Below are 63,826 nucleotides of genomic sequence, written 5' to 3' on the forward strand. Positions count from 1 at the left end.
GGTAAGTTGGTGCTGGGAGGGGGGTGGGTGCTGTAGGTGGGGGGAGGAAAGGTGAAGGGGGTGGATAATGGCAGTTTTAGTTGGCAGTTGTGTAAGCACAGCACAGCGAAGGGCCTCACGCTGCTGTCCACTCATCCTTTCTATAAACAGCTTTGTTACTGAGGGCATGGCCTGACACTTCAAGACTTTCAAATACAAAATGGTTGAGACTCTTCACAAAACTTGGTATAATAATGACATAGTATTTGCCTCCTAGGATCGATGACCTCACCAGGATGGATCATATGGCATTTTGGCCTGCTGAAGCAATTTCTGTGAAACTTCAGCATCTATAGACCAGGATCTTATTAATATGTTCCAAAAACTAAGACCATATTAAATGTCATGGTCGCTGTGAGCCAATGAATTTGAGTGAATGCGTGGCCTGACACCTCAAGTCTTTCAAATACAAAATGGTTGAGAATTTTCACAAAACATGGTAAAACAATTATATAGGAACCCAAATGCCTATGATGGTAATATAGGAGGCATATATTCTGCTGTTCATACATACATGTGTCGTCATCCATGGTTTTCAAACACTATATGTTCTATGAGGCATGCGTTGTTCATAAGGTTAGTGTCCTTTTCTGGTAATACATACTGAGTTCAAATCTGTTTTTTTCTTCAGATTATCACAAAACTTTTAATAACAATTACATAGAGGTCACAACTGAGCCCAAATGCTAAATATTAATTTTATTTTATTTTATTTATTTCACCTTTATTTAACCAGGTAGGCAAATTGAGAACACGTTCTCATTTACAATTGCGACCTGGCCAAGATAAAGCAAAGCAGTTCGATACATACAACAACACATAGTTACACATGGAGTAGAACAAACATACAGTCAATAATACAGTGAAAAATAAGTCTATATACAATGTGAGCAAGTGAGGTGAGATAAGGGAGGTGAAGGCAAACAAAATATATATAAAAATAAATAAAAATATAAAAAGGCCATGGTGGCGAAGTAAATACAATATAGCAAGTAAAAAAAACACTGGAATGGTTGGTTTGCAGTGGAAGAAAGTGCAAAGTAGAGAGAGAAATAATGGGGTGCAAAGGAGCAAAAATGAATAAATGAATACAGTAGGTAAAGAGGTAGTTGTTTGGGCTAAATTATAGATGGGCTATGTACAGGTGCAGTAATCTATGAGCTGCTCTGACAGCTGGTGCTTAAAGCTAGTGAGGGAGATAAGTGTTTCCAGTTTCAGAGATTTTTGTAGTTCGTTCCAGTCATTGGCAGCAGAGAACTGGAAGGAGAGGCGGCCAAAGGAAGAATTGGTTTTGGGGGTGACCAGAGAGATATACCTGCTGGAGCAAGTGCTACAGGTAGGTGCTGCTATGGTGACCAGCGAGCTGAGATAAGCGGGGACTTTACCTATTAGGGTCTTGTAGATGACCTGGAGCCAGTGGGTTTGGCGACGAGTATGAAGCGAGGGCCAGCCAACGAGTGTACAGGTCGCAGTGGTGGGTAGTGTAAGGGGCTTTGGTGACAAAACGGATGGCACTGTGATAGACTGCATCCAATTTATTGAGTAGGGTATTGGAGGCTATTTTGTAAATGACATCACCGAAGTCGAGGATTGGTAGGATGGTCAGTTTTACAAGGGTATGTTTGGCAGCATGAGTGAAGGATGCTTTGTTGCGGAATAGGAAGCCAATTCTAGATTTAACTTTGGATTGGAGATGTTTGATGTGAGTCTGGAAGGAGAGTTTACAGTCTAACCAGACACCTAGGTATTTGTAGTTGTCCACATATTCTAAGTCAAAGCCGTCTAGAGTAGTGATGTTGGACAGGCGGGCAGGTGCAGGCAGCGATCGGTTGAAGAGCATGCATTTAGTTTTACTTGTATTTAAGAGCAATTGGAGGCCACGGAAGGAGAGTTGTATGGCATTGAAGCTCGCCTGGAGGGTTGTTAACACAGTGTCAAAAGAAGGGCCAGAAGTATACAGAATAGTGTCGTCTGCGTAGAGGTGGATCAGAGACTCACCAGCAGCAAGAGCGACATCATTGATGTATACAGAGAAGAGAGTCGGTCCAAGAATTGAACCCTGTGGCACCCCCATAGAGACTGCCAGAGGCCCGGACAACAGACCCTCCGATTTGACACACTGAACTCGATCAGAGAAGTAGTTGGTGAACCAGGCGAGGCAATCATTAGAGAAACCAAGGCTGTCGAGTGCCGATGAGGATGTGGTGATTGACAGAGTCAAAAGCCTTGGCCAGGTCAATGAATACGGCTGCACAGTATTGTTTCCTATCGATGGCGGTTAAGATATCGTTTATGACCTTGAGCGTGGCTGAGGTGCACCCATGACCAGCTCTGAAACCAGATTGCATAGCGGATAAGGTATGGTGGGATTCGAAATGGTCGGTAATCTGTTTGTTAACTTGGCTTTCGAAGACCTTAGAAAGGCAGGGTAGGATAGATATGGGTCTGTAGCTGTTTGGGTCAAGAGTGTCCCCCCCTTTGAAGAGGGGGATAACCGCAGCTGCTTTCCAATCTTTGGGAATCTCAGACGACACGAAAGAGAGGTTGAAAAGGCTAGTAATAGGGGTGGCAACAATTTCAGCAGATAGTTTTAGAAAGAAAGGGTCCAGATTAATAAGATGTCAATATAGGAAGTATATTCTGCAATTCATACATGCATGCTCTTCCATGGTTTTTGAGCCTCAGACTTGCCTGAGGCACTCATCTAGCAATACATACAGATCCATGGTGGGCCAGGTTTGAATCCTGCCACTGCTGCTTTCAGAAAGGGATCCCTTGACAGTGAGGGATTGTTGATGTTGTGCCTAAACCAAGTTTGATTTCAAATAATACATGGCTTAAAATAAGGGTGTTATAAGAAAGCAAAAAGGGTAAAAGGAACCTGGGTCTCATCACTGCTTGTAGCTTTATTTATAGTTTTTTTGTTGTTGGTTAATTTATTTGTTCACAAACACTTAATTGCCTACACATAAAAACGGTCACTCACTTCACGGTGGTGGGTTTGGGACAGGGAGTTGAACTACGCAGTGACCCAGACCCTCCACTGTCGGAGACAACACACTCCTATTCATATGTTTTGTATATGTAATTAATTTTGAGTATTTGGAAAATATATACTGTATATAATAATGTTGTTCTATAAATTGTAATGTTGTTAAAATGAATAAACTGAAATTGCTTTTCATCTCCCGAGTGGCGCAGAGGTTGAAGGCACTACATCCCAGTGCTAGAGGTGTCACTACAGACCCTGGTTCAATCCCAGGCTGTATCACAACCGGTTGTGATCGGGAGTCCCATAGGGTGGCGCACAGCGCTGTCTGGGTTAGGGGAGGGTTTGGCCGGGGTCGGCCGTCATTGTAAAATAATCATGTGTTCTTAACTTACTTGCCTAGTTAAATAAAGGATTAATTTTTTTCTTTTTTTCTGTCATCAACCCAAGGTGTACAGTCCCTCAAAAATGTCCAGTTTGTGTGTGTGGACACAATACATGAGTCAAACATGCTTTTGAAAATAAAAAAGGATACACTGTACACCTGGCAACCGTGTCAGCATGCATTGACATTATACAGGATTATCAAAAATACTGCATGAATTTGCCATGCCCTGCATGAATTCATGTAGTCCTTTAGAAATAATCCTTGTCCTGCAGGATTGTACAGAAATAAATCCTACAGGATCTGCCTCTGCCTATTAACTTAATTTGACCTTTTCCTGCACAAATGTGCTTTGTCCTGCAGGAATAAATGAATCCTGCAGGATCTGCCTCTGCAGTGTTTACTGCAGGAATTTGTCTTGACCTGCAGGAATATAAAAAAGAAAACTGCAGGACAATATAAAGTCTGGCAAAAGCATAGGAAAACTTGACAGTTATCAACTTTGACCTGCATCTCACCTGTACAATTCCTTCACAGAGGCTCAAATTCCTGCAGAATTCCTGTGGGACATTTTTGTAGGGGTCAAATTGCAAGGTCTCCCGAGTGGTGCAGTGGTCTAAGTAGCTGTGCCACTAGAGATCCTGGTTAGAGTCCAGGCTCTGTCGCAGCCGGCTGCGACCGGGAGACCCATGGGGCGGCGCCCAATTGGTCCAGCATCGTCTGGGTTAGGGGAGGGTTTTGCCGGCAGGGATGTTCTTGTCCCATCGTGCTCTAACAACTCCTGTGGCGGGCTGGGTGCAATGCATGCTGACCCGGTCACCAGGTGTACAGTGTTTCCTCCAACACATTGGTGCGGCTGGCTTCCGGGTTAAGCGGACATTGTGCCAAGAAGCAGTGTGGCTCGGCTGGGTTGTGTTTTGGAGGATGCACGACTCTCGACCATTGCCTCTCCTCAGTCCGTACGGGAGTTGCAGCGATGGAACAAGACTGTAACTACCAATTGTAGTTTTTATACAAATATTTATACAAAATTACATTTGTACATTGGTTTCCTTACCCTGCAAGCAGTCGATGGACAAGGTTAAGACAGCAATCCATGCTTTAGTTTTGTGTAGCATTTACATTTTAGTAATTTAGCAGATGCTCTTATCCAGGAGCAATTAGGGTTAAGTAACACAAAACCAATGCAAGTGGATTTCCCTGATATATTATCACCTTCCATGTCCAAATCATCCGAAAGTGTTAAAAATGTATTGTATAGCTCAATAAAGTTTCACTTACATAGTTTTTTTTGCTATACTGTAAATGCTAAAAAGCTGGAGACAGCGACCAGGTAAACAAAACCCAAGCATGGATTGCTGTCTTATCTTGTTCATAGACTGCTTACAGGGTCAGGAAACCAATATGTAATTTATGTGAACTATCCCTTTAAGTCCACATCCCAGGCTGTTCATTGTGGAAATACACTGATATGCAAAACCCCCAAATTAATGAAAAAGATAACCACCAAATAAGATCTGGAAATTATATGGTGTTCATCTTTTCTTGTTGGTGTTGAGGCATAGAGCTGGCTCTACACAATCAATAGCATAGGATGTGTATTCATCTTCTGAAAAGCATGAGCTGGCGCACACCCCAAAAAGTTAGTAGAGGTGCTTACTAATGGGGAGAAAACTGTAGGCTATAAAAAATAAAGAGAGTCGCAAACTCTATATATAATCTCCCAGTATTTTTTTGGGAAACCACCAATGTTTTGGCATCATCTTGTATTCATCTTAGATTTTTCTTCTGTAACGTCCTTTAACACAGTTTATATCAACCTTTGTCAGATGCTTTCAGACATCAAAAGTAGTGTAATGTCAAGAAGAGGCCACTTCACATGCCAACAATTAGAACATCATGCTATATTAGAACATTAGAACATCATGCTATATGCCTCAATCTGGAAATGATTTGGTGCTCACTTTTGAATTCTGAAAACATCAGACAAGCTTTAGATTTTTAAGTGTAATTTTTTAAAGTATTTTTAGTATTTTTTTTGTTGTTGCAGTGGTGGGACGCAAAAGGGTCGTGGAGGTTTTTTGTTGTTGTGTGTGTGGACACAATACATGAGTCAAACATGCTTTTTTTTGTCTAAAATATTACTAGTTTATGTGAATACCCAGAAATGTTAACTCTTTGAATATGTACCACTTTATACAATATTTCATTGGTTTTAATTAAATGTGTTAGTTATTTCTATAAATTAAATGCATCTAAAGTACATTTTATAAATAAGATTTAAGGCCAAAACAAGTTAAAGAACCAGAAACCAAATGTGATAGTAAATTATTAAAACATTTTAGAGGCTATATAGCTGAATTCACCACAGACATGGTTTCAGTTGGTTTCACGAGAATCACCCTGCTGTGCCCCAACATCTCAGTAACCACCACCTACTGCTGCTCGTTGTTGCCATGGATACAGTACCCTCTCTCTGTGGGTATGGAGGGATGGGGTGGAGAAGAGGAGAGGAAAGAAGTGACTCTGGCTGCTGCCTCTGCGTCATATTTATATCAGCAGAGAGCTAGCCGGCTCCCTTCCTCATCATCTGCGCGCTCCACTACATCTCCTCTCTCTTTTTGTCTCTTTTTCTGACAGTATATTTTTCTCTGCAGTTGACCTGGTGGATGTTTTAGTGAACAGGCTCTGGTGTTTCCACAGCCACGGACAGAGGACGGGAGGAGATAAAAGGGGGGAAAAGGTAAGCATGGATGGCGTGTGTGTGTGTGTGTCGTGAGGTGCCGAGTAGACAGACAGACAAAGAGGAGAGGTAAGCATTATTTTGTGACCTCACCTAAGATGGACTTGGACTGGGGGATTAGGCTAGCTATGCCATTGTCATTATTGTGTGTTTGTGTGTGTGTAAAATGTTATGTTCATAATGAATGTTTGTTTACCTCCAGAGAACAACATGTTCACAAGAGGTGAAGTGTGACCGTTCTCATTCAGGTGTGTGTGTGTTTGTGCAAGTACCTGACTCCTCCTGTGACATTGCTGTTGCTGCGTGCCTTCTGACAGGGAAAGATAGAGCTACACCATCTTTGTTTTCGGAAAAACTGCTTTAGAGAGTGAGCGCCAGTGCGAGAGACACTGCCTGTTTGTGCAGTCAGCGACGTGTATATCTCTAGCCTCAACGCCTTTCTGGCGTAGAAACAAAAGCCATTTCCCCAAAGCTGGAGTGGAGACAGACACACAGACATACTCAAACAGAAACAAACACACACACCCCTCTCTCTCTCTGTGAAATGACTCATATCTGCCTTTGTTCTCAGTTCACCCTTTTAAAAGCAGAGTTCTACTTACTGTCAGCTGAGATAATTCTGTTTTGTCCTGACTGGAGAGAGAGAGAGCGAGAGAGACTACAAATAGTAAAGGCCTTAGGGAGGGTGTTAATAGTTCCTCAGAAATGTGTCTAACAGTATGTATGACATTCAGCTCTGATGGCTCTGACACAGCACGTAATAGCATTTAGGGAATGTCGTGTCCCACTTGTTATTTTTGTAAATTGGTTGTTATGTTTCCTCAACGTATTGATCCTGACAGACGGATAACAAAGAGCTGGAGCTTGTTAAGAGAAGTCCCGCTCCTACTGTGTGTGTGTGTGTGTGTGTGGTCTGTCTGTCTGTCTGTCTGTCTGTCTGTCTGTCTGTCTGTCTGTCTGTCTGTCTGTCTGTCTGTCTGTCTGTCTGTCTGTCTGTCTGTCTGTCTGTCTGTCTGTCTGTCTGTCTGTCTGTCTGTCTGTCTGTCTTGGTTTTGATTTATTAGGATCCCATTAGCCGACGCCAATGGTGACAACTAGTCTTACTGGGGTCTGACATAACGAAAAATTAATTACAGACAAAAGATTTTACAGTTTACATACATGCAAAAACATTAAGATGTAATGTGTGTGCATCTATCAGTTACACATACATGTCAGTACATACACACAACAAGTAGGTCACATAAGGGAGACGCATTGTACCATGAGGTGTTGCTTTATTTGTTTTTTGAAACCAGGTTTGCTATTCACTTGCGCTATATAAGATGGGAGTTCCATGCACTCATGGCTCTGTATAATACTGTACGTTTCCTTGAATTTGTTCTGGTGGCATGTCTGGTGGGGTAAGTGTGTGTCAGTGCTGAGTGTAAGTTCATTATGCAAATATAGTATACAAACATAGTGATGTGGTGGACTGTAATATTATTGAGTTAGAGAGAAGACGCTTGATGGAGAGAGGTGGAGAGGGAAAAAGAGGGGAGGGGAAAGAGAGAAGAGAGCTAGGGTGAGGGACAGCTAAGAAGGCTCATACTGGAGGGTGACGTGTGTGTGTGTGTGTTTCATGGGTCTCCAGTGTCCCAGCGCCCCAGGTGGGCTTTGCATTTTTAATCGATGCTGTCTGTAGTGATTAACACTGCTGTTCTACACACAGATACAAAACAGAGGGAGGACAAGGGTGAGAGAGAGGCGGAGAGTTTTGAGGTTATTCCTATTTTCACCATTTACAAAGTTGAACAAATGAGCTTTAAAAAGGATGCTCAAATCAATGAGCTGCACATTTAGCAGTGGAGGCTGCCCAGAGGAGGAAGGGGAGAACCATCCTCCTCAGTGAAATTCATAAAGATAAAAATAGTGAAACATTGAAAAGTTTTCCTTTTTAGATAAAACTATACTAAATATATTCACATCAACAAATAATTTATTAAAACACACTGTTTTGCAATGAAGGTCTACAGTAGACTCAGCAGCACTATGTAGGGTAGCACCATGGTGTAGCCGGAGGACAGCTAGGTAAGCTTTTGGTTTTATGATTTTATTGCCACCAGGGCCCGCCGGTGTAACTGCTATCAAATCAAATCCAATTTTATTGGTCCCATTCACATGGTTAGCAGATGTTATTGCGAGTGTAGCGAAATGCTTGTGCTTCTAGTTCCGACAGTGTAGCAATATCTAATAAGTAATCTAACAATTCCACAACAACTACCTAATACAGACAAATCTAAATAAAGGAATGGAATAATATATACATATTTGGATGAGCAATGACAGAGCGGCATAGGCAAGATGCAATAGATGGTAAAAAATACAGTATACAGTTGAAGTCGGAAGTTTACATACACCTTAGCCAAATACATTTAAACTCAGTTTTTCACAATTCCTGACATTTAATCCTAGAAATATTCCCTGTCTTAGGTCAGTTAGGATCACCACTTTATTTTAAGAATGTGAAATGTCAGAATAATAGTAAAGAGTGATTTATTTCAGCTTTTATTTATTTCATCACATTCCCAGTGGGTCAGAAGTTTACATACACTCAATTAGTATTTGGTAGCATTGCCATTAAATTGTTTAACCTGGGTCAAACGTTTCGGGTAGCCTTCCACAAGCTTCCCACAATAAGTTGGGTGAATTTGGGCCCATTCCTCCTGACAGAGCTAGTGTAACTGAGTCAGGATTGTAGGCCTCCTTGCTCGCACACGCTTTTTCAGTTCTGCCCACACATTTTCTATAGGATTGAGGTCAGGGCTCCAATACCTTGACTTTGTTGTCCTTAAGCCATTTTACCACAACTTTGGAAGTATGCTTGGGGTCATTGTCCATTTGGAAGACCCATTTGCAACCAAGCTTTAACTTCCTGACTGATGTCTTGAGATGTTGCTTCAATATATCCACAATTTTCCTGCCTCATGAAGCCATCTATTTTGTGAAGTGCACCAGTCCCTCCTGCAGCAAAGCACCCCCACAAGATGATGCTGCCACCCCCTGCTTCACGGTTGGGATGGTGTTCTTTGGCTTGCAAGCCTCCCCCTTCTTCCTCCAAACATAACGATGGTCGTTATGGGCAAACAGTTTTATTTTTGTTTCATCAGACCAGAGAAACATTTCTTCAAAAAGTATGATCTTTGTCCCCATGTGCAGTTGCAAACCGTAGTCTGGCTTTTTTTAGGGTGGTTTTGGAGCAGTGGCTTCTTCCTTGCTGAGCGGCCTTTCAGGCTATGTTGATATAGGACTCGTTTTACTGTGGATATAGATACTTTTGTACCTGTTTCCTCCAGCATCTTCATAAGGTCCTTTTGCTGTTGTTCTGGGATTGCAACTTTTTGCAAAGTATGTTAATCTCTAGGAGACAGAACGCGTCTCCTTCCTGAGCGGTATGATGTCTGCGTGGTCCCATGGTGTTTATACTTGCGTACTATTGTTTGTACAGATGAACGTGGTACCTTCAGGCATTTGGAAATTGCTCCCAAGGATGAACCAGACTTGTGGAGGTCTACAATTTTACAGTGAATTAGTGAAATAATCTGTCTGTAAACTATTGTTGGAAAAATGACTTGTGTCATGCACAAAGTAGATGTCCTAACCGACTTGCCAAAACTATAGTTTGTTAACAAGACATTTGTGGAGTGGTTGAAAAACGAGTTCTAATGACTCCAACCTAAGTGTATGTAAACTTCCGACTTCAACTGTATATATATGACATGAGTAATGCAAGATATGTAAACATTAGTAAAGTTGCATTATTAAAGTGACTAGTGATCCATTTATTAAAGTGGCCAATGATTTCAAGTTTGTAGGTAGGCAGCAGCCTCTCTGTGTTAGTGATGGCTGTTTAACAGTCTAAACTGCTAAAATGCTTTCTGACTGTACACTGTACTGCATGATTGTAGCGGGTTTACTAATGCGTTAGTTCTAGTAGCTATGTTGACTATGACATTGGCTAATATGGTGACAATGATGTAGGCTGTGTGTTGCGGTTAGCGGTCACATTGGCGGTTCTAGACCATTTCAACTGGGGGGGCCAAGCTGGGGCCAGTTGTACTGTTAGAGGGGCCAGTTACATTAGACGTTATTGTTGTCATATCGTAAAAAGTATTTCATACTCCACATTTAGGGGGGCCACAAGGTGGTCCAAAATTGTTGTCACAGGGGTCCAAAATTGTTGCCCCCCCCCCCCCAGAACCGCTAGTGAGCGGTCATAATTTGAAGGTTTGTCTTGGAAATGTTTTTTACCTGGTCACAGACAGGTAATGTGTTGTGCACTGAAGTCCACATGCGAAGGGAAAAGGTGAGAGGAGGAGAGTGAGTAGATAGTTGCGAGAAGGAATTATATATACAACAAGTGAAGTGATCATGATGTTTTATGTGGCTACTATAAAAGTGAACTGTGTTTGCATGTGATCTGGGGTGTATTCATTCTGCCAAACGGAACGAAACGGGGATAAACATACCTGCATTTGTCCAATAGAACCTCTCATTTGCAGCTGTTGGACTAATGATTACAGCTAGATGAGCTAGATGCAGGCAAGCGTGTGCAAGGCTGTATTGAATGTGTCACTGTCTGTCACCTTGATTGCAAAAAAGTCTCTCGACCTGTGCACCTATGTTGTAAACTTAAATTCATAGGCTAGGTTGTAGCAACCTCATGATGGGTACAGGGAAATTAGAGTATCATGTAGTAGCCTAAACCTATCGATGTTACGTTGAGCTGAGTGAATGGAATATGAATGACAGTCATCCAATATACTTTATGAGAAATAATGCCATGCTCAAAAAATTATCATCCACCCTCCTCTTAAACGGCACCAACCGGCACTGACATTTAGATCACCAATTACATAATAGAGCAGGCAATGGCCGTTCAATGTTTGCAAAGTATAGCCTCTGCACATCATATGTTTTGAAAAACAGAAGATTGCCCTCTCTGTTGCCCCGTGCAAGCATATCTGTTGCCCTGTATACACATAATTACTGATATCTTTGCCACAATAAGCGATTTCAAGAGAGCTATGGTTCGTGTGTCCCCCCCCTCTCATATTTATCTTTGCCCACGAGGATTGCAATTTGCATATTAACAAACCAACCAGAGCCCTATATTTCCTACTTCCTGATTGTTAAATAGAGCTAGAAAGAGAGCTCCGATCCTGTTGTACTTCTCATTATATGTCCTGTTCTTCTAACCCTTTTTTCTCACTTTCCTCTGTTTCTTGCTCTCTCTCTGCATGTGTATCCTTGCATACGGAGGGAGGACTGGAGGCGGCTGTTTCCAGCAGAGCAGAGACCTACAACATGTGAGAAGATGTCTGTTGGAGGCTGCGCTTGCCCTGGTAAGTCTCATCATTTCTCGCTCTCTGTCTCTGCTCTCTCACTCTCTATTGCTCTCTCTGTCTTCTGTCTCTCTCTCGTGTGTCTTTTCTGCCGTAAAGGTAAAGTCCAGCAACTGGTTTACAGTGTGTTCCTCACTCAATATTCAGTGTACTTTATTTCTCAGCAAGACTGCACAACGGCTACTAGCGCTCACTAGCTATTACTAGCGCAACTCCTACATACACGGATACGTCTTTCCCCCATGTTGAATGACACAACGTTTTCTTGCTCGGACAAGTTTGGGTCAGTGGAATGCTCCTGTGCCCTCAGAACAACATTGTTCCTTATGGAGGTGTGTCTGGTTTGTGTGAGTGTGTGTTTGTGCGCATGCGTGCACATTTGATTGTCACTCTCTCTCTGGCAGCTTCGTCTATTTGTTGCTTACTAAGCGGTTACTAACTGTAACGTAGTCTGAGCTTGATCGATATCTTCATCAATACCCTTTGTCTCTTCTTTACCTTTCTCTGATCGTCACAAGAAGACACACTGTGTGTGTGTGTGTGTGTGTGTGTGTGTGTGTGTGTGTGTGTGTGTGTGTGTGTGTGTGTGTGTGTGTGTGTGTGTGTGTGTGTGTGTGTGTGTGTGTGTGTGTGTGTGTGTGTGTGTGTGTGTGTGTGTGAGAGAGAAAAGTGTGTACATATGGGCTTTATTTGTTGAGTGAAATGGTCAGTCTGACATTTTGTACAGTTCACCTCAATCTCTTATCTGTATCAGTATCTTATCATGGTCAGTTTCCTGTGCAAATTCAAGTCTGTCCAAGTCTGAATCACTCTATTCAGAACAAGCACGATGCCTACCAGGGTTGGAGAGTCAACGTCAGTCCCTTCAGGAAGTTAATTCAAGTTTTAAAAATCTTCTTCATTCAATGTTCATTAATTGCCTAATGGAATTTGCCCTAACACTCCTGCCTGTCAAGTCAACACAGCCATTGGCGGGGACAATTTGCTATCTTACAGCAGGGTCATGATCAATAGTGACCAAATGGAAGAAAGTCGACTGAAACAGAGACTATCTGAACTTAACATTAACAAATGCTCATCCCAAAAACAAATGCTAATTTCCGATTGCCATTACAAAACATTTTCCATTGTGTGCCCTATTAATGAGCATGACCCAGATCTGTGTAGATGAAAGCCTGTTGGCCAGTGAAGCACACAGCAGAGTCCATCATCAGCTCTGCCTAACCTTTTACAGGAAACACTGAGAGTGCAGGGTTTGAGTGGCATGGCTTGTTAATGAGACTATAGTGAGCCCTCTTTTGAACGAGGTCTGTCTGTGTTTGAACCTGGACCGTCTGAGTTTCAATATGAATTCCCCATGGGGCATTTCATTTTACATTACAGTCATTCAGATGCTCTTATCCAGAGCGACTTCCAACGTCAATTAGGGTTAAGTGCCTTGCTCAAGGGCACATTGACAGATTTTCCCCTTTTCGTCTCGGGGATTTGAACCAGCGACCTTTCAGTTACTGGTTACAACACTCTTAACCGCTAGGCTACCTGCCACATTCAAGGATGTAAATTCCATCAGTATTGCAGCCGAATAAAACTAAATTATGTAAAGCATTCTGATTTGACACAGATGGTTTGATGGAGCAGAATGAAGTTAGGAGGTATTCAGGAGGATCACAAGAGGGCACCAAATCATGTTTCCTACTTGTCATGATTTCTAAAATGTTTGTGTATAGTGCCCCCTATAGATAATGTGTCTATTGTACAGGAAACACAATGGCACAGTGGAGGGCATAGGGATTACTGGCTTTAACAGGCTGTTCTGGCATACAAGCACATTGTACCGCTGTTTCCAAGAACTCTCACGGACACACAGCACACACGCAGGCACACACACACACACCCACACCCACACACACATTGTTGTCTCTATTGAGCCTGATAGCAGTAGCCCTACCGTAGCGCAGCTGTGTATGCGTGTGCGTGCATATGACTACAGTATTCTGCTTTCCAGCATAGTGCTGCTGAGACTAGATCTGTCCTCCTGTGGGCTTTTATCCACCAGTAACATATCGCACTGTCAGTTATTTTGGGCTCCCGAGTGGTGCAGCACTGCATCTCAGTGCAAGAGGCATCACTACAGTCCCTGGTTCGAATCCAGGCAGTGTCAAATCTGGCCGTGATTGGGTGCACAATTGGCCCAGCGTCGCCCGGGTTTGGCCAGGGTAGGCCGTCATTGTAAATATGAATTTGTTCTTAACTGACTTGCCTAGTTAAATAAAGGTTCAAATAAAAAATGTAATCTTATTCGGCTCCACGGTCAAAAGAAAGGACAAGCTGTTTTTCAGCTGGTTTAGTAGAGGGGGATGCTGTTTCACAAATCTCCTCTATTGCCCTCTTGCTCCCTCACACTCTCCTTCTCCATCTCTCCCTTTCTTTCTTTCATTCTTTCTTTCTTTCTCTCAATCTCTCTATCTCTCTCAATCTCTCCCTCTACAGAAGGCAACAGTTAGTTAGGTGTGACTGATCACATGCCTCTCACAGGGGACAAAAATTCAGCCTGGAATTAGGCTAGTAGTTGAATTCTCATTCCTGTTTCCATTATACAAAATGCTACTCTCCTCTGCCCTTTACATCCCCCTTCCTTTATTCCCACCATCCATCCCTCCTAACTTTATTTTTTCCTAGGGAATGTTTGCCATATAGTGTCTCCCATGGCTTTGTTCTGTGTGTGAGGCCACTGCCAGTAGATCCGTGTATATCACCTCTGCCTCTGACAACATAATGGTGATGGGGTGCACTCCAGGTCAGGAGCTCGTAGTGTAGTGATGAAGTGAGCCACGCTCATTCATAAGCAGTGGTATAAAGTACTTAAGTAGTACTTTAAAATATTATTACTTAAGTTGTTTTTTGGGGTATCTGTACTTTACTTCAGTATTTATATTTTTGACAACTTTTACTTTTACTTCACTACATTCCTAAAGAAAATTATGTACTTTTTACTCCATACATTTTGCCTGACACCCAAAAGTACTTATTACAATTGGAATGCTTTGCAGTAGAGGAAACATTTCCAATTCACGCACTTATCAAGAGAACGTCCCTGGTCATCCCTACTGCCTCACATCTGGTGGACTCACAATACATAAATTCTTCCTTTGTAAATTATGTCTGAGTGTTGGAGTGTGCCCCTCGCTGTCAAAAAAAGTTATAAAAAAGGAAATTGTGCCATCTGATTTGCTAAATATAAGGAATTTGATGTATAGCATATACTTTTACTTTGTACTTTTACTCAAGTATAAAAATGTAGTACTTTTTCCACCACTGTACTTAAAGTACATTTAAAATCAGATATTTTCAGACTTTTACTCAAGTAGTATTTTACTGGGTTACTTTCACTTTTACTTGAGTCATTTTATATTAAGGTATCTTTACTTTTACTCAAGTATGACATTTGAGTACTTTTTCCAACTCAAAGATGGCGCCAGAGGGGATGGCTGCCGTCTTATCGGCTCTTAATCAACCATGCTATTTTGTTAGTTTTTTCCCGTTGTTTGTAACTTGTTTTGTACATAATGTTGCTGCTACCGTCTCTTATGACTGAAAAGAGCTTCTGGACATCAGAACTGGGATTACTCACCTCAGATTAGACAAAGAGGTTTTTTCAATGAGTCGAACGGGAGGGATATACTACAGACACCCGACCAGTCCCAGATCTCCATCATTCGCTGGAGCAGGAAACTGAGATTTTGCAGGGATCAGGGTGCCTTGTAAAGAACAGGTGACAAGTGGCTAATCTGCCTTTACCTTCCGTCCTGCTAGCTAACGTTCAATCGCTGGAAAATAAAAGTGACGAACTGAAAGCACATATATCCTACCAATGGGACATTAAAAACTGTAATATCTTATGTTTCACCGAGTCGTGGCTGAATGTTGACATTAAGAACATACAGCTGTCGGGATATACACTCTATCGGCAGGATAGAACAGCAGCCTCTGGTAAGACACGGGGCGGGGGCCTAAGTATACAGTGGGGAGAACAAGTATTTGATACACTGCCGATTTTGCAGGTTTTCCTACTTACAAAGCATGTAGAGGTCTGTAATTTTTATCATAGGTACACTTCAACTGTGAGAGACGGAATCTAAAACAAAAATCCCGAAAATCACATTGTATGATTTTTAAGTAATTCATTTGCATTTTATTGCATGACATAAGTATTTGATACATCAGAAAAGCAGAACTTAATATTTGGTACAGAAACCTTTGTTTGCAATTACAGAGGTCATACGTTTCCTGTAGTTCTTGACCAGGTTTGCACACACTGCAGCAGGGATTTTGGCCCACTCCTCCATACAGACCTATGTAAACAACAGCTGGTGCACGATATCTAAGGAAGTCTCAAGGTTTTGCTCGCCTGAGGTAGAGTATGTCATGATAAACTGTAGACCACACTATCTACCTAGAGTTTTTATCTGTATTTTTCGTAGCTGTCTATATACCACAACAGACCGATGATGGCACTAAAACCGCACTCAATGAGCTACATGCCGCCATAAGCAAACAGGAAAACGCTCATCCAGAGGCGGCGCTGATAGTGGCCGGGGACTTCAATGCAGTTTAACTTAAGTCAGTTTTACCTCATTTCTATCAGCATGTTAAATTCTAGAACACCTTTACTCCACACACAGAGAACCGTACAAAGCTCTCCCCCGCCCTTCATTTTGTCACGCCCTGGCCTTAGTTATTTTTGTTTTCTTTATTATTTTTAGTTAGGTCAGGGTGTGACATGGGGGATGTTTGTGTGTTTTTGTCTAGTCTAGGGTGTTTGTATTGTCTAGGGGGTTTTGTAGAGTTCATGGGGTTGTGTTCAGTGTAGGTGTTTATGTAAGTCTATGGTTGCCTGGATTGGTTCTCAATTAGAGACAGCTGTCTATCGTTGTCTCTGATTGGGAGCCATATTTTAGGCAGCCATAGGCATTAGGTAGGTTGTGGGTAATTGTCTATGTTTTGACGTTAGTTGCTTGTGTTTGCACTTTCGTTTGAGAGCTTCACGGTCGTTTGTTGTTTTGTCTAGTTTGTATTAGTGTTCGTGTTCGTTTCTTCTTCTATTAAAAAGAAGATGTATTTATATCACGCTGCACCTTGGTCCTCTCTTTCACCTAATGACGATCGTGACACATTTGGCAAATTTGACCATAATTCTATCCTCCTGATTCCTGCTTACAAGAAAAATTAAAGGAAGCACCAGTGATTCAGTCAAAAGAAAGTGGTCAGATGAAGCAGATGCTAAACTACAGGACTGTTTTGCTAGCACCCACTGGAATATGTTCCAGGATTCTTCCGATGGCATTGAGGAGTTAACTACATCAGTCACTGTCTTTATCAATAAGTGCATCGAGGACGTCGTCCCCACAGTGACTGTACGTACATACCCCAACCAGAAACCATGGATTATAGGCAACATTCGCACTGAGCTAAAGGGTAGAGCTGCCGCTTTCAAGGAGTGGGACTCTAATCCGGAAGCTCATAAGAAATCCAGCTATGCCCTCTGACGAACCATCAAACAGGCAACGCGTCAATACAGGACTAAGATCGAATCGTACTACACCGGTTCCGACACTCGTCGGATGTGGCAGGGCTTGCTAACTATTAAGGACTACAAAGGGAAGCACAGCCGAGAGCTGCCCAGTGACACGAGCCTACCAGATGAGCTAAATTACCTCTATGCTCGCTTCGAGGCAAGTAACACTGAAACATGCATGAGAGCACCAGCTGTTCTAGACGACTGTGTGATCACGCTTTACGCAGCCGATGTGAGTAAGACCTTTTAACAGGTCAACTTTCACAAGGGCACAGAGCCAGATGGATTGCCAGGACGTGTACACTGATCATGCGCTGACCAACTGGCAAGTGTCTTGACTGACATTTTCAACCTTTCCATGTCTGAGTCTGTAATACCAACATGTTTCAAGCAGACCACCATAGTCCCTGTGCCCAAGAACACTTAGGTAACCTGCCTAAATGACTACCGACCCATAGCACTCACATCTGTAGCCATGACGTGCTTTGAAAGGCTGGTCATGGCTCACATCAACTCCATTATCCCAGAAACCCTAGACCCACCCCAATTTGCATACCGCCCCAACAGATCCACAGGTGATGTAATCTCTATTGCACTCCACACTGTCCTTTCACACCTGGACAAAAGGAACACCCTCAAAGCTCATCACTAAGCTAAGGACCCTGGGACTTCCTGACGGACCGCCCCCAGGTGGTAAGGGTAGGTAACAACACATCCGCCACACTGATCCTCAACACGGGGTTCCCTCAGGGGTGCGTTCTCAGTCCCTTCCTGAACTCCCTGTTCACTCATGACTGCACGGCCAGGCATGACTCCAACACAATCATTAAGTTTGCTGATGACACAACGGTGGTGGGCCTGATCACCGACGACGATGAGACAGCCTATAGGGAGGAGGTCAGAGACCTGACCTTGTGGTGCAAGGACATCAACCTCTCCCTCAACGTGATCAAGACTAAGGAGATGATTGTGGACTATAGGAAAAGGAGGTCCGAGCACGCCGCAATTCTCATCGACGGGGCTGTAGTGGAGCAGGTTGAGAGCTTCAAGTTCCTTGGTGTCCACATCACCAAGAAACTAACCTGGTCCAAGCACACCAAGACAGTCGTGAAGAGGGCACAACAAAACCTATTCCCCCTCAGGAGACTGAAAAGATTTGGCATGGGTCCTCAGATCCTCAAATGATTTTACAGCTGCACCATCGAGAGCATCCTGATGGGTTGCACCACTGCCTGGTATGGCAACTGTTCGGCCTCCGACCACAAGGCACTTACAGAGGGTAGTGCATATGGCCCAGTACATCACCGGGGCCAAGCTTCCTGCCATCCTGGACCTCTATACCAGGTGGTGTCAGAGGAAGGCCCTAAAAATTGTCAAAGCCTCCAGCCACCCTAGTCATAGGCTGTTCTCTCTGCTACCGCACGGCAAGCAGTACCGGAGCACCAAGTCTAGGTCCAAGAGGCTTCTAAATAGCTTCTACCCCCAAGCCATAAGACTCCTGAACAGCAAATCAAATGGCTACCCAGACTATTTATATCCCCCCCCCACGCACACACACAGTGACTCTGTTTCGGTACCCCCCGCTTTTGTTATTTACTGCTGCTCTTTAATTATTTGTTATTCTTATCTCACTTTTTTGGGGGGGGGGGGGGTATTTTCATAAAACTGCATTGTTTGTTAAGGGCTTGTAAGTAAGAATTTCACTGTAAGGTCTACACGGCGCATGTGACAAATAAAATTTGATTATATTTGGTTTGAACTCCAGCACTATCTGAGGTGTTATCAGCTCATCACTCAGAGCTGTAGTGTCAGGCCTCTAGTGTTTTGTCCTAAAGGTATCACCAATGTTGACCAATTACCCAATTTATTAGATGCATATTTATGAGTTGAACTTCTTTGATCAGTCAGTGTGTGATAAGGTGCTACACTCAAACTTTTTCTCTGCATTCATTTTGTAAGCTAGTACTGAATGAATGAGAGGCAGTGAATGTGATTGTTTTTAAAAGGCTAGCTAGATACTGACTGTATTATTTATTTTAATACACCTACAATTCATAACAAATGTATAGAGCTTTACTACATAGCTATTCGTTTGTGAATAGGAGGGGAGGGTGTTGTAAAGGCGGATTACGTTTCGATTAAACACGATTGGGGGAGCCCATTCTGCAGAGGGAATGTTTACGCAAGCAGGGAGGAGAGACGTAAGAGCAGAGACGGGGGCCATTGTTCGCGTCTGGTTAGGAACAAAGGGTTTGGCTCCGTCTCTAGCTGGCTAGATCCCCACTTTTCAACATCTGGGTTGCTTAAAAAAACGCGACTTTGTAAGTGCAAAAATAACGAGACCGAGGACGTACTCATTCCCTTTAACTTTTGTTTTGCTTTTCGTTTTGTTTCGGAGAGGAAAACGGAAATAACGACTACGCTGAAAGGTGCTCCAAATTGGGACGGCTAGCATCCAAGCTAGCCTGCTAACACCGAGCAGTGCTGTTACTGTTGGAAAGAACACCGCGTTTCGGTGAATCATTCTGTGCAGGTATGGTGGATTAAAGTTAGCAATTAACTATACCAGTTACTAACGTGCCTTGTTACAATCTAAGTAGAAATTATATTATAAGGCACATTTCAAGTGTGGTCCGTGCAGCTAACTAACGTTATAGCTAGCTTGCTTAGCATTGGCGAATCCCAGTTAGCTATTCACTGACACACTAGCTAGTTTAGCATTGGCTAACGCTAGTTAGCTATTCACTGCCACACTAGCTAGTTTAGCATTGGCTAACGCCAGTTAGCTATTCACTGCCACACTGTTCAAGACAATCTTGCTGCTGTTGTAGCTAGCTTGTCATCAGCATCAGTCAAACCTTTTGTTCAGCTGATCTCATTCTTTAGTATTAATCAAGACAATGAATGAGGAATTCACCATGTAGTTGGCTGCTATAGGTTCTCCGCTCTGTGAATTCCATTGTCTTTTATGCTAACGATATAATTATGCTGCCATTCTGTTTATTTTTTAACCCTCAAATCAATGGACGATTTTAGGGGATTAAATTATCGTTCTAACCATGGTGGTTTTATATTCTGTAGTGTGACACCGTATTCCATAGCAAAACATGGATGGTGTATTGCCAATAAGGTTTTACTCAAAAGGCTCAGACTTTTCTGTTTCGATCTCTACGCGGGCCGTCACCTGTGTCTGACTGGGCCATGCATGGCTCCGGCGGACCTTCCCAGACTTGGGGCCAAGCCCAGGTTCTGGGTAACAGTTACTTTTTAGCCTGAATTTACATAACAATGGCTACATGTTAACTTTAACACCTTACAGAACAAAAAGTATGTGGTGTCACATTCCTGATGGAAACATAATTACACTTGAGCATTCGTTTAAAAAACACTGGCGACCCACTAGTGTGGGGTTAAATCTCAGTGGAAAAGCACCAGGGGAGTGTTAATCCACCATCTCCAGTCATATCTGTAGGGCTAGGGAAATTGTCATGTAGGCCCAACGTAACAGATATAGGATCTGCTCATCCTCCCCAAATCCCATTGAAGGGAACATTCAAAGCAGACCTTAGATCAGTAGTGGCAACTTCACCCCACTCCAAAATGGCATACACACACATGTATACAGGCTACCATCTGGAGAAGAGGGGAGAGGTCTGTCACCCCTTCTATATATGGGCCATCAGACGGAGAGTGTTTTGAGTTTTACACACTTCATACGTATATACTCAAATCAAATTTTATTTGTCACATGCGCCTAATACAACCTTACAGTGAATTGCTTACTTACTGTTTTCTAGTCGAAGCTCATCCCATATAACCACTGCTGTACACCTTTTCTATTCATGTACTGTCCATAATGTATATACACACACCATCATTTACATATATATTCCGGACTCTGACATTGCTCTTTCTAATATTTTGATATTTCCTAGTTCCTTTCTTACGTTTTGGGGGATTTGCATGTATTGTTTGGAGTGATGCACTGATTTGACATTTTTGGCCGATATATGATATTTTCCTTGCCAAATAAAACAATACAGATAATCTTAAGAATTCTAGTACAGTTAAATAGTTTACACACACATGGATGCAGCGGTCTAAGGCACTGCATCTCAGCGCAAGAGGCTCCACTACAGTCCCTGGTTCAAATCCAGGCTCTATTGTTTACTAGGGATTGTTTACTAGGATTAAATGTCAGGAATTGTGAAAAACTGAGTTTAAATGTATTTGGCTAAGGTGTATGTAAACTTACGAATTCAACTGTATGTAGCTTGGTGTCATCTAAAATAACCCTAATTTATAAGATTAGCCACAATAGTGGACTTTGCGGTTAGCCTTCAAAATAAAAGTATGGCATAATTCTACTATTTGTATTCATTTGCATTGCTGTCAATGACATACTTTTAATTTGAAGGCAACCGCAAATTCCACTATAGTGCCTAATCCTTATTGTGGCTAGCTTCCCAACACATAACCCGGTCTGGTCGAGCCTCACTAGCCAGATGAAGCTAGCTGGCTGCTTATAACATTAGCTTTGGGCAACAGGGTTGAGTAGCTGGCTAGCTATTTATTTTCATGACCTGAAGTTCAATTTTAATAGGTGAACAACAAGCAACCTAGCTAATACATCTGCCACGCTGATCCTCAACACTGGAGCTCCCCAGGGGTGCGTGCTCAGTCCCCCCCTGTACTCCCTGTTCACCCACGACTGCATGGCCAGGCACGACTCCAACACCAAGTTTGCAGACGACACAACAGTGGTAGGCCTGATCAACGACAAGAAGGCCTATAGGGAGGAGGTCAGAGACCTGGCCGGGTGGTGCCAGAATAACAACCTATCCCTCAACGTAACCAAGACTAAGGAGATGATTGTGGGCTACAGGAAAAGGAGGACCGAGCACGCCCCCATTCTCATCGGCGGGGCTGTAGTGGAGCAGGTTGAGAGCTTCAAGTTCCTTGGTGTCCACATCAACAACAAACTAGAATGGTCCAAACACACCAAGACAGTTGTGAATAGGGTACGACAAAGCCTATTCCCCCTCAGGAAACTAAAAAGATTTGGCATGGGTCCTGAGGTCCTCAAAAGGTTCTACAGCTGCAACATCGAGAGCATCCTGACTGGTTGCATCACTGCCTGGTACGGCAATTGCTCGGCCTCTGTCTGCAAGGCACTACAAAGGGTAGTGAGTACGGCCCAGTACATCACTGGGACTAAGCTGCCTGCCATCCAGGACCTCTACACCAGGCGGTGTCAGAGGAAGGCCCTAAAAGACCCCAGCCACCCTAGTCATAGACTGTTCTCTCTACTACCGCATGACCAGTGGTACCGGAGTGCCAAGTCTAGGACAAAAAGGCTTCTCAACAGTTTTTACCCCCAAGCCATAAGATACCTGAACAGGTAATCAAATGGCTACCTGGAAAAATAGCTATTTCCATTGTGTGCTCCCCCCAACCCACGCCCCAACCAGTCTTTTTACACTGCTACTACTCTCTGTTTATCATATGCATAGTCACTATAACTATACACTCATGTACGTACTACCTCAATTGGGCCGACCAACCAGTGCTCCCGCACATTGGCTAACCTGGCGATCTGCATTGTTTCCCACCACACGCCAACCCCTCTTTTACGCTACTGCTACTCTCTGTTCATCATTCATCATATATGCATAGTCACTTTAACCATATCTACATGTACATACTACCTCAATCAGCCTGACTAACCGGTGTCTGTATGTAGCCTCGCTACTTTTATTGCCTCGTTACTGTATATAGCCAGTCTTTTTACTGTTGTTTTTATTTCTTTACCTAATTGTTCACCTAATACCTTTTTGCACTATTGGTTAGAGCCTGTAAGTAAGCATTTCACTGTAAGGTACCTGTTGTATTCGGCGCACGTGACAAATAAACTTTGATTTGATTGGAAATCATTGCTAAGAATAATGAAAATGACTGCAGTTTCTACTGGTCATTGTTTTCAGGCTGGTTGTGTTGGTGCTAACTACGTACCAAGCTAAAGCTAGCTACCCCAGAAGTTGCAGTCGAACAAATTATGCTTTATTATCAACGCGGTATTGTAAACACATCGTTCATCACCGGTGTTTGCTTGTTGCAGACTTTTTTTGAGTAACTTTGACAGTGCTGCTGTATCTTTTTTGACACGCAAAATACCAAAATGGTGTTCCATAGTATGTATGTCGTGAAGCTAATAGCATTGACGCTATTACTGTGTAACTCCGGTAGGGCAATATCTGAAAAATAGATCTCTTGGTAGTGTGTACCGATGCTCGACCAGTCGGCGAAAGCCAACATCACTCACGCCAGAGAACAGTTGGTTGTCAAGGGCAATGAATTTCATTATCTTGGCTTTAATGGATTTCGCGTTGTCTCGCTGAAATGTTCTTACTCTTTCAAATGACTGCTCGACTGGTTGACAGCTCGATCCACACATCAGACATTGTGGGCTAGGCTAAGAATGCTGTGCAACATTTTACATGGCGTCATTACGTCCTGTACCTACGTTATATAGGTATGTACGGTAGGTTTTTTATCATCAGCGTTAAATTAGACATCGGGCCGATACCGATGTTGCCATTTTTAGCTTATATCGGCCAAATGTTCACCAATATATTGTGCATCCTTAATTGTTAGGTATTACTGCACTATTGGAGCTAGGAACATAAGCATTTAGCTACACCCGCAATAACATCTGCAAAATAGGTGTACGCGACCAATAACACTTTATTTGATTTGACGCTATGCTGCTTAGGGCTGTCCCCAGAAAGAAAGAAAAAATCTTGGTAGTAAGAAGAGTTGTCTGTTCTTTCGACCAGTCAATTGGTCAATTTTTAACTGCATTTTCCATTTATAGACACCTTGTTTTGAATAAAATCAACTACACTGAACAAAAATATAAACAACAGGTTTAGTGTTGGTTTCATGAGCTGAAGTAAAAAAATGGCAGTTTTTATGCGCACAAATCTACTTCCTCTCATTCTTTGCACAAATTTGTTTACATCCCTGTTAGTGAGCATTTTTCCTTTGCCAAGATAATCCATCCACCTGACGGGTGTAGAATATCAAGAAGCTGATTAAACAGCACGATCATTACACAGGTGCACCTTGTGCTGGGGACATGAATCATGTATGTGTGCCATTGAGGGTGAATGGACAAGACAATATATTTAAGTGCCTTGGAATGGAGTATGTTAGTAGGTGCCAGGCGCACCGGTTTGTGTCAAGAACGGCAATGCTTCTGGGTTTTTCACACTCAACAGTTTCCCGTGTGTATTGAGAATGGTCCACCACCCAAAGGACATCCAGACAACTTTACACAACTCTGGGTAGCATTGCAGTTCCTGTGGAACGCTTTCGACACTTTGAAGTCCATGCCCCGACGAATTGAGGCTCTTCTGTGGTCAAAAAGGGGGGTGCAACTCAATATTAGGAAGGTACTCCTAATGTTTGGTATACTCAGCGTATATGGATGATTTATAAAGCCAGGCTCGTTGTTTTATAGACCTTATTAAGTTGGGGTTTCCTCTCAATTTTCTTAGACAATTAAGGCAATGGCTGTTTCCTCGTCTCCCTACTCCGCTGCTGCCTCCGCAGCATGGTTCCCAACATCAATATGCTTGCTGTTTAACTACGCTATTATGCACATAGAAACTTATAGAGAAAAGTGCCAATTCAACTGCGCAATGCAGATTACGTTTCAGAACCGCAGACAGACTGTTATCCATTGTGGGAGAAAGCGCATTAGTGTTGCACCATTATTCTTTTATAATCATTTACAATTTCAGTAGCACATGTGCACCATGAAAAAAAAAATATATATATATTTGTGACTGCTCGACTGAAGAAATCTTGGTTGACCAACAGCCTATCGACCAAACAATCAACCAGTCGTCTAAATAGAGTCAGCTCTAATGCTGCTGCCCCAGACCTCTGGAAGTTGGGGAACCTATGTCATCCATTGCCACCTGTCATATAGACAAGGACCCCCCTCGTCCAATTATTAGAACTAGGACTGATCCCAAAGTAGGGTGTGTGGATCAGACTTCACATCCATTATATTCTGTTGGACTGGCATGCTGCATTGCTATAGGGTAAAACCATTTGAATTCAATCTCTTTTTGAGAACACCCCATTTTTATTTGAAAGAACTTCTATACATATTTGGCCATTGTAGAAGTGCTCAGAAAGTGAAGGTCAAAACAATTTAAGAAAGGTGGTCAAAATTTACCTATTTTGCATACCATACCATGAGACATCCATCTCTTATTCACTGGAAAAATAAACGGTTTATCTAATTAAAAAGCTTACAAACAGGGTTGTCAAACTGTTTTATAATATCTTGATGTAAAAATTTTACTTTAATTTACGTTTATCTAAAAACGTGTCATTTTTTTCCTTCTCTGTCTCCGTATTTGCATATGTTTTAGCTTAGACACTATTTTACATAATTTGAGGTTTTTGTGTTGTGCCTGCCATTGGTTGCGACACAACATGTTCTTGAATACAGGGTGGGTGTTATGTTTTGGCTGATAAATGTGCTAAAATGGGAATACAAATTACATTTTGACTCTAAAATGGTACCACAAAGGTGGTTGGAGGTTGGCATATCAGAGAATGTTGACTTGAATGGGAATATGTTAAATTATACTGTCAATCCTCCATAGGAAACCTATTGAAATTAGAGGTCGAACGATTATGATTTTTCAACGCCGATGCCGATTATTGGAGGACCAAAAAAGCCGATACCGATTTAATCGGCCAATTTTTATTTATTTGTAATAATGACAATTACAACAATACTGAATGAACACTTATTTTAACTTAATATAATACATCAATAAAATCAATTTAGTCTCAAATAAATAATGAAACATGTTCAATTTGGTTTAAATAATGCAAAAACACTGTGTTGGAGAAGAAAGTAAAAGTGCAATATGTGCCATGTAAAAAAGCTCATGTTTATGTTCCTTGCTCAGAACATGAGAACATATGAAAGCTGGTGGTTCCTTTTAACATGAGTCTATAATATTCCCAGGTAAGAAGTTTTAGGTTGTAGTTATTATTAGGACTATTTCTCTCATTTTGTATTTCATATACCTTTGACTATTGGATGTTATAATAGGTACTTTAGTATTACCAGCTTAATCTCCGGAGTTGATGGGCTTGAAGTCATAAACAGTGCAATGCTTGAAGCATTGCGAAGAGCTGATGGCAAATGCAGTAAAGTGCTGTTTGAATGAATGCTTACGAGCCTGCTGCTGCCTACCACCGCTCATTCAGACTGCTCTATCAAATCATAGACTTAATTATAATATAACACACAGAAATACGAGCCGTAGGTCATTAATATGGTCAAATCCGGAAACTATCATTTCGAAAACAAAACGTTTATTCTTTCAGTGAAATACGGAACCGTTCCGTATTTTATCTAACGGTTGGCATCCATAAGTCTAAATATTGCTGTTACATTGCACAACCTTCAATGTTATGTCATAATTCCGTAGAATTCTGGCAAATAAGTTCGCAACGAGCCAGGCGGCCCAAACTGAAAAATAAGCGAACACGTTTGGTTCGCCAAAAGGCATGCGGGAGACTCCCCAAACATATGGAAGAAGGTACTCTGGTCAGATGAGACGTATGTGTCAGGGTCCACAGACAGTCATGGACTACAAAAAGAAAACCAGCCACGTCACGGACACCGTCTTGCTTCCAAACAAACTAAACATGTTCTTTGCCCGCTTTGAGGATAATACAGTGCCACTGACGCGGCCCGCTACCAAGGACTGTGGGCTCTCCTCCGTGTCCGACGTGAGTAAGACATTTTTAAAGGTTGCCGGCCTAGATGGCATCTCAAGCTGCGTCCTCAGAGCATGCGCAGACCAGCTGGCTGGTGTGTTTACGGACATATTCAATCTCTTCCTATCCCAGTCTGTTGTCCCCACATGCTTCAAGATGGCCACCATTGTTCCTGTACCCAAGAAGGCAAAGGTAACTGAACTAAATGACTATCGCCCCGTAGCACTCACTTCTGTCATCATGAAGTGCCTTGAGAGGCTAGTCAAGGATCATATCACCTCCACCTTACTTGTCCCCCTAGACCCACTTCAATTTGCTTACCGCCCCAATAGGTCCACAGAAGATGCAATTTCTGCACACTGCCCTATCCCATCTGGACAAGAGGAATGCTGTTAATTGACTATAGCTCAGCATTCAACACCATAGTACCCTCCAAGCTCATCAGCTAGAGGCCCTGGGTCTCAACCCCACCCTGTGTAATTGGGACAGTAGTGGAAAAGGTGGAAAGTTATTATTCTTTTTTCTCCCATTCCTCGGCTTACCAATCACGGACAAACTTAAATGGTCCACCCACACAGACAGGAAGGCCAAAGAGATCAAGGACAACAACCACCTGAGCCACTGCCTGTTCACCCCGCTACCATCCAGAATGGCGAAGTCAGTACAGGTGCATCAAAGCGGGAACTGAGAGACTGAAAAACAGCTTTTAGCTCAAGGCCATCAGACTGTTAAATAGCCATCACTAGTATAGAGAGGCTGCTGCCTACATACACACTTGAATTCATTGGCCACTTTAATAAATGGATCACTAGTCACTTTAATAATGCCACTTGAGTAATGCAAGATCTGGAAACATTATTAATCTCATGTATATACTGTATTTTACACCATCTATTGCATCCTGCCTATGCCACTCTGTCATTGCTCATTCATATATTTATATGTACACTACCGTTCAAAAGTTTGGGGTCACTTAGAAAAGTCCTTGTTTTGAAAGAAAAGCAAATGTTTGTCTTTTAATTTTTTTAATTACATCAAATTGATCAGAAATACAATAGTCTAAAGAAAGCCAGTTTTATTGCTTCTTTAATCAGGACAACAATTTTCAGCTGTGCTAACATAATTGCAAAAGGGTTTTCTAATGATCAATCAGCCTTTTAAAATGATCAACTTGGATTAGCTAACACAACGTGCCATTGAAACACAGGAGTGATGATGGTTGATAATGGGCCTCTGTACGCCTATGTAGATATTACATAAATCAGCCGTTTCCAGCAACAATAGTCATTTACAACATTAACAATGTTTACGCTGTATTTCTGATCAATTTGATGTTATTTTAACCTGTTTGGGCTGCAAGGGGCAGTATTGAGTAGCCAGATAAATGGTGCCCATTTCAAACGGCCTCGTACTCAATTCTTGCTCGTACAATATGCATATTATTATTACTATTGGATAGAAAACACTCTAGTTTCTAAAACCGTTTGAATTATTTCTCTGAGTGAAACAGAAGTCATTCTGCAGCACACTTCCTGACCAGGAAGTGGAATGTCTGAAACCGAGGCTTTGTTCTACTTCCTGCCTATACATGGGCATGATACGTAAGAGTCTACGTGCACTTCATACACCTTCCCCTGGGTGTCAAGAGGCGGTGAGAGAAGAAATTTCGTGTTTATCTTGGTCTGAGGTGGAATAAAACCTCTTTGTATGACGTGACCGTCCATTTCCTGTTTCTGGAGCGCGCGAAAGGGGACATGGATTTGCCTTCTGTTTAGCTGTCGTTATGGACGACTAACATCTCCGGCTATGATTTTATTTGATACATGTGACCATATCATCGTAAAGTATGTTTTTTCAATATAGTTTCATCAGATTATTGAAAATTTTTCGGGAGTTTTGCCGTGTTCCGTTCTCTGACTTTGTTAACGTTGGAGAGATCCGTGTCACTTGGCTAGTGCGCGTGCTAATTCAAGAGGGAAAGAGTCCGTTCTAATTCCAAACAACGACTGTTCTGGACAAAGGACACCTTGTCCAACATTCTGATGAAAGATCAGCAAAAGTAAGAAACATTTTATGATGCTATTTCATATATCTGTCGAACTGTGTACTAGTCGTGGGCGTCCAACGTTTTGGGTACTCTAGCTATACCGAAGCTGCATATCGTAATGAAGTTATTTTTAGAATTCTAACACTGCGATTTCATTAAGAACTAATGGATCTATCATTTCCTATACAACATGTATTTTTTAGTTATGTTTATGAATGGCTATTTGGTCAGAATATGTGTGTCAGAAAAAGTGTCAGGAAAAATCCGGACGTAGTGGGAAAAAGTAGCTAAGTTAGCACAATGTGTAACCATTGATTTCAGCTCTAAATATGCACATTTTCGAACAAAACATAAGTGTATGTATAACCTGATGTTATAGGACTTTCATCTGAGGAAGAAAATCAAGGTTAGTCAAAAATTATATCTTTTGCCTGATTGTTACGATCGCTTACTTTTGCTACTGGGAAATTGCTTGTGTTTTTGGCTATTGTGGCTACGCTAATATAACGCTATATTGTGTTTTCGCTGTAAAACACTTGATAAATCGGAAATATTGTCTGGAATCACAAGATGCCTGTCTTTCAATTGCTGTACACGATGTATTTTTCAGAAATGTTTTATGATGAGTATTTAGTTATTTGGCGTTGGTGTCTGTAATTATTCTGTCTGCTTTCGGTGCAATTTCTGATTGTAGCTGCAATGTAAACTATGATTTATACCTGAAATATGCACATTTTTCTAACAAAACATATGCTATACAATAAATATGTTATCAGACTGTCATCTGATGAAGTTGTTTCTTGGTTAGTGGCTATTTATATCTTTATTTGGTCGAATTTGTGATAGCTACTGATGGAGTAAAAAACTGATGGAGTAAAAAAAGTGGTGTCTTTTGCTAACGTGGTTAGCTAATAGATTTACATATTGTGTCTTCCTGGTAAAACATTTAAAAAATCGGACATGTTGGCTGGATTCACAAGATGTGTACCTTTCATATGCTGTATTGGACTTGTTAATGTGTGAAAGTTAAATATTAAAAAAAATATATCTTTTGAATTTCGCGCCCTGCACTTTGAGCTGGCTGTTGTCATAAGTGTACCGGTGTCGGGCTGCAGCCATAAGAAGTTAATGGGCAAAAATGTGCTTTTATTTAAAAAAGACAAGGACATTTCTAAGTGACCCCAAACTTTTGAACAGTAGTGTATATATTGTTATTCCTTTACTTAGATTTGTGTGTATTAGGTAGTTGTTGTGTAATTGTTAGATTACATGTTAGATATTGCTGCACTGTCAGAACTAGAAGTGCAAGCATTTCGCTACACTCGCAATAACATCTGCTAACCATGTGTATGTGACCGATTTTAAGGTTTGATTTGAAGAATGAAGCTATATACAGGGAGTACCAGTACCATTTCAATGTGCAGGGGTGCGAGGTGTTTGAGGTAGATATGTACATAAAGGCAGGGTAAAGTGACTAGGCATCAGAATTAAGGTTGGACATTCCTCCCTCCTGGGTGAGGATCAAAGAGAGCCCCCCCTCTCCCACCAGAGAGGAAGGGGAGAGTGTGCTGGTCCTGTGACTTTAACGACCGGTCATAAAGTCTATCTGAACTGCAATATGAAGAAGTCAAAAATCCTTTGTGTGTAGAGAGACTGCCCCAAAGCTTTAACATCAAAAGGTTGGACATTGAAACAATATTTATAATGTGGGGATCTGAACAATAATCATGTTAAATCAGTTTTGTGTTATCATTAAGGACGGTATGACCAAATAACGGTAACTCTACAAATGTATACGTCCCAGTTATCAGATTTACATCTAACTGTTGTGGAACTTATAGGATTAAATATGAAACTGTGTGACGATTAAATGTGATTTTTAGAGAATTGTTTTTCATGTAAAGTTTTATCCAGTTAGTAACCACACACATGTGAGCACAGACATTGTGGAAACGTGATGGAACCGCCCTCCAAGGTGAGTGCTTAAAAGGACTCGCTGAAGAATTAACATGAGACCAGTACATTGTCGGGTTGTTATTGGTGTGTTAAATGGTTTAAAGCTACCAGACAGCATGGAGCAGTGGCTACACGGCTCAGTAATGGTTTGAAACTAAAGACCAGTTTACGTGCTGCGTGAGCGGAATACGTTACGAAATGGTTTAACTTCTTACAGATGAAATCCCGTTAACAGTGAAAGTACAGGGTGCCAAATTCAAACAAATCTCATAATTAAAATTCCTCAAACATACAAGTACTATACACCATTTTAAAGATAAACTTGTTAATCCCACCACAGTGTCCGATATCAAAAAGGCTTTACGATGAAAGCATACCATGCGATTATGTGAGGTCAGCACCTAGTCACAGAACAACACAGCCATTTTTCCAGCCAAAGAGTGTCACAAAAAGCAGAAATAGAGAAAATTAATCACTAACCTTTGATATTCATCAGATGACACTCATAGGACTTCATGTTACACAATACATGTATGTTTTGTTCATATTTATATCCAAAAATCTGTTTACATTGGCGCTTTATGTTCAGTAATGTTTTGCTTCCAAAACATCCGGTGATTTTGCAGAGAGCCACATCAATTTACAGAAATGTTGATGAAAATGTGTTATACATGGAATTAAAGATATACTTCTCCTTAATCCAACCGCTGTGTCAGATTTCAAAAAAGCTTTACGGAAAAAGCACACCATGCAATAATCTGAGTACAGCGCTCAGACACCAAAACAAGCCATACAGATACCCGCCATGTTGTGGCGTCAACAGAAGTCAGAAATAGCATTATAAATATTTGCTTACCTTTGATCTTCATCGGAATGCACTCCCAGGAATCCCAGTTCCACAATAAATGTTTGTTTTGTTCGATAATGTCCATCATTTATGTCCAAATACCTCCTTTTTGTTTGCGCGTTTTAGTTCACAAATCAAAATTCATGAGGCGCAGGCATTTCGTCCAAAGTCAAAAAAGTTATATTACAGTTCGTAGAAACATGTCAAACGATGTATAGAACCAATTTTTAGGATGTTTATATCATTAATCTTCAATAATGTTTCAAACTGACAATTCCTTTGTATTTAGAAATGAAAAGGAACGCAGCTCGCTCTCACGGGCGCATGACTTAGCTCATGGTATTCTGCCAGACCTCTTAGTCAAACAGCTCTTATTCGTCCCCCTTCATAGTAGAAGCCTGAAACAAGGTTCTAAAGACAGCAGTCACAAAAAGCAGCAATAGAGATAAAATTAATCACTAACCTTCGATGATCTTCATCAGATGACACTCATAGGACTTCATGTTACACAATACATGTGTGTTTTGTTTGATAAAGTTCATATTTATATTAAAAAATCTGAGTTTACGTTGGCGCGTTACATTCACTAGTTCCAAAAACATCAAGTGATTTTGCATAGCCACATTGTTTCAACAGAAATACTCATCATAAATGTAGATAATACAAGTTATACACATGGAATTATAGATATACCTCAGATTTCAAAAAAACTTTACGGAAAAAGCAAACCATGCAATAATCTGAGACGGAGCTCAGAACAATAGCCAAATTAGCCGCCATGTTGGAGTCAACAGAAACCAGAAAATACATGATAAATGTTTCCTTACCTTTGATGAACTTCATCAGAATGCAGTCCTAGGAATCCCAGGTCCACAATAAATGCTTGATTTGTTCGATAATGTCCGTTGTTTATGTCCAATTAGCTAGTTTGGTTAGCAATTCCAAAGTCACAAAGCGCGTCCACTATAACATGACAATGTCCAAAAGTTCCGTAACAGTCAGTAGAAACATGTCAAACGATTTATTGAATCAATCTTAACCTGTAGAGGACAGAGGGCGCTGTTTTCACTTTGGGGGGAAATCGTGCCCAATTTAAACGGCCTCGTACTCAATTCTTGCTCGTACAATATGCATATTATTACTATTGGATAGAAAACACTCTCTAGTTTCTAAAACTGTTTGAATTATATCTGTGAGTAAAACAGAACTCATTTTGCAGCAAACTTCCTGATAGGAAGTGGAAAATCTGAAATCGATGCTCTGTTCTAGGGCCTGCCTATAAATGGGCTTCATATATATCAGTATACATGCACTTCATACGTCTTCCACTAGATGTCGACAGGCAGTGAGAGAAGAAATGGAGTGTATAACATGATCTGAGGTCGAATAAAAGCTCTCGGCATGACGTGTCACCAGTTTCCTGTTTTCTGGAGAGCGCGTGAAGGGACCCGGTTTTGCCTTCTGAAAAGCTGCCGTTATAGACGACTAATATCTCCGGCTTTGATTTTATTTGATACTTTACGATGATATCGTCACATGTATGTTTTTTCAATATAGTTTTATTAGATTATTGAAATGTATTCGGGACGTTAGGCGTGTTGCGTTGTGTGCCTTTGTTCAGGAAGGAGAGCTTTGCGCTACTTTGCTAGCTTTCCGTGCTAATTGACTGGAGAAGAGATTCTAAAACCAAACAACGATTGTTCTGGACAAAGGACCCCTTGTACAACATTCTGATGAAAGATCATCAAAAGTAGGACCCATTTTATGATGCTATTTCATATATCTGTCGAACATGTGAAATAGTCGTTTGCGCCCAGATTTTGGGTACTCTCTCGCTATACCTAAGCTGGATGTCGTAATGAAGTTATTTTTAGAATTCTAACACGGCGATTGCATTAAGAACTAGTGTATCTATCATTTCCTATACAACATGTATTTTCTAGTAACGTTTATGAATAGTTATTTGGTCAGAATAGTTGAGTGTCATAAAAATATCTGCACATTCTGGGAAAAAGATGCTACGTTAGCACAATGTATAACCACTGATTTCAGCTCTAAATATGCACATTTTCGAACAAAACATAAGTATGTATAACCTGATGTTATAGGACTGTCATCTGATGAAGGTTAGTGAAAATTAATATCTTTTGCTGGTTTATTCCCTATCGCTAACGTGCCTATTGCTATCGCTAACGTGCCTTGATGAATGAATGCGGTAGTGTGGTAGGCTATTGTAGTAAGCTAATATAATGCTATATTGTGTTTTCGCTGTAAAACACTTAAAAAATCGGAAATATTGGCTGGATTCACAAGATGTTTGTCTTTAATTTGCTGTACACCATCGATTTTTCAGAAATGTTTTATGATGAGTATTTAGGTATTTGACGTTGGTGTCTGTAATTACTCTGGCTGCTTCGGTTCTATTTCTGACGGTAGCTGTGATGGTAGCTGCAATGTAAAACTGATTTATACCTCAAATATGCACATTTTTCGAACAAAACATAGATTTATTGTATAACATGTTATAAGACTGTCATCTGATGAAGTTGTTTCTTGGTTAGTTTGGTTGGTTCTTGGTTAGTTAGGTTGGCTTTGTGCATGCTACCTGTGCTGTGAAAAATGTCTGTCCTTTTTTGTATTTGGTGGTGAGCTAACATAAATATATGTGGTGTTTTCGCTTTAAAACATTTTAAAAATCGTTGACTGGATTCACAAGATGTGTATCTTTCATTTGCTGTATTGGACTTGTTAATGTGTGAAAGTTAAATATTTCTAAAAAATATCTTTTGAATTTTGCAGTGGAATGTGGGAGGAGTTCCGCTAGCGGAACGCCGGTGCCAGACAGGTTAAGAATGTTGTTAACATACATCTTGAATAAAGTTCCAACCGGAGAATTACATTGACTTCAGTTGAGCGATGGAACGGAGCTGCCTCTCACGTGAACGCGCGTGTTCAATGCGTGGTCACCTCATGGCAGTGGTGAATCATTCCTGTCTCCTTCGGCCCCCCTTCACATTAGTCATCAGACAAAGTTCTATTGACTGTTGACATCTAGTGGAAGCCGTAGGAAGTCAGAACTCATCCATATCTCGCTGTAATTTCAATGGGAGCTTGGTTGAAAATCTAGCAGCCTCAGAAAAAATCCAAACAGGAAGTGGAACTTCTCAGGTTTTTGCCTGCCATATGAGTTCTGTTATACTCACAGACATAATTCAAACAGTTTTAGAAACTAGAGAGTGTTTTCTATCCAATACTAATAATAATATGCATATATTAGCAACTATGACCGAGGAGCAGGCCGTTTACTCTGGGCACCTCTGTGCACCTTTCATCCAAGCTACTCAATACTGCCCCTGCAGCCATAAGAAGTTAAGGGTCAAAAATTACCCGCCACTATGTTTAACTGTGGAGAGAATCCCCTAAATTATATTTTTTCAATTTGAAATATGATGACTTTTCCTAGAGTGGCCCCCACCATTAGAAAAAGTGAAACATCGCCTTTGTTCATATTTCCATGAAAGCTGTACACCACCAGGGTACAAAGATTGTCTTAGGGGCATTTTTGACCCGGCAGTTAAAATCATTTACACACCACACACACACACACTGAGAAATTGAGATTGTGTGCTACTGATTGAACTCAGACAAAACTAAAACGTAATTGTGCATGTGCAGCATCTCCCCTCCACAACCCCACACATGACTCAAGTTCACAGACAAAATAAATAAAAAATCAGACAAAATAAACATTTATTGAAAGCATTGTTTATTAATGGGGAATGCAGTCAGGCTGCAGATGAAGTGCTGCAGATGAGTCCCCCCAGTTCCCTCTTTGCTGAAGCTGTGAGTGCACGTTTCAGTGCCCTGCAGGTCGTAGTATAGATTTTTTTTTAGATGTCCAGTAGGAACAAGAGAACAATGAGGCGAGGCTACATGTAGTCTCTGGGATGCAGAGAGTGGAAGGGCGATTTTTCCATGCCACGATGCCACAGTCTATCACTTTTTCAAGAATGCTATGATTTGATTACCGCGAGTCAAGACCTGCAAGATGTGTGAGAGACAAACTAGCAGCCATAAGAGAGGTCTGGGAGAAGTGGGTGGAGCCTCTGCCATACCTCTACAACCCTGGACCTGAAATAACAGTGGATGAGCAACTGGTTCCATTCAAAGGTAAAAAATAAATAATATCTGTAATGTAAGATATTTTTCACTGTTTCGTATTGCTGTAATATAATTGAGTAATCTCTTTTTTCAAAAGGTCGCTGTCCTTTCCGGAAATATATGGCCAGCAAAGTATGGCATCAATATATGGGTGGCCTGTGACGCACAATCCAGCTACACTTGGAAGATGCAAGTCTACACAGGGAAGCCGACCAGTGGAGGCCTGGAGAAGAACCAGGGGATGCGGGTTGTGCTTTGATGTGACAGATGGACTGAGGGGACACAATGTCATGTGTGCCAATTTCTTCACCTCTTATGAACTCAGCCAGCAGCTGCTGAAGAGGAACATCGCCATGGTTGGCACATTTAGAAAGAACAAGCCCGAGCTCCCCTCAGTACTACTCGCAATATGGGGAGAGAGGCCTTCTCATCAAAGTTTGCCATCACCACCAGTAGTTTTTTACCCCCAAAGAGGAATACGAATGTGGTCCATCTGAGCACACTGCACAAAATGGCTGAGATCAGTGATTGTGAGGACAGGAAGGAAGACATCATCCTGGACTACAACCACAACAAAGGAAGCGTGGACAACCTGGACAAGGTGATTGGAACTTACAGCTGCAGAGGGGGATGACTGTCCGCTGGCCCCTGGTCATCTTCCATAACATCATTGATGTGTACTCATAACAATGCCTTCGTGATATGGAACAAGATCAACTCTACCAAGGATGCCTGATAAGCGGAACAAGAGGGTGTTCCTGGAGCAGCTGGGAAAGTCATTTGTAACCCCACACATTCAAAGAAGGCTGTGCCTTCCCCGCACAGCAGCGTCTGCAGCTCTTGTGAAAGCTGTTCAGGGGGTTGAATCTTGTCCTGATCCACCTGAGGCTGGGGCAGGGAAGAGGAGGAGATGCCTCCCCAAGGGGGACTGTTAAACAAATGCTATGTGCTGCACATGAGAGATTCATCTGCAAAGTCCATGCGCACACACTTGCATACTGTACTACATGTGCTAATTAGAGTTGATTGCTTTATGGTCACGTTTTTGTTTTGTATCGATCTTATTTTATTCTTATTTGTTGTTTATACACCTTGTGGGTGGGGGCAATGGTTAAAAAAATGGGAGAAGACTAGTATTTTGTAGTTGAAGTCATCATTGTACGGTATTTAAGAATATATCACTGTTGCCAAAAAAATGCAAGACTTGTTTCCCTTCAATAAAATGCATTCAAAACTTTCTCCACATTTCTGCTACTTTCTTAGGCTATACAAGTGCTATCTCGTGCAAAAAAAAAATTGTTTACACCTATGCAGTCCATTTTAGAAGTAATAATAAACCTCTACTTTAGTAAAGAAAACAATTATGATGGGTGTGTTGTAATAAATATTTGTCTTGTACACTGATTTAAATGCAGTCTTTCTGCATTGTGAAGAGGGAAAACCCAGATATTCACACAGTTTGCGATGAATGACAGGTTGTTTCTTCACGCAAGATAGATTTGAGGTTTAAAATTACATTTTTAGAGGTTTAGTGAAAGCGGGTCATTTTTTACACTTAGGACAAGGGGAGTATACAGAATGTGGAGACTACAGAAGGGTTGGAGAGAGGCAAGCGGAGGACAGGTGCATGCATATTGCGCAAGAGACGGAGGCTAAGTTTAAGCTAATAACCCATCTCCCATTAGCAAAATATAAGGCTTATACGGCATTGAATGTATTACCTGAAAGCGGTAGGCTAGGACATCCTATCTATATGCCTTAATCAATCTTGAAAAGGATTGTCTATTTCGGATGCAATTTGAATAGAATTGAGAGAATGATTGCGCGTGCACTGATTTAATGTAAAGATTATTTGAGTGATAGGCTGTTTTTAAAATGGCAGCTGCAATAAAATAAAATCTTTACAATTAAGGTGACCCATGAAAGCCAGATGGAGATGTGTAAATTACACACGCGTTCGGTCCTTATATTAATGTAGAATAGGCTATGCTGCAGCAAATATAGGGCCATCCTGTCATAAGAAAAAAAGTTACCATGATAGGTCTACATGCATTTTGAACTGCACTCTGTACTGAGATGGGCTGTATGTCCCCACCCTGAGCTTTGATTAATCATGCAGAGAGAAGGCAGTAGAGTAGCCAGATTTAGACATCACATATAATTTAACAGTTCCATTTCACATCATGCTGTTCATATAAATAATTTATTTATCCTGGGAAAAGGGAGTGGTTTTGGTATGGTAAATATCAGGGTCCCGCCGTTCAACCCTAAGCAGAATAGATGATAATAAGAGTAAGAATAAGGAACGGAGTAGCAGCGGCAGATGACTGAAAGTTTGTGTACAGTCGTGGCCAAGTTTTGAGAATGACACAAATATAAATGTTCAAAGTCTGCTGCCTCAGTTTGTATGATGGCAATTTGCATATACTCCAGAATGTTATGAAGAGTGATCAGATGAATTGCAATAAATTGCAAAGTCCCTCTTTGCCATGCAAATGAACTGAATCCCCAAAAAACATTTCCACTGCATTTCAGCCCTGCCACAAAAGGACCAGCTGACATCAGCCTTTTCCAGCATGATGGAGCACTTTGCCATAAGGCAAAAGTGATTACTAAGTAGCTCGGGGAACAGAACATTGATATTTTGGGTCCATGGCCAGGAAACTCCCCAGACCTTAACCTCTTTGCGCACAGATCCCTTTAGCGGGATCATTTCCCTAAACAACCGCTGAATTGCAGGGCGCCAAACTCAAAAATATTACAAAAAATATTAATAATCATGCAATCACAAGTGAAATATACCAAAACACAGCTTAGCTTGTTGTTAATCCACCTATCGTGTCAGATTTTGAAAATATGCTTTACAGAGAAAGAAATCCAAGCTTTTGTGAGTGTATCAATCAATGCTAGAACAGCTAGCCCCAAATTAGCATGGTCACGAAAGTCAGAAAAGCAATAAAATTAATTGCTTACCTTTAATCTTCGGATGTTTGCACTCACGAGACTCCCAGTTACACAATAAATGTTATTTTTGTTCGATAAATATTACTTTTATAGCAGAAAAACGCCATTTGGGTTGCGCGTTATGTTCAGAAAACTACAGCCTCGTTCCGGTGCTGAAAGGCAGAAGAAAATTCCCAAACGTATCAGATACAAAAATATTACAAAAAATATTTATAATCATGCAATCACAAGTGAAATATACCAAAACACAGCTTAGCTTGTTGTTAATCCACCTATCGTGTCAGATTTTGAAAATATGCTTTGCAACGAAAGCAATCTAAGCTTTTGTGAGTGTATCAATCAATGCTAGAACAGTTAACCTTATATTAGCTTGGTCACGAAAGTCAGAAAAGCAATAAAATGAATCGCTTACCTTTGATAATCTTCGGATGTTTGCACTCACGAGACTCCCAGTTACACAACAAATGTTATTTTTGTTCTATAAATATTACTTTTATAACAAAAAACGCCATTTGGGTTGCGCGTTTTCAGAAAACTATAGCCTCGTTCCGTTCGACAAATTCCAAAAAGTATCCGTAATGGTCGTAGAAACATGTCAAATGTTTTTTATAATCAATCCTCAGGTTGTTTTTAACAAACATAATAGATAATATTTCAACCGGACCGTAACCTATTCAATAAGAGAGAAAGGGAAAATGGAGAGCTCCCCTATCACGTGCAGGAACTATTCAGAGGACACCTGACTACTTTTGAAAAATCTCGTTCATTTTTCAAAATAAAAGCCTAGTCACAGCCTGAGGAAGCAATTGGAAAATTCTCAACTTTTGGCCACGACTGTATGTATGTATGTGTGTGTGTGTGTGTATATATATATATATATATATATTACTACCGGTCAAAAGTTTGGGGTCACTTAGAAATGTCCTTGTTTTTGCAAGAAAAGCACATTTTTTCCATTAAAATAACATCAATTGATCAGAAATAAAGTGTAGACATGTTGTAAATGACTATTGTAGCTGGAAACGGCAGCTTTATAAAAAAAAAAATAATAATAATAATTAAAAAAAACATATCTACAAAGGCCCATTATCAGCAACCATCAGTCCTGTTTTCCAATGGCACGTTATCTAATCCAAGTTTATAATTTTAAAAGGCTAATTTTGCAATCATGTTAGCACAGCTGAATGCTGTGGTTCTGATTTACAGAAGCAATACAACTGGCCTTCTTTAGACTAGTTGAGTATCTGGAACATCAGCATTTGTGGGTTCAATTACAGGCTCAAAATTGCCAGAAACAAACAACTTTCTTCTGAAACTCGTTAGTCTATTCTTGTTCTGAGAAATGAAAGCTATTCCATGCGAGAAATTGCCAAGAAACTGAAGATCTTGTTCAACGCTGTGTACTACTCCCTTAACAGAACAGCGCAAACTGGCCCTAACCAGAATAGAAAGAGGGGGAGGCCCTGGTGCACAACTGAGCAAGAGGACAAGTACAGTATCTAGTTTGAGAAACAGACACCTCACAAGTCATCAACTGGCAGCTTCATTAAATAGTACCCGCAAAACACCAGTCTCAACGTCAACAGTGAAGAGGCGACTCCGGGATGCTGGCCTTCTAGACAGAGTTCCTCTGTCCAGGGTCTGTGATCTTTTCTTTTTATTGGCCAGTCTGAGATATGGCCTTTTCTTTGCAACTCTGCCAAGAAGGCCAGCATCTGATGTTGAGACTGGTGTTTTGCGGGTGCTATTTATTGAAGCTGCCAGTTGAGGACTTGTGCGGTGTCTGTTTCTCTTACTAGACACTAGTCCTCTTGCTCAATTGCAAAATGATTTGCATTACTTGTCCTCTTGCTCAATTGCAAAATGGTTTTCTAATGATCAATTAGCCTTTTAAAATTATAAACTTGGATTGGGTAACACAACGTGCCATTGGAACACAAAAATAATGGTTGCTGATAATGGGCCGATGTAGATATTCCATAAAAGAATCAGCCATTTTCAGCTATAATAGTCATTTACAACATTAACAATGTCTACAATGTATTCTGATCCATTTGTTGTTTTAATGGACAAAAAATATGCTTTTCTTTCAAGAACAAGGACATTTCTAAGTGACCCCGAACTCATGAACGGGTGTGTGTGTGTATGTATATTCAGTGCAAGATAGGGTCAATGCAATGTAACTGTTTAGCAGTCTTATCTTATGGCTCAATCGTGGGGCGTGTTGGTGCGAGGCTACAATTCATTGGTTGATTTTGTTGTTGTTGCTGCGGGCTGTGTACAGATCACCACGTCGCTCAATCTCCTTTTTCCTCTCTGTCTCTCTCTCCAGGCTGTTCATCTAAGTCGTTCAAGCTGTACTCCCCCAAGGAGCCCGGCCCTAACGGCAGCTCCTTCCCCCCGTTCCACCCCGGCACCATGCTGGACAGAGATGTGGGGTAGGACACACACCTTCCACTTAGCTCATACTGTTAGTACTGTAGGTTGGTGCTATGAATACCTATATAATTATTATAATACATTTTGACTCTCGCCTGTCTGTCTCTGCAGGCCAACACCAATGTACCCCCCTTCATACCTAGAGCCTGGCATTGGGTGAGTACACCGACTGAGCATCCATAACAGATTCAACCCTCACCCCTCAGCCCTCCAAAAAGTGTTGGGGCAAAACTTTCAACCGGAAAATAAAGTTGTGTACTGACCCTGCTCTGTCCTGTTGCAGGAGACCTACACCATACGGCAACCAGACAGACTACAGGATATTTGAGCTCAACAAGCGGCTACAGAACTGGACAGAGGTGAAAGCCCAACACACACACACACAAACTCAATTATTCCGGTTGTCAGTCTTACTGTGTAAGACTCTGACAACTTGTGATGGCAGATTTATTAATTTATTGTGTGTTGTAGGACTGTGACAATCTCTGGTGGGATGCCTTCACCACAGAGTTCTTTGAAGATGATGCCATGCTGACCATCACCTTTTGTCTGGAGGACGGGCCCAAACGATACAGTAAGACACACTTAGACTTTCAGGGAGGCTTTAAAATGGGATCGTATAGATTTCACCCTGTTACACATTATGGTTACAATCTTTATTTTGCACAAGAGTATTAGGGCCAAGTGAAGAGGGAAATAATCTATGAATGGTGATTGGTGAGGGGATTTTGTGTGTAAAATCATATTTGGGGAAAAAAAGTCTAAATATTATATTATAAAACATATAATATTTGGAGAATAAAGTCACTATCTCCAGAATAAAGTATTTCTTTAATAGGCTACAGCAGGATATTCTTCTCAGCCATAATCGCACTGACATGCGACTGCTGGGATTAGTATGGTACACAGGTGTATGGAATACATATTAGGAACTCTCATTCTTCACCCCTCCCCTTGTCAAGTGTCAGTCCTTCTCCTCAATCTTCCTCACCCCTGCATTAGTCAAGCCTCACTTCTCCTTCTCACCCTTGCACTCATTTATTCACAATGAGCTTTTACATTGGCCAAAAAAACATGCTAAGAGCTGACAACACATGGAGGTATAATATTTGGAAAATGTAGCTGCAATTAAGAAATACCATAATTTGCTATGATTAAATTGATTTCCATTACAAAGTTACTAGCTATGGATGTCGTAGGCACTCCAGTGGCTGCATAGGTCCACATGGGAAAATTGAAATGTGGTACGGAGGCAATCTTTCACCATTCAGTCATGCCTGAATTCAAGCAATAAGACAGAGTTTACATTATTTTGTATTATAACTCCCGTCCAAATGTTGTGAATTATATATATATATATTAATGTCAGTCACCAATCAACTCCCATTACTCTTAAGTTACTTCAACCAGTGATGTTTAGCTATGCAAGCTATTCTACCAGTCTGTCTTAAAGTATAACAATATCACCAATGTATGTTGTATTGGACATTTCAAACATTCCCAGCTAATGAGAAAACAGTCATGGTATTTAATTGAAGAGAATGAAGAAGATTTAACAAGGCAACCTTGAGGCTAATTTGTACGGGCGCCAACGGCAGATTGAGGGATCTTTACACCCCTACCCCAGTAGAGGTGCGTGGCCATTGAAACGTAATTCCTTGAGGGACTATGTAAACACAACCTATTACAGTCTTAGAATTCTGGTACACCACCATAGCTTAATACAGCTAAATAACATGGGTTTGTTTAATCAATTAAAGAATTTCATGCCCATTTCAAACATAAGCAAATGAATTGGGTATTACTAACTGATCCTGCTATGTAACTAGACCTACCCAATCTAGTTTAGGGGCTAGCTATCCTGTAAATAAGAGCATAGCTAGCTAGCAAGCAAGTGAAGTTCTCTAGTTTGTGTATGTAAACGTATATAATTTCCCTAAACTATTCTTGCTAGTACCTTTTGAAATTAATATATCACCATGAGGATAAATGATCATTCCTAGCTGGCTCTTTAAATGTACATGTATTTCGGCCAATAGTCATGGTCATTGTAATTTAAAAAGAAAGAATGTGGTGTAACGCAAGGGTGAGAACTGACTGATGCACAGATGAGAGCGATGAGGCAGGATTATACCTGACCAATGCAGGGGTGAGGATTGAGAATGTGGGGTGATGCTGAACTAGTGCAGGGCTGATACTTGACTGGGGGAGGGGTGAGGTCTGAGGAGGAGGAATGATAAAATTCCTAATACACTATATATATACAAAAGTATGTGGACACCCCTTATAAAATTGAGCACACAGCCATGCAATTTCCATAGACAATCATTGGCAGTAGAATGGCCTAACTGAAGAGCTCAGTGACTTTCAACCTGGCACCGTCATAGGATGCCACTTTGCCAACAAGTCAGTTAGTCAAATTTCTGCCCTGCTAGAGCTTCGCCGTTCAACTGTAAGTGCTGTTATTGTGAAGTGGAAACGTGTAGGCGCAACAACAGCTCAGCCGCGAAGTGGTAAGCCACACAAGCTCACAGAACTGGATTGCTCAGTGCTGAAGCACCCAGCGCGTAATAGTCATATGTCCTCGGTTGCAACACTCACTACAAACTGCCCCTGGAAGCAACATCTGCACAAGAACTGTTCGTTGGGAGCTTAATGAAATGGGTTTCCATGGCCGAGCAGCGACACACAAGCCCAAGATCACCATGCACAATGCCAAGTGTCGGCTGGAGTGGTGTAAAGCTCTCCGCCATTGGACTCTGGAGCAGTGGAAACGCGTTCTCTGGAGTGATGAATCACGCTTCACCATCTGGCAGTCCGACGGACGAATCTGGGTTTTGCGGCTGCCAGGAGAACGCTACCTGCACGAGTGCATAGTGCCAACTGTAAAGTTTGGTGGATGAGGAATAATGGTGTGGGGCTGTTTTTCATGGTATGAGCTAGGCCCCTTAGTTCCAGTGTAGGGAAAGCTTAACGCTACAGCAAACAATGATATTCTAGACGATTCTGTGCAATTTTGTTGTAACAGTTTGGGGAAGGCCCTTTCCTGTTTCAGCATGACAATGCCCCCGTGCACAAAACGAGGTCCGTAAAGAAAAGGTTTGTTGAGATTGGTGTGGAAGAACTTGACTGGCCTGCACAGAGCCCTGACCTCAACCCCATTGAACACCTTTGGGATGAATTGGAACACCAACTGCGAGCCAGGCCTAATCACCCAACATCACTGTTTGTGGCTGAATGGAAGCAAGTCCCCGCAGAAATGTTCCGACATCTAGTGGAAAGCCTTCCCAGCAAAGTGGGGACTAACTCCATAGTAATGCCCATGATTTTGGAATGAGATGTTTGACGAGCAGGTGTCCACATACTTTTGGTCATATATTCTGTATAATATTGTTGATTTCACTTTGCAATAAGCTCTCTCATCCAAGTCGGTGTGGTTCCTCCTTCTGAAAACACCTTATCTGCGGCACAAGGTCCTAATACTTATAATAATATTATGTGCTAAAAGAGTAAGGATTTCCTCGTTTTTAAAGCCAATTCCAAATTATAGTTTCACCGAATGATATATATAAACCTTGGATTGCTGATGCTATGTATTGGCTTTTGAGAGGCTTTGAAGCCACCTGTCGGCCATACTGGCACTCCCCAGTAGGATCAGTCTTCCATAGGAATGAATGGGATTCTACAGTGTTTCAATGAAATGTTTCAAGGACAAAATCACATGTATTTAAGGTTGTTTTTTTTGTAGTGGGGACAGTAACATTAGTAATAAAAAAAGACACATTAAGGAAAATTGTGATGCTTTTATGTTTAGCTTACATAATATAACTAAAATGTATTAAATATATTTCTATAGGTTCCAAATTATATATTTTTCCCAATGGTGGTTTTAGTTCCAAGATGGAGGCACGGTTGCTTCAACACAGCACCCCCTGTCAGTCATGTTGTGTGTGTATATATAAATCATTGGTTTCACCAGGTCATCTAACTCAGGCATTTCAACGGTAGTGCACAGCAACAGGGAGGCATGCAATTAACCAAATCCCCCACTTTAATCTTGAAATATAACTGCCACTTTATTCTCACAATTGAGTTTATTCTCAATGTTTAATTTATTCTCGAACTGAAATTTCCAGTTCTAAATATTTTGACTTTATTATCAACATTGATATTTTATCTATGCAAAAATACTTGTTAGTACAAAACATTTTTTTTCACTCTTCGCTTATTCCTAATACTCGTCCGTAGTATTTTATACAAAGGAATGTCATTAAATTATTCCTCTCCCTAGCTATCGGCCGGACATTGATCCCACGGTACTTCCGGAGTATCTTTGAAGGGGGCGCCACTGAGCTGTTCTACACATTGAAACACCCTAAAGAGTCATTCCACAGTAACTTTGTGTCTCTAGACTGTGACCAGTGCACCATGGTTACACAGAACGGCAAGCCCATGTTCACACAGGTACGTAAATACACTTTCTCGTCCATTTGAACATACAGATACTGTTGTACACATTTCATTCTCCATTTGCAAATACATATTTCATTCTCTATTTGCAAGCACACATTTAACTCTCAATTGCAAATACACATTGCGTTCTGCATTTCCAAATCCTCAAATGTCCCATTTAAAGTTCCACAACTCAACAAATCCAAACACTAATTTCAGTCCCCCCCACACACACACACAATGCTTTATTTTTTCCTCTCTCGTCCTTTGTTTGACCTCTAACTTCTCTCCCCTCTAGGTGTGTGTGGAGGGTCGTTTATACCTGGAGTTCATGTTTGACGACATGATGAGGATCAAGACTTGGCACTTTAGCATCAGACAACACAGAGAGGTCCTGCCTCGTAGCATACTAGCTATGCACGTGAGTCACACTTTAAAAACTTTATTTGAATCCACAAATCACATTACAGTCCAAAAGGATTAATTTACATTTCAATGATCATTCACAATTAAAAGGTCACAGAAACAGTTATTGATTGATTGCCGGTGTTACTGACCACCATTCAGTCATTGCTTCTCTGCTCTCCTCCCCCTCTTCCAAGGTGCAGGACCCTCAGATGCTGGACCAGCTGGCCAAAAACATCACAAGATGTGGTCTGTCCAACTCCACACTCAACTACCTTAGGGTAAGTCACGCCCAGTTACTGCTTGAAGTAGAATGAAAAGGGTGGTTGTACTCACTTTAATTTGGCCATACCGGGGTTCCTACCGAGCTGGCGTTCTACTAGAGGTGCTGAAGTATTGGTAGTCTGACTGTCAATGTCTTTCTCTTTCCTCTAGCTGTGTGTGATATTGGAGCCAATGCAGGAGTTGATGTCCAGACACAAGACCTACAGTCTGAGTCCCAGAGACTGTCTCAAGACCTGTCTCTTCCAAAAGTGGCAACGCATGGTGGCCCCACCAGGTAAACACACACAGTCATCACACTCTCTGTATACAGACAACACACTTATATGGTGAACCAAACTTGGGTGATGAGTAACCTGATCAAGACCTGAAGCCTAGGCTCTAACTCAGCAGCCTTACACTGTCATGTGGTGTGTCGATGAAAAGGATTTGAACTCTGTCAGAGACACACACACTGCAGATCTCAGTAACACCTCTCCCCCTCTCCATAATATACAGCTGAGCCGGCCAGACAAGCGCCCAACAAGCGGAGGAAAAGGAAGATGTCTGGCGGTAGCAACATGAGCGCTGGAGGAGGGAACAACAACAACAGCAAGAAGAAGAGTCCTGCTAACAACTTCCCCCTCTCCACACAGGTACCTGTAAGCATCCCATCTACATGACCTTGTGGGGAGCGGGGAACGATAGGGGTTTGGACCTGGGAACGATAGGGGTTTGGAGCGGGGAACGATAGGGGTTTGGAGGTGGGGTGGGGAGAGAGTGACGGGGTGGGGTTGGGACAGGTAACATGGGGGAGTGTGGGGTCAGGAAAGATGGAGATGGGGGCTGGTATGATAAGGATATGAGTTCAAGGCAGGGTTGTTTGGGATAGGGGAATGCAGAATAGGGGTTGAGAGGAGGAAGGGTGGAGGTGGGGCATTTGGTCTTAAAATCAGAGTGGGGAAAGTAGGCTATGGGTATTGGGGGATAGTGCGAGTGTATATTATGCTTATGATACCAAAGACTCCCTGTCTGACGTGAGCTAGTGCTGGGCAGTACCTGGTCCTCTGGGGCCGCACTCTCATTCAGTAGGTAGACATTACCCCTTACCGCTGGCCCAGGATCAGATACAATATCATCCCTCTAACTATTAAAGTTAGGAGTGGAGATATGCCAATCTGATCCTATATTGTGGTTAGGGATAGCGTCTACCTGGAGCGGGTGAGACATGCCGCTCAATCTGCTTTATCGTCCTACAACCTTAAAAGCCGCATCTACCTGAGCCTATCAAAACATAGAATTCACAGGCAGCTGAGCAGCTATTGATTGAGTGAGCCAATGAGACCTGAGGTGGAATGAAAACCCCCATGATGCAGCACTCAAGAATTAGGGCTGCCCACCGCTGACCAACAGGGAAGGGCGATATTACCCAAATCCCTGGAACAGAGGCTGGCATTGGGCCTGTTGTAGATGTTGTTGAATATTTGGGCTGGGTGCCTGAAACCCAGAGTTATGTCTGATTGTGAGTGGGGTGAGCATGGATGGGCAGTCACTGAATATTACAGACTCTGAAACATGAATTATCCTTATTTTCAGAGGTCCCAAAAAGCTTTACTTTAAAATGTCCATATCATTTTAGGCCTTCAAGGACCTAAAGGATATGTAAAATATTAATCATAAAAACACTTTATATCCCATAAGTCTCATCTAGCCCAAAACTCACCATTACGAGTAACAACGGTAGTCCCAGCCCCATCCATCCCATTTTCTAAGTCCTTTGGGATCGTCCATGCTCGGTTCTCCCCCATGGTTGTGGGGATAATGTTCCGGCCCTTGCTGTCCCTCTCTAGGACGTGATGATGGTGGGCGAGCCCACTCTGATGGGAGGGGAGTTTGGAGACGAGGATGAGCGTCTGATCACACGGCTGGAGAATGGCCAGTTCGACACGGCCAATGGAGGGGGGGGCCTGGAGGACGAGGACAGTTTCGGCAGCTCCCCCGCCCTGGGGGGCGCGAACTCACCCTGGAACAACAACAAGACCCCCAACAGCCAGGACAGCAAGAACAACGACTCCCAGTCCTCACAGTAGAGCCACAACCATAAACCCTAACTCAGCACCCAGATGCGCTACTCATTTACCTGCAGAATGAATCGCTACTCACGCTCTCTCGCACATGCTCAGTGGTGTTCAACCCCGGCCCTCTTCTCCTGGCTCCCCTCGCTTATCAGCGCTAGGCCTGACTCTGCTCTTTTAGTGTGTGTGCTTACCGGTCAGAGTGTTAGAGTCAGAGCTGGATTCTGCCTTTTATGATCACAGTGCTAGCCGTCACGGCCATATTGGCGGGTTCTTGTTCCAACCTCGGGTCTCTGGGTGTGTTGCCTTGACAACGTACCTCTGTTTCTGTTGTGCTCACCTCACAGGGAAGGAATACCTAGCTTTATTTATTATCTCTTAGATTTAGCAGAATAAAAAGTATTGTGTGCACTACAGCATAAATCCAACGTTCAGTTTTTAAAAACGAAATTATTTGTTTTGTAGGACCTGGTTGGAACAAAAACCTGTACACTGCCGGAGCTTGAGGACCGGAGTTGAGAACCACTACGCTAAACCTTAAACACACAACACACACACAACCAACACATACACACACAAGGGTACCGGAGAGCGGTCCTACCCACCTGGACCAGAGCGCCTGGCCATACAGAAGTGGGTTTTAATGTTCTATGTTTTTAATTTGATTTCAATTTTTTATTTTTATATCAATTTCTAAAAATGAAACAGACAAGCAAAAACAAAGTAAAAAACACCCCTGAATATTCTTTGCACTTTTTTCCACTGACTTCAATCTATTTTTCTTATGAATTGATGGTGTTTTGTTCTTTTTTATTATGGCTTATATGAAGAAATTGTAAAGATTCAGAAACCTGTGACTGGAGAGGAGAATCAACGGTATATAACTGTATAATTATTACTGTTAGATCATTTGTATTATTGTGATTGATTGCTACTTCTATGTAATATTGTGTTGTCTATGTCTGAATCAGTATGTAGCCTGTCGGTGTCAGATATGGTTATAACGAAGCCCAGTGTTTCTGATCTGAAGGGAAAGGCCACCTCTTTAGTGTTCAAGGCTGTGCCTTTAATGGCACCTATTCCCCATGTAGTGAACTATTTTTGACAAGGACCTATAGGGCTATGGGCAAAAGTTAGTGCACTTAGAGGATAGGGCTGCATCCCAAGTGGCACCCTATCCTCTGTCTACTTATCTGCTCAGTACCTTGTGTCCACACCTCAGACAATGTTTGTTTCTCTCCGATTTGCTACTTGAAACATTTGAAGACAATTTTGACAAGGCATTGTAAGATTTAAGATAAACATTTAGTTGTTTTCCCAAACATTTTATCACAATTTTTGAAAGCTACAGACCAAGAAGTTACTTTGCAAGATCTTTATAAATATCGATCCCCAACATACTATTGGTTTGTATTAGAATCATTTTGTGGGCTTTTCCCCCCTCATGTTTTATGTGTCTTTGTGCTTGTATATTTAAAGGTAGTTTCTGTATAATTGTAATTCTATGTATTCTGCCTTAGGGTGTTGATCTAAGGCATCTCTCTAAAGTAAAGATACAAAAATACAATCCTTTTTGAACCGTTTGGAAAATACATTCAATGAGCTTGGCTATGAATTTGGGTTCAACATACAATTTATTGATTTTTCTATGTCAATGGAGTCTGTCTGGCTTAAATTCACAAGCTCATGTACAATATCCATGTCTTTGCCTCCAATGTCAGATGTTGGTGGGCTGCTCTGGCTGTCATCTAAACTATACTTTACCATGTCAATAACTCACACCAATGTCACTTTATCAACATTCAGATGTATGAGAAGAGTAAAAAAGGGCAATAATTTCAAATGGTGTAGCATATGTTTCTCATAGTTATCTTCACATGATTTTCAGTCAAGTCAATACAGTGATGAATGAATCCTCTGGTTTCTCTGTGCATAGTTGGTGTAGATACTAAGTTTCACCACCAGGGGTCTCTCCTGAGCTCCATGACAAGTTGAGCAGCCCACCAAGTCCACAGGATCAACCCTCTCAAGCTCTCTAAATCCACTCAGACATCACGAGACTTAACTGTATAATGTTTGACTATCCAATCATGTTCTCTAACATCCCTGTCTTCTGGTCCAGCACTTCTGCAGAGTGACTGAATAGAAAACTGAGGGCACGCCTTAAATCACACCATTTCCCCTAAATAGGGCATCCCCACCTGTGGTGTACTAAACTCAGCAAAAAAAGAAACGTCCTCTCACTGTCAACTGCGTTTATTTTCAGCAAACTTAACGTGTAAATATTTGTATGAACATAACAAGATTCAACAACTGAGACAAACTGAACAAGTTCCACAGACATGTGACTAACAGAAATGGAATAATGTGTCCCTGAACAAAGGGGGGGTCAAAAGTAACAGTCAGTATCTGGTGTGGCCAGCAGCTGCATTAAGTACTGCAGTGTATCTCCTCATGGACTGCACCAGATTTGCCAGTTCTTGCTGTGAGATATTACCCCACTCCCACCAAGGCACCTGCAAGTTCCTGGACATTTCTGGGGAGAATGGCCCTTGTCACCCTCCGATCCAATAGGTCCCAGACGTGCTCAATGGGATTCAGATCTGGGTTCTTCGCTGGCCATGGCAGAACACTGACATTCCTGTCTTGCAGGAAATCACGCACAGAACGAGCAGCATGGCTGGTGGCATTGTTATGCTGGAGGGTCATGTCAGGATGAGCCTGCAGTAAGGGAGGAGGATGTCTTCCCTTTAATGCACAGCGTTGAGATTGCCTGCAATGACAACAAGCTCAGTCCGATGATGCTGTGACACACCGCCCCAGACCATGACGGACCCTCCACCTCCAAATTGATCCCGCTTCAGAGTACAGGCCTCGGTGTAACGCTCATTCCTTCGACGATAAACGCAAATCCGACCATCACCCCTGGTGAGACAAAACCGCGACTCGTCAGTGAAGAGCACTTTTTGCCAGTCCTGTCTGGTCCAGCGACGGTGGGTTTGTGCCCATAGGTGACGTTGTTGCCGGTGATGTCTGGTGAGGACCTGCCTTACAACAGGCCTACAAGTCCTCAGTCCAGCCTCTCTCAGCCTATTGAGAACAGTCTGAGCACTGATGGAGGGATTGTGCGTTCCTGGTGTAACTCAGGCAGTTGTTGCCATCCTGTACCTGTCCCGCAGGTGTGATGTTCGGATGTACCGATCCTGTGCAGGTGTTGTTACACGTGGTCTGCCACTGCGAGGACGATCAGCTGTCTGTCCTGTAGCGCTGTCTTAGGCGTCTCACAGTACGGACATTGCAATTTATTGCCCTGTCCACATCTGCAGTCCTCATGCCTCCTTGCAGCATGCCTAAGGCACGTACACACAGATGAGCAGGGACCCTGGGCATCTTTCTTTTGGTGTTTTTCAGAGTCAGTAGAAAGGCCTCTTTAGTGTCCTAAGTTTTCATAACTGTGACCTTAATTGCCTACCGTCTGTAAGCTGTTAGTGTCTTATCGACCGTTTCATAGGTGCATGTTCATTGTTTATGGTTCATTAAACAAGCATAGGAAACAGTATTTAAACCCTTTACAATGAAGTTATTTTGATTTTTACGAATTATCTTTGAAAGACAGGGTCCTGAAAAAGGGACGTTTCTTTTTTTGCTGAGTTTATATAAGGAGTAGGGTGTGATTTGAGTCTGAGTGGTGTGAAGTACCCATACTTGTTCCCGTTAGCGGCTCATGTCATGGGGGTTTGTTGATATGCAGTATATTATATTTTGCCTAGTTTCTGCCATTGATTTGTGTTAGGGTATCAATAAAGATTAATTTTCACTTAAGCACAGTTGACTGAGGCTCTTCACTTGTTCTGTCTGTTATTAGGGGCAAATACTAACTTCCGCTTAAGTCACACATTGATGTCAATAGGAAGTTAGGATTTGCCCCAGACTTACCTGCTGGCTTTGGGTGGCAGAATAGGTGTTTTTGATAGTACGCCTCTGAAGCTAGATGGACAGACTTTGGGTAAATTGTCCTTCATGTTAGCACGGAAATCTCCAAGACTAGAATGCAATTTCCATTCTAAAATATCACGTCTGTACCGGAAGACCGTTGATCCATTTGTGTTGTAGCAGATGTGATGTGGGAGATGATGACTAGGCTTGATAATGACTGACATTTCCATGGATGAGAGGTGGGTGTAAGAGTACTGGCTGAAGCTCTCCTATGCCAAGTGTATGATTCCCAATATGCTGAAACAGACTGCATAGCATTAGCAAGCCTTTGGGCTATACATTTTAGTGCAGATGAAAAAAGATTAGGAATATAAAGCAGACGTTATCGTTTACATTTCGGGCTCTAGCTGAAATGTCATTCATACTCTTGTACTCTTATCTTTATCCATTTTATACTGAATGTACAAAACATTAGAAACACCTTCCTAATATTGAGTTGCACCCCATTTTGCCCCCAGAACAGCCTCAGTTCGTCAGGGCATGGACTCGACAAGGTGTCGAATGTTTTCCACAGAGATGTTGACTCCAATGCTTCCCACAGTTGTGCCAAGTTGGCTGGAAATCCTTTGGGTGGTAGACCATTCTTGATACACACGGGAAACTTGAGCATGAAAAACCCAGCAGCGTTGCTGTTCTTGAAACACTCAAACCCAACAGCATTGCAGTTCTTGACAAAACCGGTGAACCTGGCACCTACTACCATACCCCGTTCAAAGGCACTTAACACTTTTTCTTGCCCATTCACCCTCTGAATGGCACATACACAATCTATGTCCCAAGGCTTTAAAATCCTTATTTAACATGTCTCCTCCCCTTCATCTACACTGATTGGTTTTAACAAGTGACATCAATAAAGGATCATAGCTTTCACCTGGTCAGACTGTTATGGAAAGCGCAGGTGTTCCTAATGTTTTGTACATAGTGTACATCACCTGTGTTTATGCTTTTCCTCTGGTATAATGCAGACCAGACAGTGACAGTGCTGCTGAAAGATTAGTGGAATCTGTGTGGGTAGCTGGACATGTAGGATGACTGACAGTGAAGGTGAACAGGTGGTCACGTGTCAGGTGACAGAAGAATGGATGAGACTGAGGCAGGAATTCCTTTAACCATAAAGTGGTATATTTACTGAGTAGTCTGTGCTGCATAACAAAGGAAACAAAATAACATGTATCCAATCAAATGCATAATCACAAAGATCAAATCATAACAATCATTCATTATTAACATAATTAGGGAATTCAACAATCCAGTTCATTAAGAAGTCAATAGTAATCACCCGTGAGTCATTTAGGCTCTTAACTATTTATCATAAATCATGAAATAAATACAAACAGTGAATGGTCATTCAATCTATAATCTCCTTTAGTTTGATATCAAAGTCGATCAGTTAGCAAACAATGACGTTTCTCATTTCACCCTTTCAATTGTCTTCATGTGTACATGTAATTAATTTAATTACATATTAACCCTATCGATTGCATAATTGGCCTATGAGGATCCGTGTGGACGCGATCATTTACAATTCACATTACACAATATGTTTGAAGCGCGCGCTCCAAGCCGCGCTCCGCGGTAATAGCTATAAACAATAACTGATGGCCCACTCTCCCGATCGCAACAGATAGTTCAGATGAAAGATAACAGAGTCGGTGGACTTACGTGGATACATGGACGCACAGAACTTCTCGAGCAGACAGAGTTAAGGAAGAGAAAGCAGCGAGATCAGGCGATGCCGTTTTCCTCCTTTTATGTGGATGAGATCTGTCGGTCATTGCCACCTGACCTAATTAAAGCGCCCCTGGCCCAGTTGAGTAAGTGGCCATGAATTAAAGGATTATTCCACCAACTCCATGGGCCTTTTCTACAGCTGCCATCTTTCTTAGGAACAAGCCAATCCAGAGATCAGCCACGTCATACCACATTGCATGCAATGAAACTCCTAGACATTGATCTGTCAGTTTTGGGTTTAAACCCCTAATGGTTAATGTTGGGATTGGGGAAAGATGCACAGATCCTGGATCTGTTCCTATGGGCAACTTTCACTTGTTCTGAATCCCAAACTTTTAAGATCCACATGAGTGCTTAAGGGGGAGGGTGGGGGAATTTAGCACAGGTGAAAGTTGCCATTGGGCAAGGGGGATTGTTTCTGGACAGGGCCTGTGTGTTTTTTAGGCGGTAGGGTCAAAGTTCAGCAGCACTTGCTAGGAGATTGTGTAAATGGGTTATCAGGGTCGGCTCAGGTAGAGCGATAGACTGATTAACAGACGCCATGGGTGGTGAACTTCAAGACGCAGGATACTGTTGGAGCTAGATACACAAGCATTTCGCTACACCCGCAATAACATTGCTAAACACGCATGTGACCAATAAGATTTGATTTAGAGATGGAGGAGAGTCGGAGGTCATTGCTCACATCAAGAGGATAGGTCAGTGTTTATCTTTGCCAGGAAGTGGTAAGCTACTCTGCTATTAAGCCTTATTTAAAATACAGCTTCAATTAAAACTAGACTTTGAGAACCAAAAATAGATCAGTGCCAGCTAACCATCTATCTGAGGGAACATCCCAGGGATGTGTAGGAGAAACAGTCTGAGATAAACATTTCAGCTCTCTGGTAAGCTCCATTCTGTTTTTTACAGTAAAAGGCCTTTTATACGCCTGAGTTTAAACAGGGACATTTGAATTATGGAAAATCTGTTTTTCTCTTGTGCTATGCAAATGTACAGTACCACCTCTCTCTCTGGCCCGATGACAAAAGATAACATGTTCACTTTGGATTACAGTCAATCTTGCATGCAAAATAGGCCTGTGTGATAGAATATGTCACACGTAATGTAGACCGGAATGAATTTAATTAGTTTTGTCTGCCTTTGAATGAAGGGAAATGTAATGTTAAATGGCAAAAAAGTATCTAGCATTTCTACTTATGACGGAAGTGTCCAACCGAATGTCTGTATTTGATGCAGCCTCCATCTTGATGGTAAGCGTGTCCTGTCATCTGGGTCACATATCCTCAGGTAAGGATGCTCTATAAATGACACTAAACACGCAGAACTCCTGTTCAAACAAAACTATCATGTTCTGTTTTAAAACATTATTTTATTGCCCTGACCTACTAGTTGTATGGTGGTTATAAGCTCTTATATTCCAGTAGGGGCCTGTTATTTTGACGCTGATGGCTTTTATGTGATCAAGACATATTTTATTTATTTTTGACATTCCAAGCCAACCTAAAATGGGACACGCACATCAACATTACTACCAAAGGTAACCGAAGGCTCTTCATGATGAACCACCGTTGAATGAATGCGTAAAAATAACTTTCTTGAAAAAGCATTAATTCATTAGATAACTATTTAAAGTAGGCATTCAAGCATAAGTCATAAGCATGTATAACATTTATAATGGCATTAATAGTTTTTTTTAGGGTGTGTCTCATTCACCAGCTCTCAACCCAATTGAACATTTATGGGAGTTTCTGGATTGGCACCTGAGAAAGCATTTCCACCACCATCAAAAAAAATAAAATAAATGGAATTTCTTGTGGAAGAATGGTGTCGCATCCCTCCAAAAGAGTTCTAGAGACTTGTAGAATTTATGCCAAGGCGCATAGAAGCTGCTCTGAGGGCTTGTGGTGACCCAACTCCCTAATACACTTTGTTGGTGTTTCCTTTGTTTTAGCAGTTACCTGTTTGGTCTAATTAATGTGGCCAACCTTCTTAAAATATTAGAAAATACTTTATCTATTTCTATGTCCGGTAAATGACAGTGATGGCTAAGTAACGTTCACGTTTTCAAACTTAGTCTATTTGAGCTTTGTTGGGCTATAGTTAACATTTCCTGGCGATGTTCCATTGTCCACTTGGGTTTGTGGTCAATGTATACTGTAGTAGCCTTTCACTGCTAAAAAGCAAACACCCGCTCCTCAAAGTATGTGTTTTGCTCTCTCCCTCCCGACTGTCTCTCTCATCCAGTTAAGACCCTCCTGTTCTCCCTCCCAAATCCTTTCTTCCATCCCTCTATTGTCAGTATTTCGCAGAGAGGCAGTCAAATTAATAGCAGCAATAGTAGACCCTATCAGGTTTCTCAAGGAAGGGACTAACACACTCCCTCACACATCTGTGCTGTGTAGAGCGGAGACACACCTGCAAACACATACACTAGTGGAACCAAGGTAGAGACCGGAGACACACACACACACACACCTGTGCTTTGCAGATTGGTGACACACCTGTCCAGGAAGAGGACACACTCAAACTCACCTGGAGTATATACTTCACTCTCCTGCTTCACCTCTTTCCTGTCTCGACATAAGGAACAACAGGTAAAGTACTGTTTTCTGTCCCCCCCTTTTCCTCTCACCTCTCCGATATCTTTCTCCTCTATGGTCTCCAACACTCTACCTTCTTTCCTCTTCTCTCACACTCTTCTCCTGACTCTCTCTCCCCGTCTCTCTCTCACTTTCCTGTTATGTCTCATCTACTCCTCCACACACTTCCAGAACCTCAAACAGGTACAGGAGAAGTAGGCTAACACCTCTGCAGTTAGCATCCAGAGGCAATAGTAGTAGTTAAAAGTGTCGAGTTAGCTGTACAAGATATACATGTCTGCTGTTGTAATTGATTAAGCCACTATAGAGCCTATTTCCTGTAGAGGAGCTTTTAGGGTGGTTGAATACAGTTGAAGCAGCAGTAGTGAGAGTAGTGAGAGAGTGTTGGAGTTGGAGGACTGGTTGACTGTGTTCTGTCTGTTCCAATAGGACTGTGTACAAAGAAGCCTGCTCACTCTCTGCTCTACTCGCAACAGAACTCTGTTTACACTGTGGGAAGTGAGTGAGTGCTTTTTAGTCTGTACTTAATGTATTTTTCTTTCTTTCTCCGTTGTCCTAGTATTTGCCTTTCACAGGAACATGAGTAAATAAATATAACATACTGAAACTCATTGGACAATCAAATTGCATGTGACATTGCAATACTTTGAGTTTATGCAATCCTAGTAAAAGCTCTTTACTTTATATAGAGAATACCATTTTTATTTAACCTTTATTTAACTATTCTGTCACACAGTCTTAGTAAGCAGATCAGTGCCTGGTTTCCCCCTCCCATATTTCACCTCTGTCTGTCTGGTTAAAACTAAACAAACAGTAGTGATGCAGGTTGCTGTTTATGATGAACTGTTATGCAGTAGTGAGTGTCGATAGTCTGTTTTTCTATAAACACTCACTGTGTGGTGTTGCGTTATGGAAAGTTTTTCTTGTTTTTGGTGATCTGTCTCGTGTCTTTTTTTATTGATATAGGAACAGCAAATGTGAAATTACTAGATTCAAGTAATTGATTATGATAGCTGTGTTGGTGGTTGATTGATCAAAGCTCAAGTGTGTAAAGATAACCTTCAGTGGTATAGCCTAAGACAGAACTATGCTCTCTAGAAGGATGCTGTGCCAATGTTTATAGATAAACAGGGAAGTATGATGCCAATGTTTGTCGCGCAACATGGACATACTTTACACATGAACAAAGGTAGGACACGTTTATCAGAAGTTGATCACCAGCACCCCTTACCCGTGGGCACAAAATTCAAAGAAAGTAAAAAATATGAAAATAGCACTGAGTGTACAAAACATTAAGAAGTTCTTCCCTTTTGCCCTCAGAACAGCCTCAATTCGTCTTGGCATGGACTTTACAAGGTGACGAAAGCATTCCACAGGGACCCATGTTCACTCCAATGGTTCACACAGTTGTGCTAAGTTAGCTGGATGTCCTTTGGGTGGTGGACCATTGTTGAGACACATGGGAAACTGTTGAGATTTTTTTTTTTAACACCTTTGCAGTTCTTGACAAAACCGGTGCACCTGGCACCTACTACCCTACCCCGTTCAAAGGCACTTCAATCTTTTGTCTTGCCCATTCACCCTCTGAATGGCACACATACACAATCCATGTCTCATATGTCTCGAGGCTTAAAAATCCTTCTTTAACCAGTCTTCTCCCCTTCATCTACACTGACTGAAGTGGATCAATAAGGGATCATAGCTTTCACCTGGTCAGTCTGTCATGGAAAGAGCAGGTGTTCATAATATTTATACATTCAGTATATATATATAAAATCCGTGGAGGCTGGGAGACTCACGGTATAGGCGCGGAACGCACGGAGACAACAAAGTGTGCTTCAAAAATCATCAAAGACTAATTATTTTAACCTAAAGCATTTAATAAAAACATTTATAGTACAATATTATGGGGAATGAGAGGGCTACTTACAGTGTTGGAAAGGGATCACAGCAGTGAGGGTATGAGGCATGAGTTGAGGTGTTCAGAGGCTTGACCAGTGCAGGACAGGATTTTACTGCAAAGATAACACAAGACACTACACAGTTAGACAAAAGAGCTAAGAATGAGTTAGTCAAAGCAAGGAGTAAACTTGTTGATGTGTAATAATGTGATTGACTCTACATATAGTAATGAGAGAAAATTGATAGGGGTACTCACAGTGCTTTGAAGGGAAACATTCAATGTGCCAGTGGATGAGCGGGCACATCAGACGTCGTGCTTCAGTTCATGTCAGGAGAAAGTTGACAATGGTAGTGGAGTGGAGTAGTCACCCCTTAATCAGGGAACATGAGGGGACTTAGCTGTAAATACAAATAGCAGATACATTCCTTTACAGCTGCGCCATCGTTGGTTTGGACAATGAGTTTCTCTATGAAGTTAAACTCAGACATCTCAAAATTCATAAAGTCAAGCAGACTGCGCATCTTGCCCACTTGACACAATGCAACCCAAGAAACGTTCCTGAATAAAGCCCTGATCATCCACATACCTGACAATAACTGACAACTGCAAGCAGACTGGTGGCACCATAGGTCCCAGAGCGGTGGGGCAATTTTTACCCCCTGGGGCCTGGGGTTTCTCCTTATATGGCCAGGTCGCAATTGTAAATGAGAACGTGTTCTCAACTTGCCTACCTGGTTAAATAAAGGTGAAATAAAGGTGAAATATGTTAACCAAACTAGGAAAACGATGGACCCTATAAGGTATGACAGTGATTAATCGGTTGGAAAAAAGGTTTTCTATGGGCTATGATGGGACTAGTTTTTCATAATCATGGTTTTAAAAAACTCCTGGCCCTGGGAGGGATGAAAACTCTCTCAAACTACAGCTACCTGATATTTGTTCATATAAATTATATTTAGACTAGATTAAGAGGGGGATTTCCTCTAACCAGATACATAGACAACAACTGATAGACAATAGAACTCACAGGGCTGAGCTTGCTTTATGCATGTTTGCATCATGCAGATCTATGCAACTGTAGGCCTTGTAAAAAGAAATGACTCACATCTGCCATCACTATTATGTTGATTGGTTAATTCCAGGTAATAATATTGGATTAAAAACGTATAGGCAGCCTAGCCAGCCCAATTTTGAATATAATTATAATCTAAATCACATTTTCTCCTGACACATGGACAATAAATACATTACGTTACCAATTAGTTTACCTTGACCAGATGGACAGTAGATGGAAAAATAGTATTGTTTTCATCCCATACAGCATGTCAGATTTTTAATGTTTAGGTGTAGCCTAGGCTGCTGCAACATTTGTCATGAGTTTTTGCTTGTGTCTGTCCGGAGTGATTATGCGTTATCATCTTTGCTAAATAAAGGAGGAAAGTGCAAAGCCTACTTGAGAGCATGCAAAAAAATGTGCTGCGTCAACCTCTCTAATCTAACTTTTAATGGATGATGCGATGGAAGCTATCAAATCATTTGGAATTGTTTGACATCCCAGAAAAGATGTAGAGCATCGTAATGTGCAATTACAGGTGGCTTGATGATAGGCTCCCTGTTAACCAGCTATACATTTGGTATTGATTGCCCTCACCATTTTCATCCTTCTTCATGAAACTGATCTCAGGTAGAGGTCGACCCTCGCTTTTAATTTGCACCTTTTCCGCGTACCCCAGAGAGTGAAAGGGGTTCTTCAACAATGGAACCCCCATAATGCCCTGTGGCACAATCTCAATACAAAACACTACGTTCATTCTCTGATCCTACATCTATGATTGGATGGACATGTCAGTTCATATTGCAAAAGCTTTGATTGGTTGGAGGACGTCCTCCGGAAGTGGTCATAATTACCATGTATGTCTATGGAAGGGTGTGAGGCCTACCAGACTCCTAGATTTTGTATTGAAGTCAATGTAGTCAGAGGAGGACGGAAGCTAGCTGTCCTCCGGCTACACCATGGTGCTAGCCCAGACAGTGCTGTTGAAGTTACTGTAGACCTTCATTGCAAACAGTATATTTTAACCAATTATTTGGTGATATATGAATATATTTAGCATAGTTTTATCTAAAAATAACTTTTTTAATGTCATATTCTTAAGAAATTTCACTGAGGAGGATGGTCCTCCCCTTCCTACTCTGAGGAGCCTCCGCTGATATACACTACCGTTCAAAAGTTTGGGGTCACTTAGAAATGTCCTTGTTTTTGAAAGAAAAGCACATTTTTTGTCCACTAAAATAACAGCAAATTGATCAGAACTACAGTGTAGACATTGTTAATGTTGTAAAAGACTTGTAGCTGGAAACGGCAGATTTTTTTATAATGGAATATCTACATAGGCGTACAGAGGCCCATTATCAGCAACCATCACTCCTGTGTTCCAATGGCACTTCGTGTTAGCTACTCCAAGTTTATAATTTTAAAGGGCTAATTGATCATTAGAAAACGCTTTTGCAATTATGTTAGCACAGCTAAAAACTGTTGTTCTGATTAAAGAAGCAATAAAACTGACCTTATTTAGACTAGTTGAGTGTCTGGGGCATCAGCATTTGTGGGTTCGATTACAGGCTCAAAATGGCCAGAAACAAAGGACTTTCTTCTGAAACTCGTCAGTCTATTCTTGTTCTGAGAAATGAAGGCCATTCCATGTGAGAAATTGCCAAGAACCTGAAGATCTGGTACAACGCTGTGTACTACTCCCTTCACAGAACAGTGCAAACTGGCTCTAACCAGAATAGAGGAGTGGGAGGCCCCGGTGCACAACTGAGCAAGAGGACAAGTACATTTGAGTGTCTAGTTTAAGAAACAGATGCCTCACATGTCCTCAACTGGCAGCTTCATTAAATAGTACCCGCAAAACACCAGTCTCAACGTCAACAGTGAAGAGGCGACTCCGGGATGCTGGCCTTCTAGGCAGAGTTGCAACGAAAAAGCCACATCTCAGACTGGCCAATAAAAAGAAAAGATTAAGATGGGCAAAAGAACACAGACACTGGACAGAGTAACTCTGCCTAGGAGGCCAGCATCCCGGAGTCGCCTCTTCACTGTTGACGTTACACCATGAATTGTCACTGTCGATAATTCTAATGTTAATAGTTCTAATAGTAGCTGTATCCGCTGGCAAATTGGGAGAGAGAGTGAGGTGATTGCCATCTAAGAGCCAACATATTTTTAATGGCTGGGGACTTTAATGCAGGGAAACTTTAATCCCTTTTACCTCATTTCTACCATTATGTTAAATGTGAAAATAGAGGGAAAATAACTCTAGACCACCTTTACTCCACACACAGAGACGCGCACAAAGTTCTCCCTCGCCCTCCATTTGGCAAATCTGACCATAATTCTATCCTTCTGATTCCTGCTTACAAGCAAAAATTAAATCAGGAAGCACCAGTGACTCAGTCAATAAAAAAGTGGTCAGATGAAGCAGATGCTAAGCTACAGGACTGATTTGCTAGCACAGACTGGAATATGTTCTGGGATTCTTCCGATGGCACTGAGGAGTACATCACATCAGTCACTGGCTTCATCAATAAGTGCATCGATGACGTCGTCCCTACAGTGACTATACGTACACACCCCAACCAGAAGACATGGATTACAGGCAACATTTGCACTGAGCTAAAGGGTAGAGCTGCCACTTTCAAGGAGCGGGACTCTAACCCGGAAGCTTATAAGAAATCCTGCTATGCCCTCCGATGAATCATCACACTGGCAAAGCGTCAATACAGGACTAAGTTCGAATAGTACTACACCGGCTCCGACGCTCGTCAGATGTGGCAGGGCTTGCAAACTATTACAGACTATAAAGGGAAGCACAGCTGAGACCTGCCTAGTGACATGAGCCTACCAGACAAGCTATATTACTTCTATGCTCGCTTTGAGGCAAGTTAACACTGAAACATGCATGAGAGTAGCTGTTCCGGACGACTGTCTCTCCGCAGCCGATGTGAGTAAGACCTTTAAACAGGTCAACATTCACAAGGCCGCAGGGCCAGACGGATTACCAGGACGTGTGCTCCGAGAATGCGCTGACCAACTGGCAAGTGTCTTCACTGACATTTTCAACCTCTCCCTGTCTGAGTCTGTAATACCAACATGTTTCAAGCAGTTTGAATTTTACAGTTTGAATTTTACCTAGCTAAACAATCTATAGTTCCCTTGACATGCCATAGGCCTATTTGAAGTCCTGTCTTGTGACTGTCGAATTTGTATAGCGCCTCACAATCATCACACATAACATAGCCGGCACTGTTATCATCCTCCTACCACTTCACCAAATATTTTCCAAACATTACTTTTCTGGCCCTCCGTTCTCTTTATTTTCAACTCTCCTTTCACAGTTTTTGTCTTATTGAATTAAACGTCGACAATGTCCATACTATGTCAAAACAATAAGAAAATAAAAAGAGGAGGCTATGTGCAAGAAATGCAATCTACAATCTTCACACTAATTCATAGTGGCCTGTAGGCAAAGTCCTCCCCGGGAGATAGATTCAATAGCCTGCTCGAAACGAAGGGGGCCAGCAATAAAAAAAAATATATAAAAAAATAAAAGCAATTGTATGGTAGCCCACATGGGACTGGCCATCTTTCATTACCAGTAGCAAAAATAGTAGGGGAATAAACTTCCAATTTATATTGCCATATTTTGCCCATGTAGAGATGCAATGCATTGTAACCCCACAAGCAAGCCATAGTCAAATCAAATCAAAGTTTATTTGTCACGTGCGCCGAATACAACCGGTGTAGACCTTACAGTGAAATGCTTACTTACAAGCTCTTAAGCTCTTAACCAACAGTGCAGTTTAAGTAAAAACAATAGGTGGCTGGACACAATGCATAGTCCGGGTAGCCATTTGATTAGCTGTTCAGGAGTCTTATGGCTTGGGGATAAAAGCTGTTGAGAAGCCTTTTGGACCTAGACTTGGCGCTCCGGTACCGCTTGCCATGCGGTAGCAGAGTGAACAGTCTATTTTTAGGGCCTTCCTCTGACACCGCCT

General features: G+C 41.7%; 1 protein-coding gene across 6 annotated transcripts; it reads left to right on the plus strand.

Annotated features, from left to right (window-relative positions):
* Positions 1-19,317: 19,317 nt before the first annotated feature.
* Positions 19,318-50,110, plus strand: LOC120046447 (LIM domain-binding protein 1-A). Of its 6 annotated transcripts, none has more exons than XM_038991689.1 (11): positions 19,318-19,648; positions 41,239-41,344; positions 41,457-41,501; positions 41,629-41,704; positions 41,817-41,919; positions 45,637-45,809; positions 46,096-46,218; positions 46,400-46,483; positions 46,638-46,761; positions 46,983-47,125; positions 48,314-50,110. In XM_038991689.1, the coding sequence occupies exons 2-11, from the start codon at positions 41,325-41,327 to the stop codon at positions 48,551-48,553; spliced, it is 1,131 nt and encodes a 376-aa protein (XP_038847617.1). In that variant the 5' UTR covers positions 19,318-19,648; positions 41,239-41,324; the 3' UTR covers positions 48,554-50,110. The 6 variants fall into 6 exon arrangements, with proteins under 6 accessions (XP_038847617.1, XP_038847620.1, XP_038847619.1 ...); XM_038991692.1 differs by having other exon boundaries at positions 49,004-50,110; XM_038991691.1 differs by having other exon boundaries at positions 46,983-47,119.
* Positions 50,111-63,826: the final 13,716 nt, after the last annotated feature.

Source organism: Salvelinus namaycush, chromosome 4, assembly GCF_016432855.1.
Source record: "Salvelinus namaycush isolate Seneca chromosome 4, SaNama_1.0, whole genome shotgun sequence".
Classification (NCBI taxonomy): Eukaryota; Metazoa; Chordata; class Actinopteri; order Salmoniformes; family Salmonidae; genus Salvelinus; species Salvelinus namaycush.

What these genes read in the sequence shown, in the direction of transcription:
- LOC120046447 (XM_038991689.1), top strand. Translation starts at nt 41,325, where the DNA reads ATGCTGGACAGAGATGTGGG. An exon ending in GGACGGGCCCAAACGATACA is followed by an intron (nt 41,920 to 45,636) that starts GTAAGACACACT and finishes TCCTCTCCCTAG; the next exon opens with CTATCGGCCGGACATTGATC. An exon ending in GCAAGCCCATGTTCACACAG is followed by an intron (nt 45,810 to 46,095) that starts GTACGTAAATAC and finishes TCTCCCCTCTAG; the next exon opens with GTGTGTGTGGAGGGTCGTTT.